This window comes from Hordeum vulgare, chromosome 1H (genome assembly GCF_904849725.1).
Source record: "Hordeum vulgare subsp. vulgare chromosome 1H, MorexV3_pseudomolecules_assembly, whole genome shotgun sequence".
Taxonomy (NCBI): Eukaryota; Viridiplantae; Streptophyta; class Magnoliopsida; order Poales; family Poaceae; genus Hordeum; species Hordeum vulgare.
The window spans coordinates 152,664,752-152,736,840 of record NC_058518.1 but is presented as its reverse complement, the minus strand read 5'-3'; positions in this window follow the sequence as shown (position 1 = coordinate 152,736,840).

Below are 72,089 nucleotides of genomic sequence, written 5' to 3'. Positions count from 1 at the left end.
CATCATGATCTCTCCCGCGATCCCATCCCGATCTAGTGTTGTACACACGGCACCTCCGCATTCGACACACGTACGTCTTGATGACATCTCTGCCTCCTTGATCCAGCAAGCAAGGGTGGAGTGGTAGACTAGTTCCCCGTCAGCACGATGGCGTGAGGGCGGTGCTTGTGTAGTTGTCCCGGCAGGGCTTCGTCGAGCACTACCGGAATATCTAGAGGAGGATACGATCTAGAGGGAGAGGGAGAGGTTGCGCCATGGCATTGGTGTCTTGCGGCCCTCTATCCCCCAAGTATATATAGGGGGAGGGGTGGAGGCACCCACCCCTAGGGTTTCCCCTTTGGGGCGGCGGCCAAGGGTGGAGGCGCCCACCCCTAGGGTTTCCCATTTGGGGCGGCGGCCAAGGGTGGAGGCGCCCTATAGGTGGCTTGCCACCCAAGAAAAGGTGGTGCCACCCCTAGGATTGGCCCTCCCACAAGCCCAGCCGCATGGGCCTGGGTGGGGAGGTGTGCCCAGCCTACTAGGGGTTGGTGCACATCCCTCACAGCCCATGTGGCCCCTCCGGGGCTGGTGGCTCCTTCTGGTGGACCCCCGGAACCCTTCCGGTACTCCCGGTATGCTACCGTTGACGCCCGAACCTTTTCCGCTGACCAACACAGAACTTCCCATATGTCAATCTTTACCTCCAGACCATCACGGAGCTCCTCGTCTAGGATGTCATATGGGACTTTGAACAACTTTCAGTTATAGCCACACATAACTCATTAATACCCAATCGTCATCGAATCTTAAGTGTGCAGACCCTGCGGGTTCGAGAACTATGCAGACATGACCGCGACATTCTTGGTTCAATAACCAATAGTGGGACCTTGATGCCCATATTGGCTCCTACATATTCTACGAAGATCTTTATCGATAGAACCACGATGTCAAGGATTCAATCAATCATGTATATTTTTCCCTTTGTCCATCGGTATGTTACTTGCGCGAGATTCGACCATCGATATATGCATACCTAGTTCAATATCATTATCGGCAAGTGTCTTTACTCAGTCCGTAATAAAAGATCTTGTGGCTAATTCTTTAGTCACATTGCTTGCAAGCTTGTTGTGATGTTGTATTACCTAGTGGGCCCTGAGATACCTCTCCATCACGGGGAGTGAAAAATCCTAGTCTCGATCCATGCCAACTCAGTAGACACCCTCGGAGATACCTGTAGAGCATATTTATAGTCACCCAGTTACATTGTGATATTTGATACACACAAGCTACTCCTCCTGTGTCAGTAAGTTGCATGTTCTCATGGTCATAGGAACAAGTACTTGACATGCAAAAAACAATAGAAATATACTAACACGATCATATGTTACATTCATAGTTTGGGTCTTGTCCATCACATCATTCTCCTAATGATCTGATCCCGTTATCAAATGACAACTCATGTCTATGGCTAGGAAACCTTAGCTATTTTTGATCAATGAGCTAGTCTAGTAGAGGCTCGCTAGGGACACGGTGTTGTCTATGTATCCGCACATGTATTCAAGTTTCCAATCAATACAATTATAGCCTGGATAATAAACAATTATCATGAACAAGGAAGCGTGATAATAACTAATTTATTATTGCCTCTAGGGCATATTTCCAACAGCGATGACATGATTCACTAGTTTTCTCTCAGTGAGAAGGGTGAAATGTCAGCCATTTCTCAAATTCGTGTCATCTGTGAGTATGAAGATGTCTTTCTAGAAGAATTACTAGGAATGCCTCCTCACTGGCCAATAGAGTTTGTGACTGAACTCGAGCCTGGAACTGAACCAGTTTGCAAGCATCCTTATAAACTTGGTCCTGAAGAGCTCAAAGAGTTGAAGAAGCAACTAGATGAACAAGAACGTCTGGGTTTGATCAGAACAAGTTCTTCTCCTAGGGGCTGTGGTGTTCCTTTTGTCAAGAATAAAGATGCACGGACCAGCTTTCTGTAGATTACCGTCCATTGATTAAGAAGACAATCAGAAACAAGTATCCACTTCCCAACATCAATGAATTGTTTGAGATATTGAAAGGGGCCAAGGTTTTATCCAAGCTTGATCTTCAGATGGGCTATCACCAAATCCGCATTTGTGAAGAGGATATTCCCAAGACTGCTTTCAGGACAAGCTTTGGCTCTTAAGAGTACACACTGATGTGTTTTGGTCTCGCCAATGCTCCTTTGACTTTCTCTCGTATGATGAATAATGTCTTCTCTCCTTTCAAGAATGAATTCGTCTTGGTCTATGTTGATGACATTCTAGTATTCTCTAAGAGTGAGGAAGAACATGCAGAACATCTCCGGCTTATTCTTGATCAGATAAGCGACCATAAAATCTATGCGAAGTTCTCAAAATGTGAATTTTGGCAAAATGAAGTGGTGCACCTTGGGCATATCATCTCTGTCGAGGGCATCAAGTTGGATCCTAAAAAGGTTCAACTGAAGTGGGAGCCTCCTCAGAATGTCAAGCAGCTTCGAAGCTTTCTCAGGCTTGCAAGATATTGGAGAAGATTCGTTGATTACTTCTTCAAGATTGTTAAGCCTCTATCCAACCTTCTTCAGAAGAGCGTAAAATATGTCTGGACTCCAGAGTGTGATTTGGCTTTCAATACACTCAAGGAGAAGCTAACCTTAGATCCAGTTCTAACTCCTCCTAATGAGTCCAAGACATTCCAAGTTTTCTGTGATGCATATCTGCAAGGTCTTGCTAGTGTTCTGATGCAAGACAAGAAAGTGGTAGCTTATACCTCGTGTCTGTTGAAGCCAAGTAAGAAAAAAAACCACTCACGATCTTGAGTTGGCGGCAGTTGTCCATGCTTTGGTGACTTAGGGACACCTCTTGTTGGGAAGATAGGTTGAAGTCTACACCGACCACAAGAGTTTGAAATATATCTTCACTCAACCAAATCTCAATCTTCGTCGAACTCGTTTTGTGGAGATGATCCAAGATTACAATCCAAGCATTGACTATACTCCAGGCAAACCAAATGTGATTGCGGATTCTTTGAGCAGGAAGGCTTACTGCAATAGTCTCATTTTCAATCCATTCCAAACTGATCATTGTGAATCTTTCAGGAAGCTCAACCTTCAAGTAGTTCCTCAAGGATTTCTTGCCAACCTCCAGATTACTCCTACCTTCGACGACCAAGTCCGCCAAGCTTAACTTCTTGATGCTATGGTGAATAAAGTGAAGATAGGCTTGGCAAAGAGCATTCCAAAGTATAAGTGCTTCCATTTGATGACAAATATACTTTGTTCTTCGAGGATTGCCTTGTGGTTCCAAAAGGATACCTCAAAAAAGTTATCATCGATGAAGCCCACAATTCTCTCCACTCGATACATCCACACAGTTCTAAGATGTATCAAGATCTTAACCAAACCTTCTGGTGTACTCGCATGAAACATGAGATTGCTTAGTTTGTAAACGAATGTGATATGTGTCGCAGAGTGAAGGAGGAACATCAATGTCTAGCAGGTCTTCTTCATCCTCTGCCTATACCCGAGTGGAAATTCGATCATGTGGAGATGGATTTTGTCACTGGGTTTCCTAAGTCCTATAGGGGCAATGATGCCATCTTTGTGGTCATCGACAAGTTGACTGGAGTTGCCCGCTTCCTTCTGGTAAAAGGTTCTATCTCGGTAGCTCAGTTGACAGAGCTATACACTTTAAGGATAGTTTCTTTGCATGGTGTTCGTAAACTTATTTCTTCAATTTGAGGGAGCATCTTTACTTCCAAGTTCTGGGATTCCTTCCAAACTGCAATGAGCACCAAGGTTCGTTTATCTACAAGCTTCCATCCTACAAGTGGTCAAGTGGAGAGAGTCAATAAAATTCTTGAAGACATGCTTCGGGTGTGTGTCATCTCTTTCGACATGAATTGGGAAGACTGCCTCCCGTTTGCTGAATTCTCCTACAAATATAGCTTTGGTCTCATACTGGTGAGCCTCAAATTCTTGGGAATGACATGATCACTCGAGCAGAAGAAATGTGTAGTGTCATTCGGGATAATCTCAAAGATGCTCAATCCCGTCATTAGAGTTACTATGATAGCAAACCTCGTGACTTGGATTTCCAGATCGATCATTTTGCCTGTCTTCGAGTATCTCCCATGAAGGGTACTCGGCGTTTTGGCATCAAAGGAAAGCTTGCTCCATGCTTTGTGGTCTCCAATGTTCATGATGTCTTTCATGTATCTCATCTTTGTAAGTGTTTCAAGACTCCAGAGTGCACCGTTGACTTCCAAGACATTGATCTCCAGCTAGACCTTTCTTATCATGAGCATCGAGTTGCTATTCTTGAAGAGACCGAGCGCAAGACTTGCAGCAAGTCTATCCAATTCCTCAAAGTTAAGTGGTCATACCATTCCAATAATGAAGCCACTTGGGAACGCGAGGACCTTCTCCGTTCTGAATATCCTAAGTTCTTTCAATTCTAGATCTTGGGGTGAGATCCCCTTGCAGTGTGGGAGAATTGTAACAACCCAAGTGCAATTCCTAACCTCTTTGTAATATATTACATGTGGGAACCTTCCATGTATGCCATCATGTGGTTTGATTTAATAAATTGCTTCATATAATTCTTTTCCATCATGGCATCTTGTCATCATTCCATAATCATTCTTTTGCATCATATGTTTTTGTGTGAATGTATGTTGTGGTGTTGATGTGCTTGCATGAGGTGGAGTGTTGTAGTAGATTGCCTTCATAAGAATTCACTTGCTTACAACCTCCACCTCTCTTCTATTCAAATTCTATGACTAATGGTATTTGTGCTTGCCCTAATCCACTCACATAAGTGTTGCAAATTTGCCTAATATTCTGTAGGGTATTTGAAAATAGTACTTGGCCATGTGTTGTTATTCTTCCTTTTGCATATTGGGAGAGCTTCAATGGTAATAAATAGGTGGTTTAATTATTTTTCTAATAAATCCCTAAACCAATTTTATAAAATCAGGGCTATTTTCAGCATGTAGAAACTATTTTTCTCTTCCTCCAATTCCTTTCCAAACCTTACCTGGCATTTTATCTTGTTTGCCGTTTTATTAAAAAGGTAAAACCCATTTATGTTTTTCCTGAATCAGAGACAAAGAGAGAGAGCAGCAGCAGCCAGCTAGGCCTCCTTTGTCTTCGCTAGCCTAGCAACACCTATCAGCGAGCGGCCCAGCCTGAGCGCAGCCAAGCCCCCCCCCCCCCACCTCACGCGGGTCGTCCATGACATGTGTACAACAACGCATCCACGAAAGCCATGTTGGCACCTGGCTGATTTGACGGTCGTCGATGTCCCTAGGGGCTTATAAAACGAGTCCCTGTCCTAGACCTAGCTCCCTCGCTCCATTCCCTCCTTCTCCGCACCTTGCTGTCGCTAGTAAGTCTCTCCCATGCCATAGCCGTCGTCGTGCCCGCGATGCTCCAGCCAAGCTCGCGCTCGTGCTCGGGGTGATCATCTTGTCGCCCATCCGAAGCCTTTGAGCCACGGGGAGTACTCTATGGTGGGCCTTCTTCTTCCTCGACGTCCCGGGGAGCTGCAAGGCGTAGATCAACCTCAGCCCCGATCCCATCTTCCTCAGCTTCGCTATCCATGGAGCTCTCCTCGCTCCGACATCTTTCACGTTGCCTCCAACTCATCCCCAAAATCATATGCTTGTCGTTGGGATGCTAGGTGAGAAGCCACCCCCTTCTAGACCTTTTGATTTGGTGTTCGTGCTCCGCAGATGTTGTCATGAATGGATCGGTCTCGTGTTCCCGTAGCTCCAGCGAAAGTCGTGGTTTTTTTTCTGAGCGGTTGTTGCAACATGGATGTGCCTCACCATGCCCTTGCTAGTTGCAGATTCTCTCAGCAAGCGTGCTAGGTCACCCGCTCGCTCGCCCAATCTCTGCCTTGCTCGCCTGTAGCGCCGCGCTTGCCATGCCCGAGCCAAGCTCGAGCTCCTCACCTCCGCGCATTTTAGGACCCCGCGGACCTGGGAATAGATCCCCTGGTGCATCCCGCACCCCGCCCAAAGTCGCCAGATCTGGCTATCGTCGGCACGCTTGCCGATGTTGACATCTCATTTGCTGCCTCAAGGCGGGAGAAGCCCAACACTTCTGTGTGTCCAAAGTGTATAGCGCCCCTCTGTGGCAAGCCCTGCAGCATAGCAGAGTGGTAGTGTCACGTTTGCTTCACCGAAGAGACGCGGGTTCTAATCCCCCGAGCCCCTTTTGATTTTCATGTTGACTTAATTGTGTGTGTATGATAGTGGGCCCGAGGACCCACTTGTCATCCTCTTGGGAAGCGTGGAGTGACTGCTAGTGGGCCTCTCTCCTTTTATTTTGTTTTTGTTTTATTATGTGTGTTAACTGTGGTTTTCAGAAGTTGTCGTTTTGGGCCAGTGCCACATCCGGTCATGTCAATTTTTGGTAGTTACCCATTCGGGATATGCCTATATTGGCATATTCTATGTTGTAAGTAGTGCTTGTGTATGTGGAATTGCAATTGTGTGAGATTTTCCTACAATAACATATGCTTATGATATATGAATTTGGGGTAGAAAAATCCCAGGAATCCAATGGATGGCATTGGTTTGTTCATTTGTGCAAGTTTGTAAAAATGCTATTTCGTGTTAAGATGTCATTTTGTTGATTTTGTATGAATTAATCCTTGCACTCTTTGGAAAACTTATGAACATGAAAGTTGTAGTGTGTAGGGAGTACTAGACCCTGGTATTTTTATTTGCCATGAAAACTTTGTGTATTGGTGGGTTTCTTGTTGTCAACATGCCATCCCAATAATGTTGTTTTTGGTCAAATGTGAGATATGACTAAGTCAGAAAACTGTTTCAAGTGGTTGTGTTTCCATGATGATTTCCATGCTTATACAAGTGCTTTGTGCTAGAAATTTGGTGTGAATCGAAGATAGTGTAGCCCTCTGCAAAATGATGCCCCTACTTTACCAAATAGGTTTTTCATCTTAGCTATTCTTCCTGTCAAACTTGCCATGTTGATGTAAATTGTTGTGAACTTACTTTGTGAAATTTTGGCTAAGTGTGAGAATTTTCTATTATCTTCATGCCATGTTTAGAGGATGCTACCATGAATTCTGTGTAGTTTTTAGGTCATGTTTAGTGGGAGTGATTTATAGTAGTTGATACCCTCTATCATCCTATTAAGTTTCATGCCATCAAAGTTGCTATAGACATGCCGTCATGTTAAAACTCCTAGTGTAAAACTAAGAATTTCACTAAGTCCTAACATGTATAATTTTTGCCATGTTATGAGCTTGATTGCAATTGATCCATGGACATACCCATGTTTCTCTTAGATAGGGGTTATTTTACTCTTTGATAGATTCATATTCATGTCTTGGTTGAACTTGTTGGGTGGTTGTAGCTACTAGTTTTCACATGATCAAAGTGGTATGTTGTTGTTTGTGGACAGATTGGTCGTTGAATTGCTTTGTGCCTCGTGTGAGTTCGGCTTCTTTGTTTCGCATGTATTTTAGGTCTATTTCACCTACAATTTCGTGCCCAATCCAGTGACATACTTGGAGAGCCAAGAAATTGCCCATAGCCTCTCTCAGATGTTTTTTGTCATCCTTGCCTTCTGTATCTTGTTTTGTGAGTTCCGAGAGATCCATAGCTTGGTTTGCGACGTTCTTTATATGCATTTGCACCGTTTTCTCATGATGCATGCATTCTTGCCATGTTTATGCATGCCCAAATAATTAATATTGAGGTATTGTCCAGAATGGTAACAACTAAATAAATGCATGAGAAAGATGACTAGTGTAGCATTGACATGATTCTTCCATACCATACTCATGCATCATGTTGTTTGAAGCATTGTACCTTGATGTGTTACCATTAGATGTGTACTTCTCTTTTGTACCATCGGGTGCTGAGAACAAGTACGAGCATCCCGTTAAGAACGTTCCGAAAGAGCAAGAGCTTTATGCCTTAGAAAAAGTGTCAAGCAACATGATTGTGACCTTGATATGATTTCTAATTTTGTTATGCTTAGCTTTCTCCTTTCCATCGCTATTTATCGCTGTCTACCACATGAATATCAAGCCTCCAAACATTGCCATGAAAATCCTCAAACCCCTCCACATCCTAGGAAACATTGATTTGCTAAGTTAGCACTTGCTCAAACCATCTTATAGCATTGCTAGTTGTAGGTGCAGGCTGGTCCATGTGTTGACATGGACATTTTGAATATCATCCTATTTATGCTACTTAATTTAATGCACCTATATACTTGGTAAAAGGCTGAAGTCTTGGCCTTTTGCTCGATGTTTTGTTCTTCTTTTGCTGGCCTAGTTTCGGTTACCGGTGTTATGTTCCATATTGAGCGCTCCTAACACGCTTGGGGTTTTTATGGGGACCCCCTTGATAAATCGTTTTGGCTTAAAACTTCTCTGGCAAGACCAAACATTGGTTTTAATTTTCTAAACAACTTAATAAAAATGCATAGGGAATAGCTACCCCGTGGATAATTAACCAACCCCCAAGGGAGTGCTCCTCATGATTGTTGGTCCACCTACTTAGCAGTCGACAGTGTCGTATCGAGGCAACTCGAGTTATTTTGACTATCGTCCACTATGCATAGACAGTTGTGTTCTAAGAATGAGATACATGACTCTTATTGGGTTCGTCGATAGACCGGGTGGTCTTGCTGGCTTTGTTTTACCCTTCTCAAAATATTTTTTGCACTGGATATCGGTGATACTTCGGGTTATCTCAAGGTTGAGGTTTTCTCTCCACAGCATCTTGTGACAGTTTGTGATGGACTATTTGGCGCACCCCTGCAGGGTTAATATCTTTCGAAAAGCCGTGCCCGTGGCTATGTGGCAACTTGGAAATTTGTTTAACATCTAGTTATAGAAAACTTGAAGTGAACTTAATTAAAACATGCCAACTGTGTGCGTAACCATGATTGTCTCATTCATGAGCCTCTACTCCTATTGAGACACGGTGGGGTAATGCCTGACGTATGTAGGTGTTCAGGATCACTTATTGATCATTATTTAGCTCATGACCTTAATGGGTATACCACTCAATTTAAATTATGTTCTAGTAAGTTAGCCACCAAATATGCTTAGTGCTGCTACAACCTCAACACTTAACCTTACCTCACCCAATGACTTGGTTAGTCCCGATATCATGGTCACAAGATTGTTGAGTCCCCGTGGCTCATAGATGACTACAACACCACAGGTCCAGGTACCGAAGATCCAGAGCCATTCGATGCTTCACAGCTTCAGTGGCAGTTCGACGAAGACAGCAGGCGCATGTACATGACGTACCCCGAAGAGTAGGGGGCTTGGTCGTCTCCCGGGCTAACGAGGCAGACTCGTTACTGTTTTATCGTTTGTTTTCATCCGTAGCCGGACCCTGTCTTATGGATAATTGAAATAATGTTGTGTGACTTGTAATTTAGCATGTGGCGAGTGTAAGCCAATCCACATACTCATCTCTTCATCAATTTATTTGCAATGATTTATGTACTGGTGAAACACTGAGGTGTGCATCAATCCATGTTAAGGCTCCGTCCCCAAATATGGGTAGTGCTGCATCTTGGACGTTACAAGTTGGTATCACCACAGGTGTTCCATGGTTGAGGTTATTCCTATGAAGCCTTTGGTAGTTTGTGATGGACTAGTTGGAGCACCCCTGCAGGGTTAAATCTATTGGAAAGTCATGCTCGCAGTTATGTGCTAATGTGGAAACTTTGTTTAACACCCGGTCATAGCAAACTTAAAGTAAACTTAATTGAAATCTGCCAACTGTGTGCGTAATATTGACTCTCTCTTCTCGTGATTTCTGCATCCGACAGAGAACACGGTGGGGTTATGTTTGACTCGTAAGTAGGTGTTCAGGATCATTTCTTTATCATTGTTAGTTCACGTCAGTTATGCGTAGATCACCCCCCCCCCTCTTATTCTTGTAGTCATAAGTTAGACACTCAAATAAATGTTTAGTCTCTTGCTGGAGCCTCACCACTTAACCATATCTCACCCATTAAGCTTTTCTAGTCTTGATACCTTTGAAAATGAGATTGTTGAGTCCCCTGTGGTTCACATATTACTAAAACAATAGTTGCAGGTAAAGGTAAAGCTATACTTTTACGTGAGCGTGATGATTGTTCTATTTGGAGTGTCTTCTTCTTCATCACCATCGATCTAGGATGGGTTCGAGGCCGACAGCCTGGGATAGCAAGGATGGATGTCGTTCTATTATCGTTTGGTTTCGTCTGCAGTTAGACACTACTCTTCTCCATGATGATTGGATGTATTATTGTATTGCGATGTTCATGATTAGCCTATGGCTAGTGTAAGTCAACTCCATATACTCATATCTTCTATACATGTACTTGTAACAATATACATTCTAGTAAAATAATGAGATGCACTTCTCTCCCTGTCGAGTCCCTCGAGCCAAAATAAGGATATGATTGCATCTTGGGCGTTACAAGTTGGTATGAGAACAGTACCAACCTAGGAGCCCCCTTTAATTGATCGAACTTGGCAGAGTCGAGTCCAGTGAAAAACTACTTTGAGTAGTTACATATCAGAGAGTAGGATTCTTTTCACTCCTCTTCTATGCTTTGGTGAGGAATCTTGATGTCAGAATTTTAATTCTACTCCTCTTCTCACTCAAAAAAATAGGATCACGTTGGTATTTTGGATACTATATGATGTTGTTGTGACTGGGATTTTGTTCCTAGTGCCTCGTGTCAATTTAGGGTAGAAGTGTCCCGGCGAGTTGTGCTCCAAGGGATTCCTGCCAATCTCGTTGTCATTCAGTTTCCTTAGTATCTCAGAATGGAGGATGTTCAAAATTGCTTCAATACTCTTTATGGCGAGAGGAGTTTGGCGTCGCTCAGTACTGCAGAGAGCGTCCAGATGTACTGCCATAATTGGTATCATTGTGATTACGAGTGTTTGAGGTACATGAGTTTCCGAGATCTCTGGTTATGTGTTGACGGATGTGATACACTGGACGGGTAGTGTTATTGCTAGGAGTCGAGTGATGGATTTTACTCCTAGTATCTGTGGACTCGATTGCATAACCGGATAATTTTGGGAGTTCTTAAGTGGTAATTCAAGTAGTTACCTAGCATTATCTTTCAACAGATGCATGATATGAGGTTAGGGTTCGACATCTAGTGGATTCATTTGTTCACGGTCTTTCTTACAGAGGACAGTCTCAATATATGTCGTCCGATATGCTTCGTCAAGCCTTGTAGTTCGCTACACCTATGGAGCATATTCGAGCGTCATTTCAATATGACAATCCAATGTACGATCGAGCCCGTGCGAACCTTAGCATGAAAATATCGAACAGAATCTCTGTCCTGAATTTGTTTTCGTCTTATTCTGTAAGCCTTATCCTTTGTTTTGCTTGAGTATGGTAATTCAAGTTTCTTCGATGTCAAGAGGTGATTTCATATCTTTCCTAAGCGTTGTTCTCATATTCTATGGAAGTGCTAATCCTTTTGTTCATCTGGAGTTGTCATGGCAATTCTTTTCAATCGGTGTGCTTCTCTTCAAGTAATTCAATCCTTTCCAATCTTTGCGAGATCAATCCTCTTTTTTTCTAGAGTTCGTCTCTTCTGTCCCAAGTTGTCTTTCTTTTTCCCCACCTCCCGCCCTTTTTCTTTAATTATTTAATTATCATATAAGTGCCTTTCTTTTCATATATGTTGCCACTATCTTCTCTTGCGTGTTGTATCTGGTGATTCATTGTGAAGATGCTTCACTTCTAAGTTCACCATTTATTCATTCTGTTTTCTTCTCCGGTGGATTCAATTGAAGCTTTCGGTGTTCATCATATCCTTTTCATTCGCTAAGCTTTCCCATGTTGGAAATTATGAGCCAGGACACTTGTCATTCATCCTTGTCTATTCTATCCAGAGTGCTTAAGATATCTCTAAAGGTTCGTGTTTCCGTTCAAATCCTTTCAATTATTTCGAGGTTCTCACCTCATCAAGTTTTCATTTGTACCTATGCAATCAATCTTTCTTAGCAATCCATTCAATGGTGTATTATTTTGAGTGGGCCCATAACCCACAAGTTTTTCCGAGGATCTTACCTAGCTCTTCAAATCCTTTCCACAGATATCTAAATCTTTCAAGTGTGACGTAAGTACGGATTCCATCGATCATTTTCCTTCTTCAAGATCGGGTTTGAATTCTTTTCATTTGGCTCGACCTTCATATTATTCATTGCTTCGGAGTGTCTCATGAATTATTGATGTTGTTCCTCATCATCATTCTCAGTTTGGAAGTCCGAAGAAGAGTTCCTTTTAAATCTTGGTCCATTCTCTTGAAGATTCTTGGTTTCAGCATCGTGTTATTCTCTCAAATGTTTTCAATCATGAGGAATTCCTTCCATTTCTATCCGGTGCTTTCAATGTTGTGTTCATTTCTCGGTCCTCCGAAGGCCATCATTTCACAAGATTTCTTCGCTCTCAGTTTTCAGCTTTGATTCTCAAATTCTTCTCATTTTTTGTCTCTTCGTTCGTCTCTAAGTTATTCTAGTACCTTGTTCAAGTTTTCTCTCAGGTGGATCATGATCTCTTCATTCTCATGTATCTCCCTTCATTCTTGGTTTCCCCATTCATTTAGAATTCTTATAGGTGTTCCATTGAAGACTTCTTCAGTTTTGTGCTCTAATCTCTATTCAATCTTTCAAGAAGAAGAAGTGGTATGTGAATCCGTTGTTTTTCATCAATTTAACTTGATGAAGGATAAGCATAACATAATTCTTATTCTTGTTTATCAAGGTGATTTCAATCCTTCTTCCAAAGTGGCTCATTATATCGATTCTCAATTATTTGTTGTTTATCTTTTATTTTCTGGAGATCCAAGTCTTCTTAAGTATCTCTTCGCGAAGTTCCATCTAAATTTTTGCAAGGCAATAATCTTATTGTTCTCAACCTTCAATTCTTTCTATCATCATTTCATTCCGGTGTTCTCCAAGTGGTTCTTCATGGTGGTTCGTTAAGGATGTATTTCTTTCTAAAAGTGTTCTTCAATATTTTGTTGGAGGACCTCAAGTATGCCTTATCTTGCATTTCAAAGTGCAATTATTCCTCCATTATCCTCTGAGGTGCTGCTATAGCATTCTTGACTCACAAAGAGTCTCGAAGAGAATTTGTTTGAAGAATGAGATATTAAAACCCACCAATTTCTTAGATCATGAGATATTTTTCAACCCATGATTTCTTCATTGAAGCTCTCTTGGATTGGATTTCACCTAATCCCTTTACTAAGGATTGTTGATATCATGGTGTTTATAAATGATCTAAGCTCTCAAGGTATCCTCTTGGCGAAAGGAGTTTTCGTCTCTTCATTGATCTCAAGCAATATTTGTTTTTGTTAGTGGCTGGTTGTCACCTCATAATTTTAGGTTGTTTTTCCATAAGCCCACAACAAGCTTTTTCTTTTCGTTATTGATTTTCCAACAACTCTGATCTAATATTCTACCTAAGGATGCTTTTAAATTTAACTGTGGTAGAAGTTGTCATCTTCTTCTTCGTCAAACGATCGAGCTTCTATTATTTTGCTCCGGAGGCTTTGTGATGTTGCTCTCTTTCATCCATTATATTGTTTTATCAAGATCATGTTCTTTTCTTGCTTATCCATTTAATCCAAGTTTTGTGGCTCTCTTTTGAAGTTCTTTCAATCTTATCAAGTTTTGCCGCTCTTTCCTACCGAAATGCTGCCCAAATTTCTTTTGAATTCTTGCTTGTTCCGCATGTCACTCTGCATCTGTTTGAAACCTTCAAGGAGCGTTGGTTTCATTCGTTTGTCAAAGAAGAAACTAAGTTTTACCTCTTCCTTTCACCTTCTTCTTCCCCTTTTTATTCTTAGGTCTCGGATCGAGATCTTTTGTTAGTGGAGGAGAGTTGTAACAGCCCGGAACCGACATTCTAGAACATTCCCTTTTATTTCGTTATCATCGTGTGATTTATTTGGTTGTTGCATTCATCATCTCATCATTCGCATCATCCACATTACATCGACACCCTGTTACCATCATTTTTTAAAACTTGCATCCGTCATTAGTTGCTGGCTCTCTTCATTTTTGTCATTGGAAGTTTCGAGACCAACCACACGCATGCGCCTGCGACATCATTGAAATATAGTTTTTAAAAGTGTGTATATAACTTTCTCGGATTGGGTTGAAAGATGGCGTGCGGTCTAAATATAGAGTAGGTAGACCGCGTGTCAAATTTCATTGCATTCAGAGTTTGTATGATACCCAACCCGTTAAACGTATAGCGACACTATAGTTGGTCACATTGCAGACGTTTTCTATATTTAAAACTTTGTTGTCAGGCTGTCCGTTTTCCCTCTCTTCTATGTTGTAACGCCCAAGATGTGATGCTATCCTTATATTCGCTCGAGGGCCTCGACGGGGATAGAAGCGCATCTCGTCGTTTTGCAAGGATGGATATCGTTACAAGTACATGCACTGAAGATATGAGTACATGGAATTGGCTTACACTCACCACAAGCTACAACAAGTTCACATCAATACAATAACATATTCATTAACCATGTAGAAGAGCAGGGTCCGACTACGAACGAAGACAAACGATAAAAGAACGACATCCATCCTTGCTATCCCAGGATGCCGACCTGGAACCCATCCGAGATGGGTGATGAAGAAGAATAAGAAACTCCAAATAGAACAATTATCGTGCTCACGTCAAAGTAACTCTTTACATGTACCTGTAACTATTGTTGTAGTAATATGTAAGCCACAGGAACTCGGCAATCTCATTGCCAAAGGTATCAGGACTTGGAAAGCTTAATGGGTGAGGTATGGTTAAGTGGTGAGGCTGCAGCAAGCGACTAAGCTTTTATTTGAGTGGCTAACTTACGAGTACAAGAATAAGAGGAGGTGATCTACGCATAACCGGACGGGAGCTAATGATGATCAAATGAATGATACTGAACACCTACTTACGTCAAACATAACCCCACCATGTCCTTAGTCGAAGAAGGAGATCACGAAAGAGACGGTCATGGTTACACACATAGTTGGAAGTTTTTAATTAAGTTTACTTCAATTTATCTAGAACCGGATGTTCAACAAAGTTTCTAAATTTCCAAAAAACCGCGGGCACGACTCTTCGAAAGATTTAACCCTGTAGGGGTGCTCCAACTAGTCCATAACAAATTACCACAAGCTGCATAGAAATCCTCGATCATGAAACTCGTGATCTCCTCGGATTCCTTACTGGAAAACCTCAACTCTGAGATAGCCCAAAAGCATCACCAGAACATGGATGCAGAAGATATTCTGTAGAAGGTAAAACAAGTCCAACAAGGCTGTCTGACGTGTCGGCGAACCAAATAAGAGTTGTGTATCTTGTTCTCAAGACACAACAGATAAGCTACATGCATGGGGGGCTGATAGAGATCGCCCAAGTTGCCCTAGGTTGGCCCCGCACAACGCTCTCGGTTGGACCAACACTCATGAGGAGCAGTGGCCCGGCGATTGATTAAGTATCCTCGGGTTAATTACTCCCTGTGTGTTTCATTAGTAATTAGGCAAATGTAGTACCAAAGTTGGTCCTTGCCAGACCAGTTATAAACTAAGACGAATTATCAAGGGGGTCCCCATAACAACCCCGAGCGTGTTAGGAGCGCTCAATTATGAATATAACACCAGTAGCCGAAACTAGGGCGGCAAAGATGAAACAAAACACCAGGCTAGAAGGCCAGGCCTTCCACCATTTACAAATTATATAGGTGCATTAAATTAGATAATAATTATAAGGTGATATATCAAGGACCCATGTTGGCACATGGAACCAACTCCACCTGCAACTAGAAACACTAACAGAAGGTTGAGCAAGCGGTAACATAGCCAAACAGTGGTTTGCTGGGTTGTGGAAAGGTTAGAGGTTTTCATGGTAATGTTGAGAGGCTTATTAAATAGGTGGTAGGCAGCGAGACATAGCGAAAGAAACGAGACAGCTAGCATGGCAATATTAGTAATGGTGTCTAGGGAAATGATCATCTTGCCTGAGATTCTGCTTGAAAGAAGAACGGATCCGTGAAGTAGACGGCCGGCGTAGTCGAACGGATCCTCACACTCCGAAGCAGTTCGGAACTCTATCGAGAAGAAACAAACCGGAACAACAATCAACACATGATGACACCACAACATATGCAAGACATGATGCACAACACATATGATGCATGATCGGTTTAATTATATGATGCACCACAACATATGCAAGGCATGGCATGGCAATTCACAACAATCAAACACTACACGTAATTGAATCTCAACATGCAACGAGTTGCATATTGACGAAACTCCACATACGAATTATCTAGTTCATTTCCGTTTAGGTACACAGCAATATTAAGATGTTGTTAACATGGTAAGAGGTGAAGCATGTGATTCTACACGTCATTCTAGTCGGTTACATGTATAGCTCATCTCCAACGGAGTTACGGTTTAACAGATATGTGCAACACAAGATATTATGCCATGAATGCAACATGCATGCAATTGGCAGCCACAACAACGTTCTGGTTCCCATAACTCGACATGATACTGGTGCCAATGAATTGTGAGCATGTCATGCCAAAGAATAATGGGGTGATCACGGTTACCGGGTTCCCATGTGCCGGAGGCATGAATATGGGGAACCTGCAAGTAACATGGCATCAACGAAATGGACAACATCGTATCTCGTACAACAATGCATTCGATCGACGAGCGAAATCGCAGGAGGAAAAAATAAACATATGCCGAATTGGAGCGGCCCAGAGGGTTAGACCAACTCGCTGTGAGGGTGAGCGTCCAAAATGAACATGGGACAGCAACAAACAATTGGGGCAGCCCTGGATTCAAACCCAGATGACACCCTCTATTGATGCAGTTGTTCAACCGGTTGGTCTAGTTGAGTATTACTCTAGAAAGAAGAATCTCATGCTATATTACATAACCGCACGAGTTGATAACCTGAAGAAGCAAAAAATCACTGAAAATAAAAAATATTACGCCTCGAGGGATTTGATCCCTGGTCGCCAGGTAAACCACAAGGGGTGCCAACCACTATCCTATGATCAAACTTGTGATGCAAACGGGCCTTTAGCCAACATGAACCTATATATAACACGAATCTGAAGAAATACGAGCAAAGAATGGAGACAGCCAAGTGTGTGGCTGGGGTCGTACATCGGCGAGGTTGGCAAGGGAAGCAGCGACTGCTGTAGCCATAGAGCCATGGAGGGTGTGCAGGATTAGGTAGGGAACGCTCCTCATATTGCTGGCTGCTAGGACGGTGCGGCAATCGCGAGCACTCTCCTTGCCCACTTGATCTGGCAGGCCGAAGCTCGAGGAGAAATGTGTGTGAGCGTGGTGGGCCGATGCGGCGGCGTGCAGGACGAGGTCGGCGATGCAGGCATTTGCAACGGCTTGGAATGGGGCATGAGGAGGCTCTTGGTCTAGCTCCATCAAGGGGAGGAGTGCATCGGAGCTCCGAGCAGCGGTGCGAGGCTGCATGGCTTCAGCTTGCGTCCATGGTGGGTCTTTGTCCAAACGAGAAGTGAGGGAGAGCAAGGGTGGTTAGAGAGAGGGAATAGAAGGAAGAGAGGATGCAGAAGGAGAAGGAAGGGAATAGCATCCACCGTGTTGTGCTCCGACCACCGGCAGCTTGCCGGAGCGATGTTGGGTCGTGGTGGACACGGGCTCGAGGGGGCGGGAGGCAGTTTCCTCGATCCAATCTGGACCGAGCGCTGCGGGAGCTCACGGGAGGCTTTGTGGGACGTCCGATCTAGGATCCGGATGTCCAGATCGAGTAGGGCTTTGGCTGTGGTGGTTGGCTGGTTTGGCACAACGAGGAGAGGTAGGTGCATGGCGGCGCTACTCGGGAATTGAGGGAGTTTGTCTCCCTAGGGCTAGGGTTGGCTAATTAGCTAGTGTCCATCTGCTATTTATAGCAGGTAGCTAATAGGAGGGGGTTTTGCACCATTTTGAGGCATGCGATCGTAATCGGACGGCTCTGGTCGCGGGGATTATCTAGGTGGACTATGGGTTGTGTGTGGAGTGGGCTAGGGAGAGAAGAGAGGGAACTGGTAGCCCATTACAGGATTTTAAAAACACCGAAAATGTCCGACGAATAAACCAATGATGGAGCCGCTACGGTCGATCGTTCGGGTAGCCAAAGACCTCCGAATGGGACGAAACTTAGCATGCAGCCTACCTACACTAAAATAAGACCGCACGCCAAGTTTCAACCCAATCTGGCAAAGTTTTATACACACTTATAAACACAATATTTTAACAATGTCGCGGGCGCATGCGTGTGTGGTTGGTCTCAAAATGGCCAACGATAAAGCGGAGAGAACCGACAACTAATAACGGATGCAAGTTTTGAAAACTTACGACAACGGAGTGCCGATGCAATGCAGATGATGCGCATGATGCGATGGTGAATGCGACAACTAAAATAATCACACGGCGACAATGAAATAAAAGGGGAATCTTCTGGACCGTCGGTTCCAGGCTGTTACAACTCTCCTACACTAACAAGAGATCTCACCCCGAGATCTAAGAATGAAAAGGGGAAGAGAAAGAGGAAGGGATAAAGATGTTACATTTAGTTGCTTCTTTGACAAATGAGTGAAACCAATGAATCTTGGAGGTTGCAAAGAGATGAAGAATGATATGAGAAACAAGCAAGAATTCAAACAAAATTTCGGCAGCACTTCGGTAGGAAATTGAGGAAAAATTTGATATGATGGAATGAAATTGAAAAGATTCACAACAATCCAACTAAATTCATTATCAAGGAAAGAACATGATCTTGAAAAAGAGTAGTCAACGAATAAAAGAGGGCAACACCACCACAACTCTGTAACAAGAGAATAGAAACTAGATCATTGGAAAGAAAAAATATTGAGAAGAAAATGACAATTTCCATCACAATTGGATTTGAAGCATGGTACAAGAAGAATTGAACGGATTTGTTGGAAAATCAACAACGACAAGAAGAAGGTTGTGGTGCACCTATGAAAACCATCTCAACTAATGAGGTGACAACAAACCACTAAAGGAGACAAGGATTTCTTAAGAACAACAAGATATGCAAAACTTCTTTCACCAATAGGATACATTCATAAATTAGATCAAAGATAATCACCATAATAGCAACAATCCTTAGGAAAAGATTTAGGTGAAATCCAAACCAAGATAGCTCAATGGAAGAAATCATGGGTTGAAAATATCTCATGATTGCAGGAATTGGTGGGTTTAATTATCTCATTCTTCAAACAAATTCCTTCGAGACACCTCCACTAACAAGAATGCTATAATACCACCTCAAAGGATAAAGAAGGAACAATTGCACTTGAAAAGTCAAGACAAAGAACACTTGAGGTTTCCAACAAGAATCTTGAAGCACACGTTGAGAAAGAATTACATCCTCAACGAACAACCATGAAGAACCACTTGAAGAACACCGGAATGAAAGGATGATGAAAAGAATGAAGGTTGAAAGAATAACATTATGACCTTGCACAGATTTAGATGAAGCTTCACAAAGAGATGCTTGAGAAAACATGGAACTCCGAAAAAAGAAGATGAACAACATAGAATAAAAAATTGTTATCATGATCTACTCCGGAAGAAGGAATTAATATCACTTGATGAAACAAGAATAAGGATTATGTTATGCTCATCCTTCATCAAGTTAAATTGATGACAAGCAACGGATTTATCATACTACTTATTCTTCTTAAAAAGACAAAAGAGTGATAGATAAGGCACACACTTGAAGAATTCTTGGAATAAGCATCGGTAAGAATTTGGAATGAACGAGGATAATACAAATGAACTGGGCTACATGACGACAAAAGAGCATGACTCGATTAGAGAATGCTTGAACAAGCCACCGGTAAGAATTCACAAATGAATGGGAATACCAAGAATGCATGGAAATGCATGAAAACAAAGAGACTATGATCTGCCTAGAAGAAAACTTGAATGTGGCACCAGAATAATTGAGAGACGAACGAAGAGACAACAATTGAGAAGAATTTGAGAACGAAAGCTGGAAGCTGGGAACGTAGAAATCTTATGAAATGATGGCCCTCGGTGGGTCGAGAAATTAAACAACTCTGAAATACACCAGATATATATGAAAGGAATTACTAATGACTGGAAACAATTTGAGAGAGAGAGCATGAAGATGATATGATAATCTTCAAAAGCATGGACCATGATTTAAGAAAAACACTTCTTCGGTCTTCAATGCTGAGAATGATGGCAACAAGCACCATCAAGAATTACTGAGACACTCCGAAACAGTGAATGAGTAAAAATTTTGAGCCAACAATGAAAATGATTTTGAAGCGATCCTGGAGATTAAATATGACTGATGGAATGCATACTTACGTCACCTTGAAAAAAATAGAGATCTCCGAAAAAGATTACAAGAGCCAGATAAGATCCTCGGAAAGGACATGTGGGTTATGGGCCCACTCAAAAGAAACCACCGTTGAAACAATTTATTGGGAAGAGAGATATTGCACCGTTATAAAGAAAACTTGATGAGGTTGGGAACCTTGAAATAATTGTAAGGATTGAAAACAAGAAACTTCTGACATATCTTCAGCACTCCGGATTGAACAGAGATGGATGAATAACAAGAGAGGCTTGAATAAGAATTCCGACATTGGAAAGCTTTGAACTAATGAAAAGGATATGATGAACACAGAAATATTGAATTGAATCCACCAGAGAAGAAAACAAGAATGAAGAATGATGAACTCGATACTCTCGAGAATATTCGCAAAGAATCATCGGATAAGAGATAAAAGAAAAGATAGTGGAAGCAACAATGAAAATAAAGGAAGATGGATGACAATTGAATCACTGAAGAGAAGGCCGAGAGGTTGGGGAAAAAGAAAGACAACTTGGGACAGATGAGATGAACTCTGGAAACAAATGAGAGATTGATCTCGCAAATATTGAAAAGGATAGAATTCACTTACAGAGAAGCACACCGGTTGAAACAATTTGACAAGATCACTTCAGTATGAAAGAATTGATAAGCCAGTTTGATTGAGCAAAAGAATTTGCATTCCCATAAAAATATGAGAACACCTCTTGGAAAGATATGAATTCACCACTTGACATCGAAGCAACTTGAACTACCATACTGCAACAAAACAAAGGATGCGGCTTATGAAACAAGCCAGAACAAATTCATGACAGAGATTTCATCTGTAATTTTCGTGGTAAGGGTCGCACGGGCTTGATCGTACATTGGATTGTCATATTGAAATGACGCTCGAATATGCTCCCTAGGCTTAGCGAACTACACGGCTTGTCGAAGCATACTGATGACAGATATCGAGACTGTCCTTTGTAAAAACGACCGTGAACAAACTAATCCATAAGATGTCGAACCCCAACCTCACATCATGCATGTGTTGAAAGATAATCCTATAGTTAACTACTTGAATTCCCACCTAAGAACTTCCGTAAACTTTCTTGATTGTGCAATCCGGTTGCGTGTCCGGGAATGTACTCAGTGTAATCAGCTACACCTTTCCCGCAACTTTTTCAAAACACAAGCGAGAAGATCCGCAAGTTCATCTATCTTGTACCCAAGAAAACACAACAATACTAAGTATGGCGGTACCCCTGAACTCTCCGCACCAGTATTGGGGATGCCGGGCTTATCTCGCCACTACTAGTATTGAAGCAATTTTGAACATCCTCCATCCTGAGATACTAAGAAATCTGAATGATAACAATGTGCTCAATAATCCCCTGGAGCTCAACTCCCCGGAAGAAATGAAGTCAGACAGGAGATACCAAGACAGAACTCTGTCACATCGACATCATATACACTCCAAAATACCAGCGTGATCCTAAAACAATTTGAGTGAGAAGAGGAGTAGAATTAAAATTCCTACTATAAGATTCCTCGCCAGAGCATAGAAGAGGAGTAAAAAGAGTCCTACTCTCCGATATATAACTAGACACAAAGTAGTTTTTCACTAGACTCGAATCGGCCAAGTTCGATCAATCAAGGGGGCTCCTAGGTCGGTACTGCTCTGATACCAACTTGTAACGCCCAAGATGCGATCCTATCCTTATATTGGCTCGAGGGCCTCGACAGGGATAGAAGTGCATCTCGTCATTTTGCAAGAATGGATATTGTTACAAGTACATGTACTGAAGAGATGAGTATATGGAATTGGCGTACACTCGCCACAAGCTAAAACAAGTTCACATCAATACAATAACATATTCAATCACCATGTAGAAGAGCATGGTCCGACTACGGACGAAGACAAACGATAAAAGAACGATGTCCATCCTTGCTATCCCAGGCTGTTGGCCTCGAACTCATCCTAGATCGATGAAGAAGAAGAAGAAGAAACTCCAAATAGAACAATCATCGTGCTCACATCAACGTAACTCTTTACCTGTACCTGCAACTGTTGTTGTAGTTATTTGTGAGCCACAGGAACTCAACAATGTCATTTCCAAATGTATCAAGACTAGAAAAGCTTATTGGGTGAGCTATGGTTAAATGGTGAGGCCGCAGCAAGCGACTAAGAATTTGTTTGAGTAGCTAACTTACGAGTACAAGAATAAGAGGGGGGGCGATCTACGCATAACCGCACGGGGACTAATGATGATTGAATGAATGATCTTGAACACCTACTTATGTCAAACATAACACCATTGTGTCCTCAGTTGGCAAGTTTTTAATTAAGTTTACTTTAAGTTATCTAGAACCGGATGTTAAACAAAGTTTCCAAGTTTTCCACATAACCGCGGGCACGGCTTTCCGAAAGATTTAACCCTGCAGGGCTACTCCAACTAGTGCATCACAAACTACCACAAGCTGCATAGAAAGCCTCAATCGCGAAACTCGTGATCTCCTCAGATTCCTTAGTGGAAAACCTAAACTGTGTGATAGCCCAAAGCTTCACAGGAATCCTGATGCACGCGATATTTTATAAAATGTGAAACAAGTCCAGCAAGGCCACCCAACGTGTCGACGAACCCGATAGGAGTCGCGTATCTCGTTCTCAGGACACGATCGATAAGCTACGCGCACCGGGGGGGGCTTATAGAGATCACCGAAGTTGCTCGGGGTTGGCCCCGCATAGTGCTCTGGGTTAGACCAACACTCATGAGGAGCATTGGCCCGGGGGTTGATTAAGTATCCTCGGGTTAATTACTCCCTATGTGGTTCATTATTTATTAGGCAAATGTAGTACCAAAGTTGGGCCTTGTGAGACCAGTTTTGAACTAAGGCAAATTATCAAGGAGGTCCCCATAACAACCCCAAGTGTATTAGGAGCGCTCAATTATGGAATATAACACCGGTAGCTGAAACTAGGGCGGAAAAGATGGAACAAAACACCAGGCTAGGAGGCCAGGCCTTCCACCATTTACCAAGTGTATAGGTGCATTAAATTAGATAGCAATTATAAGATGATATATCAAGGACCCATCCACATGGAAGCAACTACACCTGCAACTAGCAACACTATCAAACCTTGAGAAAGCGGTAACATAGCCAAAAGATGATCGAATAAGAGGGGGGCGATTTACGCATAGCCGTATGGGAACTAATGATGATAGAATGATTGATCCTGAACACCTACTTATGTTAAACATAACCCCACCGTGTCCTCAGTTGGCAAGTTTTTGATTAAGTTTACTTTAAGTTATCTAGAACCAGATGTTAAACAAAGTTTCCAAGTTTTCCACAAAACAGCGGGCACGACTTTTCGAAAGATTTAACCCTGTAGGGGTGCTCCAACTAGTCCATCACAAATTACCACAAGCTGCATAGAAAGCCTCGATCCTGAAACTCGTGACCTCCTCGATTCCTTAGTGGAAAACCTCAACTCTGAGATATCCCAAAGCATCACCGGAATCCCGATGCACAAGATATTTTGTAGAAGGTAAAACAAGTCCAGCAAGGCTCACTACTGGAATTTAGTTTTTTGTCGTCTGCTATATCTTTGTCGTCCGCTAGGTGACGGCAAAGAGTGTCTTTGCCGTCCGCTGCCACAAAGCTGACGGCAAAGAACAAGTTGATGGCATAGAATGTATTTTCCATCAGTCACTTCTTTGCCGTCAGCGGCTGACGGTAAAGATTAGGATAGCAGATGGCAAAGCTTTGGACTGGGCCCACCTGACCGAGTGAACATTAGGTCAAACTACAGTCCCTTCTTTGTCGTCTGCTCGCGAACGGCAAAGAGTCCGGAGGAAGACGGCAAAGAGTCTAGACCCTTTGCCCTCCGCCAGCAGACGGCAAAGCGTTGGTATTTGGTAACGGTCGTCTCACCCCCACCCCGGCCCTCTCTCTCTCTCACTCTCTTCTTCTCTTCTTCTCTTCCACTCCCGTGACGCCCACCGCCGCCACCACCGTCGTGCCGCCGCCTGCAACGCCCCCGGCGCCGCCCCGGTGCCCCACAGCCCCGTCGTCGCCGCCGCCGCCCCACTGCCCCCGGCGCCGCCCTGGTGCCCCACAGCCCCCCGGCACCGCCGCCCCATCGCCCCTGGCGCCGCCCCACAACCCCAACACCCCCAGCGCCGCCCCGCCGCCCACGATGCCATAGCAGCCCCTGCGGGTGAGCCCCCACACCCCCACCCCTATATATGGATCTATAAAGAAATTTTCATTCCAACATTCCGAAAATGACACTCAAAATGTTCTTAGAATTGCTTGCGGTATATATATTTTGTTGAGATTTGGTATTATGTATGTATGTATGTATGTATGTATGTATGTATGTATGTATGTATGTATGTATATATATATATATATATAATCTGTGGAGTCGTTTGGAGGTAAGGAATGGTGGTTGTGTGCTAGCACATAGCCTAACGATTAGGAAAATCTTGGCAAATGTTCATTGTTCATACACACCACAAATGAAAAGTAATGCAATTCAGTGAATGGTTTGTGTGAAGGATGGGATTTGCCAATGTTTTGCACGAACATGACAATTTCTTCAAGTAAACACGACAAAATTGCCATCTGTGTTCGAAGACCTTGCTATAAAATTCATACTAATGGCTATTTCAATAGCGGTCCCACACAAATCATATTTATGGGAGTGATTGCTATTAGTCAGCTAGAAACATTTGAGATTACTCCCAATAGGCTAGATTATTCATTAAAAGCCAGTGATTTTGTAGTTTTGGTGCAATTTTCTCTTTGAAATTCTTAGTAGATATTTAGTTCACCAAACTAAATAAAATATCTTGAAATATATTGCAGTGAAAATATCATGTTCTCGAGAAAGTGGATTGAGTCCTAGAAAGCAAGTAATTTGAGGTATCATGAGAAAGGCAGTTGGTGACAGCCAAATACAAAAGGGTAGCATGTATGTGTGTGTGTGTGTGTGTGTGTGTGTGTGTGTATATAACGGAGGGGGGCTGACTTGCCTTAGAAGTGCAAATGTGTCTTAGGATGAGCTAAAAAATGGAGGGGGGTTGAGCTGCCTTAGAAGTGCAAATATGTATTAGGATGAGCTAAAAAATGGAGGGGGGCTGAGCTGCCTTAGAAGTGCAAATATGTATTAGGATGAGCTAAAAATGACTAGATTGGACTTTGAGTTTCTTAGCAGATTTTGGTGATAATGATTATTAGTTTGTAAGATTCACAACTTAAATTATATATGTACATATTATTATTCATGTCAGTTATTCAATTTTTTTATGTTGTACTAATTTCTCTTAATCTTTATCATGGCAGGTCACCAAGTGTTGAAAGATGGTGGGCGCGGGTCCAGATCGCTCGACGGGTTCTTCTTCGGTGGCCCTCACGAGAGGTGTTACTTCCATTCCACCCCCATTTCTCCATGGAGCCTTGGAAGACAGTCTGACGACACCACCCGCGGGTGCTTGTTCGTCGGTGACATTGCCCACTGGGAGAGGTGCTGGTCGGGTAGGGAAGAAGGGGAAGGTTACAGGGAGAGGTGGTGGCCGCGGAAGAGGTAGGCAGACTGTTGCGCCGTCCTCACCACCACCACCAGCTCATTCACCCAAGCACAGGACTACTATGGTGGGCCCGTTTGAGGAGGAGGCTACGGGGACTCCGGTCCAAGAGCATCGGGTGGACAGGCATTCGGCCCATGAGACTCCAATCCAGGATCAACCTCGGGTCGAGGTGCCTTCGGCCCACGAGACTCCGGTTCGTGAGGCTACATCCCAGGAGACTCCTGCCACACACGCTTCGGCCGACGTGGAGAGGTCCGGATGGGGTTCCTGGCCGGATCGGACCGAGGTGCCAGATTGGACCGAGGGTTCGGGTGGTTGTTCTGTTGATGGCGGGGATGAGTTTACGGATAGTGAGGGAGACGTGCAGGTGGACATGGGCACCGTGTACAAGCGTGGTAGTACACGTCTCCCGGTCGTGTCGGCTACCCGCGAGCTGAGGCCGGTGATTAAGCCTGAAGGGGATAGGTAAGTACATTTACTCTTTTTTTAGCTTTTGCCTTCAAGTTTCTTGAAATATCTAATGCATTGACCTTATCATACTGTAGGGGATCGGCAACCCCTGTGGAGTCCACAAGCCGAACAACGTCCTTGATGTGCTTTGCCGGAAAAAAATTCGGGGTTTGTCGCGTTGCCTGGTGAGGGTCAGGTTCCTACACTAGGATTTTCCTCGGAGCACTACCAGGCTGCGGAGGCCCCGCGGGAGGAAATTATAGATGGTGTCTTGTGCCACACGAGGGTCGAGATGGTGATCAAGAGCTTTTGGGTAAATTATCCTTTTACACAATCTAAAATTAACAATATAGCTAATTATTGTACTAATCGGTGTTATCTCCTTTGATTGCAGACCTTCTATAGGTGTGAGGAGCGATATGAGGAGGAGGCGGCCAAGGTTCTCGAGGCCGAGTGTAGGCGGTTATTACAGAACTTACGCCACGAGGCTCGGCCGCACGCTATTCGAGACTACTATGCCACACGTGGTATTAAGAAGCAGAAGAAGGAGTGTCGCGGAAAGTATCTGAAGAAGGAGCAGTACATGAAGGTAATTACCTATTCTTAAGGCCTTCTACGTAGTTTTCTTGATTTGATTCATAGGCGTAGCGCTAAAAATTCTTTCTAATAACTTATAGGTGCCCCGAGATGGTGTGCAGATAAGATGGATTATTGTGAGGCGTTGGTGGATGAGTGGTGCACAGGGAACTGGCGAGCCGTCCACGACAATGCGAAGGATTGGCGTAGCCAAATGGTTGGTGTGCCACACCATCAAGGCAACGCCAACTTACTTCAGCTCGGACGAAACTGGGTATGTGGTTTGCTTCATGATTCATGCAATTCATTCTTCCTGCTAGCTTGAGCCCCTTACTAATACTTTGTTCCTCTCTTTTAGGCGCATCACAATAAGACGGAAATGCCACACTTGTACGACCTTTATGCATGGCCCATAGTGCCTCCTACAAGAAGGTGAAGGCATTCTCTGAGTCTGAGTTTTCTCCTTCTTCTCTTCTTGCTTCTTCTCTTTCTTCTTCAATTTAGCTTAGTTTCCCCCAACAAATACATACTTAGCTAATTATCCTCCAAAATGACATAATTAGCTTAGTTAGGGTAAAAACATCATAAGAACCTTGGTTAGCTCACAACTTAGCTAATTATCCTCCAAAATGACATAATTAGCTTAGTTAGCTCCAAAATGGCCTATTTAATAAAAATTTACCTATACTTACCTAAGTTATCTCCTAAATGACATAATAAGGCCTAAGAGAAGAAGAGAAGAAGAAAAAAATAAGAAGGAGAAGAAGAGAAAAAGAAGAAAAGAAGAATAAGTAGAAGAAGAGGATAAAGAAAAATAGAAATACGAATAAGAGGAAGAAGAAGAAGAATAGGAGGGGGAAGAAGAGGATAAGAGGAGGAGGGGGGAGGAGAAGAAGAAGAGGAGAAGAAAGAGGAAAAATGAAAAGAAGGAAGAAGAAGAAGAAGAGAAGAAGAAGAGAAGAAGGAGAAGGAGGAGGAGGAGAAGGAGCCCTCCTTCTTCTCCTTCTTCTCTCCTTCTTCTTCTTCTCCCTCCTTCTCCTTCTTCTCCTCCTTCTTCTCTCCTCCTCCTTCTCCTTCTTCTTCTCCTCCTCCTTCTCCTTCTTCTTTTTCTTCTCCTTCTTCTCTTCTTGCTTATTCTCTTTCTTCTTCAATTTAGCTTATTTTCCCCAACAAAGACATACTTAGCTAATTATCCTCCAAAATGACATAATTAGCTTAGTTAGATAAAAACATCATAAGAACCTTGGTTAGCTAATTAAAATGACTAATTAAGCTCCTAAATGACATTATAAGCTCAAAATGGCATAAGAACCTTGGTTAGCTCATTAATATTATATACTTAGCTGGTTTTCCTCTATAATGACATAATTAGCCCATTTAGCTCCAAAAAGACATAGTTAGCTAATTTAGCTCCAAGAAGAGGAGAAGAGGAGAAATGAAAAGGAAGAAGAAAAAGAAGAAGAGAAAAAGAAGAGAAGGAGAAGGAGAAGAAGAGAAGAAGGAGAAGGAGGAGAAGCAGGAGAAGGAGCCCTCCTTCTTCTCCTCCTTCTTCTCTCCTTCGTCTTCTCCTTCTTCTTCTCCTCTTCTCCTCCTCCTTCTCCTTCTCCTTCTCCTTCTCGTCCTCCTCCTCCTTCTCCTTATTCCTGTTTTTCTTCTCCTTCTTATCTTCTTGCTTCTTCTCTTTATTCTTCAATTTAGCTTATTTGTCATACATATGTTGTTGTTCTTCTTCTTCTAACTTTTTTATTCCCATTTTGCAGATTGGATGTACTACATGTATGGAAGCTGGCATTGGAGTGCTTTAGTTCTAGTTTTTATTTGAGTTGATGAACAATGTGGAACTATATGTATATGTATATATGGATGAACAATATATGTGGAACTATATGTATGTATATATGGATGAAACTTTGTATGTGTTGGTTCTTTCGATATATGGGATGTACATTGATGAACAAATGGCATTGATGAACTTTATATGTATATCAGATATGTGTTGTGACCTATATATCATATATGTGCTATGAATTATATATATATATATATATATATGTGTGTGGTGTGTGTGTGTGTGTGTGTGTGATGTGAAATAGAAAAAATAAACACAAATGTGACAATATTGGCTCTTTGTCGTCTGCCAGCTGATGGCAAAGGCCTTTGCCATCAGGAAGCAGACGGCAAAGAGGCCACGTGGCACCCACCTATGCAACCTGGGCAGCAGCAGCTGGCCATATGGGCTCTTTGTTGTCCGCTGCCTCGGGAGGATGATGGCAAAGCGGTAGGGAGGCAGACGACAAAAAAGCCGATTCCTGTGTTGGCCCAACTCTGTGCTGGCCCATAGAAGCAGATGGCAAAGTGGGGGAGGGAAGCAGACGGCAAAGCCTCCGTTAGCCCTAACGGAGGCATCGCCTGTCGGCTGCCGTCTCAAATTCTTTGTCGACTGCTCAGTGCCTAACACTGACGGCAAAGAGCTTTGTCGTCCGCTTAGGGTAGGCTAACGGCAAAGAAACTACAATGCCGTCGTAAGCTGACGCAGAATCTTTGCCGACAGGTCTTCTCTTTGCCGTGTGCAGATTGATCAATGCCGTCGGTGGAGTCCTCTTTGCCGTCTGTTATGGCAGACGTCAAAGAAGTTGATTCCTATAGTGGTTGTCCAACGTGTCGGCGAACCAAATAGGAGCTACGTATCTCGTTCTCAAGACACAACGGATAAGCTACATGCACGGGGGCTGATAGAGATCGCCCAAGTTGCCCTGGGTTGGCCCCGCACAGCGCTCTGGGTTGGACCAACAATCATGAGGAGCAGTGGTCCCGGGGTTGATTAAGTATCCTCGGGTTAATTACTCCCTATGTGTTTCATTAGTTATTAGGCAAATGTAGTACCAAAGTTGGGCCTTGCCAGACCAGTTTTAAACTAAGACGAATTATCAAGGGAGTCCCCATAACAACCCCGAGCGTGTTAGGAGCGCTCAACAAAACACCAGGCTAGAAGGCCAGGCCTTCCACCATTTACAAATTATATAGGTGCATTAAATTAGATAATAATTATAAGGTGATATATCAAGGACCCATGTTGGCACATGGAACCAACTACACTGGCAACTAGCAACGCTAACAGAAGGTTGAGGAAGCGGTAACATAGCCAAACAGCGGTTTGCTCGGTTGTGGAAAGGTTAGAGGTTTTCATGGCAATGTTGAGAGGCTTATTAAATAAGTGGTAGGCAGCGAGACATAGCAAAAGAAATGAGACAACTAGCATCGCAATGTTAGTAATGGTATCTAGGGAAATGATCATCTTGCATGAGATCCCGCTTGGAAGAAGAACGAATCCGTGAAGCAGACAAACCGATGTAGTCAAACGGATCCTCACACTCTGAAGTGTTTCAGAACTCTATCGAGAAGAAACAAACTGGAACAACAATCAACACATGATGACACCACAACATATGCAAGACATGATGCACAACACATACGATGCATGATCGTTTAATTATGACATGCATGGCATGGCATTTCACAACAATCAAACACTACACATTAAGTGAAGCTCAACATGCAATGGATTGCATATTGATGAAACTCCACATACGAATTATTTAGTTCATTCACGTTTAGGTACACGGCAATATTAAAATGTTGTTAACAGATACGTGCATCATGTGATTCTACACGTCATTCTGGTCGGTTACATATATAGCTCATCTCCAACAGAGTTATGGTTTAACACATACGTGCAACACAAGATATTATGCCATTAATGCAACATGCATGCAATTGACAGCCATAACAACGTTCCGGTTCCGATAACTCGACGAGATACCGGTGCCGACGAATTGTGAGTGTGTCATGCCAAAGAATAATGGGGTGATCCCGGTTACCATGTTCCCATGGCCGGAGGCATGAATATGGGGTACCTGCAACTAACATGGCATCTATGAAGCAGACAACATCGCATATCATACAAGAATGCATTCGGTCCACGGGCGAAATCGTAGGAGGAAAAAAAACATAGGCCGAATTGCAGCGGCCCAGAGGGTTCGACCAACTGGGTGTGAGGGTGAGCGTGCGAAATGAACATGGGACAGCAACAAAAAATTGGGGCATCCCTGGATTCAAGCCCAGATGACCCCCTTTGTTGATGCACTTGTTCAACCGGTTGTGTGGCTGAGTATTAATAGAGGAAGAGGCATCCCATGCTATATTACATAACCGCATGACGTGACAAGCTGAAGAAGCAAAAAAACACTAAAAAGAAAAAAAAATGTGCCTCGAGGGATTTGATCCCTGGTCTCCAGGTAAAACACAAGGGGTGCCAACCACTATGCTAAGATCAAACTTGTGATGCAAATGGGGCTTTACCCAACATGAACCTATATGTAATGCAAATCTGAAGAAATACGAGCAAAGAATGTAGATAGCCAAGTCTGTGGTTGGGCTTGTACAACGGCGAGGTTGGCAAGGGAAGCAGCGACTACTGCAGCCATAGAGTCATGGCGGGTGAGTGCTATTAGGTAGGGAACGCTACTCACCTTGCTATCTGCTAGGACGGGACGGCAATCACGAGCGCTCTCCTTGCTCGCTTGATCTGGTAGGCTGAAGCTCGAGGAGAGTTGTCTGTCAGCACGGCCGAACGATGCGGCGGCGTGCAGGGCGCAAGGGATGGGAGGCAGTTGCCTCGATCCAATCTGGACCGAGCGCTGTGGGAGGTCTCGGGAGGCTCCCTGGGACGTCCGATCTGGGATCCGATGGTCGAGATCGAGCAGGGCTTTGGCTGTGGTGGTTGGCTGGTTTGGCACAACGAGGAGAGGTAGGTGGGTGCGGCGCTGCTCGGGAATTGAGAGAGTTTGTATCCCTAGGGCTAGGGTTGGGCTGATTAGCTAGGGTTCATCTGCTATTTATAGGAGGTAGCTAATAGGAGGGGGTTTTGCACCATGTTGAGCCGTGCGATCACAATCGAATGGCTCCGGTTGTTGGGATTGTCTAGGTGGACTATGGGATATTTGTGGAGTGGGCTAGGGGAGAGAAGATAGGGAACTGGTAGCTCGTGACGGGATTTTGAAAACACCGAAAACGTCTGACGAATAAACCAATGATGGCGCCGCTATGGTCGACCGTTCGGGTAGCCAACGACTTCCAAATGGGGCGAAATTTGGCACGCGGCCTAGCTACAGTAAAATAAGACCGGATGCCAAGTTTCAACCTAATCCGAGAAAGTTTTATACACACTTTTAAAAACAATGTTTTAATGATGACGCACTCGTGTGCGTGTGTGGTTGGTCTCAAAATGGTCAACGACAAAGCGAATAGAACTGGCAACTAATAACGGATGCAAGTTTTGAAAACTAACGACAACGGAGTGCCGATGCAATGCAGATGATGCGCATGATGCGATGATGAATGCGACAACTAAAATAATCACACGGTGACAACGAAATAAAAGGGAAATTTTATAGAGCGTCGGTCTCGGCTGTTACATATGCCGAGCCCTTCTGCACAGTGCACCGTCCTATTCCCAACCTAGTAAGAAAACTTCCCAGACCCGAAATGATAGTCCATGACCAGTGGGTCCGGATCAACCCCCTAATACCCCAAACCATCATCATTTTTTAAATTCGACTCTATAACCGATTTATGTGGACCATCCATTCTAATTAGAGAATCGAGATGACCCTAAAACCCTAGAACTTGGCAAACCAGCTCGCTCCAATCCTGAGCGCGCCTCCGACCACTTGGTCTCCCCTTGATTTTAGCGTCAGACCAACCACCTCTCCCTCTCAATCGAATCCAGTGACACCTCGATCCATCCATCTCAACCGTTCGCGCTCGATGGATGGCGAGGAAGCGTCCTCGACGCGTCCCTTGCCGTGCAGATGCCAGCGCTCGCGTGAGGAGCGAGCTCCTCGAGTCCATCCATGGAACCACAATCTCCTCGCCCAAGGATTCCTCCTCGGCTTTGACCACGTCGACGAGCCGTCCACCAGGCCAGCGCCTCCCCTCATGCTCTGCACTCTCTCCTCCCATAGTTCTCTCTCCCCGTCTAAGCTCTCTCTTTCTTGAACGAGGAGATCAGGGAACCCGTCATGGAGGACGCCCTTGACCTCCATCGCCTCTGATCTAGAGCTCCAACAACCGCCGCCGTTGTTCTTTGTCGGATCTAGACCTTGACATCGTCCCTCCTCCATTCCCCGCATCTCCACGACGCCTCTGTCCAGCCGGCCCTTGCTGAAAGCCGCGTCGCCGCGCTCTGCTCCTGTCGAGGACAAGGATGAGTCCCTCGACCTCCATGGCTCGCGCGTGGACCTACCACCCAGCCGCGCCAAGGCCCAGTCAAAGACCTGCAACACCGTGGAACCGCAAGCCCAAGCGAGCGCTAGCTCCTCCGGCACAGCATCGACCAAAGCCACCTTCTCCAGCAAACCTGCTGGCCCAGGGTGAGCTGCCCGCAATGCCTTGCCATGTGCACCTTTTAGCTATCCCACGCTCAAAGTTTCGGCCCGATATATATTTTTTCTGCTCTAGACTTATTTCTCTTTTATTCCAGTGAACAACAAATTCACAGTAAAGACCCTCATCTTCATGCATTAATAACTCACCAACCGTTCAGTGGATTAAAATTAACTATATAAGAAAAATGTGTAGAATTTTATGTAGTTTTAGATTAACTAACTTTCGTCCATGATAAAAATGTTTAACCTGTTGTCTCCATTTAATTTGCATAGACGCCATGTTAAAATGATTTATTTCATAACTAATTAACCATAGCTCCGAGTAAAACGATCCACATATGTAACTAGACTACAACAATGCGTAGAATAACTTGTGGTATTTATTTTGTTGTTTAACAAATCTAAAACTGTGTTATAGGCATAACAGTACCAAAATTTTAATTCGTATATGGAGACTTTCTGGAATGTTATTCATTGTTCCGTCCTCATTTAAACTTACCTATAATTTCATGTAGTATCATAATATCTCGTTACGTCCATGCTTTGACATGTTTGTTTTTTCGTTTGCATGCATTTTGCATCCATGTCATATTATCTTGTGATGATCATATATTTTAGACTGTAACTCCATTTTAGACTATCTATATATGTAAATTGACTAGAATGACGTGTAGAATCACATGGTCCACTTTATTTTCTATTTAATAAATATATAATATGTTTAGTTTAGATCTGGACCAATTTCGAAATTCACATATGGGGTCGTTTCGGAAATGCTATATGTTGTTTCCGACCTCATTTAAGATGCCTAGATAGGTAGTTTATTTATGCTTCACCTCTGGGCATGCTAAACAACATTCAATATTGCCGTGAGAATAAACGGAAGTGAATTAAATGATTCAAATGTGGAGTTTCGTCAAAATGCAACCTGGGGCAACCTGGGAGATCTCTATTAGGGCACCGTATGCTTCACTTATCCCACGTATCCTGAGAAGGAGATACACACCTCTTATCGGGGTTGTCGCCACGTCGGACGGTCATGTTGGAATTGTTTTACCCTTCTCGAACGTCTTGTGCGAGGGATTCCGAGGATACTTTTGGCTCCCTCGAGGTTGAGATTTTCCACCGGGAAGTCGAGGAGATCACGGGTTTTCTATGGTCGAGGTTTCCAATGCAGCTTGTGGTAGTTTGTGATGGACTAGTTGGAGCACCCCTGCAGGGTTAAATCTGTTTGAGAGCCGTGCCCGTGGTTATGTGGAAACTTGGAAACATTGTTTAGCTCCCGGTCATAGCAAACTTGAAGTAAACTTAACTAAATTATGCCAACTGTGTGTGTAACTGTGATTGTCTCTTCTCGTGAGTTCTTATCCGAGAGAGGACACGGTGGGGTTATGTTTGAATCGTAAGTAGGTGTTCAGGATCACTTCATGGTTATACTAGTTCACGTCCGGTTATGCTAGACCAACCCCCTCTCATATTCTTGTACTCGTAAGTTAGCCACTCAAATAAATGCTTAGTGTGACATGCCTCCCATCTACTCAAGCAGTTATCTGCACCGCACCTCATAGCCATTAAAAGTGTGACATGTGGCATCACGTCAATGGTTAACACAATGCACATGATTTAAATTATACAAACATTTGAGATGATAAAGTGGCAGCTATTTGTTTGAAAATGCCTTTGATGGATGTTCATTCGAGTGCGCCTACTCTCAAATTGGAGATGAAAAATACCACAACATGCCGGGTGCCATTCTATGATAGCATGACAAGTTTCATGAATTTTAGATGAGTTTTGGATTTACTAGAATTTTAAAACCAAGTATCTCAATGTTTGCGTCCGAGGCACGATGTCGAGTTGTTTGAAGTTCATTCTTATTTCTTGCATGGGACCTAAGCATGCACCCAAGGTCACACATTTGATTTTTTTTGACCCATTTATATGCACTTGAGCATATGCATGTAGTTCAAATTTGAATTATGCATATAAAATGCCTAGAAAACTCAGTTGATGTATAAAAATGTCCAAACAAACCCCAAAAAATCAAAATTTTAACAAGAGACTCATATTGCTCTATGTTGCCACTAGGAAAAAAAATCAAAGAAAGAAGAGACAACGAATATAGATTCATCCACACATGAGGCACATTCCCTACCGGAACCATGAGGCTTGTTGTGAGAAGCTCTAGTTTGTGACAAGCTTATACCCAAACCTTCCCTGAATGGGACAAACTTTTTACCACATCAAGTTTATGTTGTTCAATGATACCATGCCAAATTTTAATGATTTCACACGAGTTTTGGATTTACTAGAATTTTTAAACCAACTAACTCAATGTTTGCGGCAGAGGCAGGATGCCGAGGTGTTTGAACTTCATTCCCATTTCTTTCATGGGACCTAAGCATGCACGCAAGGACACACATTTGATTTTTCAACCCTTTTTCTACACTGGAGCATGTCCATATAGTTCAAATTTGAATTATGCACATAAAATGCCTAGCAAACTCAGCTAATGTATAAAAATGTCCAAATGAACCCCGAAAAATTCCAAATTTTAACAAGACACTCATGTTGCTCTATGTTGCCACTAGGGAAAAAAATGAGAGCAAGAAGAGGCAATGAATATCGTTTCATCCATGAAGGAGGCACATTCCCTATCGAAACCATGAGGATTGTTGTGAGAAGCTCTGGTTTGTGAGAAGCTTAGACGCAAGCATGCCCCAAATGGAACAAACTTTTTACCACATCATGTTGATGTCATTCAATGATAGGATGCCAAGTTTCATGAATTTCACACGAGTTTTGGATTTACTAGAATTTAAAAACCATGTATCTCAATGTTTGCAGCCGAGGCAGGATGCCGAGGTGCTTGAACTTCATTCACATTTCTTGCATGTGACCTAAGCATGCATGCAAGGACACACATTTGATTTTTTTCAACCCTTTTTCTGCACTTGAGCATCTGTATATAGTTAAATTTGAATTATGCACATAAAATGCCTAGATAACTCAGTTAATGTATAAAATGTCCAAACGAACCCCGAAAAATTCCAAATTTTAACAAGACACTGATGTTTTTCTATGCTGCTACTAAAAATTAGAAAGCAAGAAGAGGCAACGAATATCGTTTCATCCACGAAGGAGGCCCATTCCCTACCAGAACCATGAGACTTGTTGTGACAAGCTTTTGTTTGTGGGAAGCTTATACCCAAAACTGCTCGAAATGGAACATTTTTTTACCATGGCATGGTGATGCCATTCCATGATAGCATGCCAAGTTTCATGAATTTCAGATGAGTTTTGGATTTACTTGAACTTTAAAACCATGTATCTCAAGTTTGCGGCCAAGCGACGGTGCCAAGGTGTTTGACATTCATTTTTATTTCCTGCATGGGACCTAAGCATGCAACCAAGGACACATGTTTTATTTTTCATCCCATTTTTATGCATAGGAGCATGTGCCTACAGTTCACTTTTGAATTATGCACGTAAATGACTAGAAACTCAGCTAATGTATAAAATGTCGAAATAAACCCCGAAAAATTCCAAATTTTAACACGACATTCCTGTTGTTCTATGTTGACACCGGAAAAAAAATTAAAGCAAGAAGAGGCAATGAATATCTTTCATCCACAAAGGTGACACATTCCCTACTAGAACCATGTGGCTTGTGAGAAGTTGTGGTTTGTGGGAAGCTTTTACCAAAACCTGCCCCAAATGGCACAATTTTTTCACCATAGCATGTTGTTGCCATTCCATGATAGCATGCCAAGGTTCATGGATTTCAAAGTTTTGGATTTACTAGAATTTCAAAACCAAGTATCTTAATGTTTGCCGATGAGCCACGGTGTCGATGTGTTTGAAATCCATCCCCATTTCTTGCATGGGACATAAGCATTAACCCATGGACACATATATGATTTTACAACCAGTTTGGGTGCATGAGAGTATGTGCATGTAGTTTAATTTTGAATTGTGCACCTGGAATGCCTAGAAAACCAAGTTAATGTATAAAAATGTCCAAACGAACCATGAACAATTCCATTGTTTAGGTTAGCTACCTGTGTTTAATTGCTGAACTTGCTCGATTAAGAAGTGTGGGTGTGTTGTAGGCTCTTTTGTGTACCCAAATTATGCAATGACATGGATGACCACTGTAAGCATGGAAATTCGGACTAAAATTTGCATGTTCAAACTCATCACACATGGAGTAAGCTATATGAATCGTTTGTGATGTCCGTGTGTGCTAGTTTGCGCGCCAGTTTTTTTGCTTCATCGAGCCAAAATTTTCGGCTTCCACGGAAATATCTACCTCCTCGCCATCTCCCACTAACCAAAAGCCACATTACCTTGTTTCCGCCTTCCTTTCCAAGTTCAAACCTTCACTCCTTAGTTGCAACGTCGCCTCCTCACCGGCGACCCTCCTTCATGCTGCTCGACCTCGTCAATCCAGGAAGGTAATCCACACCTGACCCCCATCCTCCTCCTCCTCCTTCGACATCCCACATGCCCCGACCACCGGCGTTACACATTCCACCCAAATATCCGACCCCTACTCCAAATAATCGCCGCCCTAAGCCATGGTGCACGTGGTATAGCTAGGAGCTCAAGGAGCATTTGGCAGCGGAGAAGCAAATCGCGACCCCACACGCGGATGAGGTCGCAATGGCTGCCATTCGTGCCTACCCCCAAATATTGGAGGTGCACCTCGTCGTCGAGGCCCACCATCGATGCCTCGCACCCCGACACCGCGACGCAGTTGGCTGCTTTAAACGATAGCTCATGGCATTTTCTCGAGGCCACTATCGGTGCCTTTGATGAAGACTACAAGGTGTTTTCTCAGCGTGCCCGTGCTTACCTCAACTCGAGAGCCAACAGGTTAGTGCTCGGAGCATCTCAAACAACTCACCACTACGAGGAGGGCAACCATGATGTGGAAGCCTCGCCCTCTTCCATGTCCAAGGAACCAATCATCATCAATATCCTCGACGATGAGGAGTAGCTTGTCTTATTAGCTCACTATAAGGACCTATGTTCAGTTAGCTAGCTATGTCGGTTAATCATGTTTGGTTTACACATTGCATGTGTTGATCCTGCCTTTCGTTAACAAATTCTAGTGAATTGTCCTATGTACTTTTACCATGCAATTTGATCCTCTAGTGTATATGTTCCATATGTCGTGAAATGTGGTGCCTTGATTAACTCTCCGATCTTCTAATATGTTATATATTGTGCAATATGGTGCTCAGTTAATGTTTGATTCATTTGTTGTGATGTTTTTTTAACTGTTTAGTTCAATTCTTAAATGCGATGCTCAATTATTGTTGGTGCATTTTTTAATTGTCTACCATGTGAGAAATAAATCGAATTTGGTTGTAGTAAATACATGAGAAACAAATACAATTGCTATATTTCCAAGTTATTAACCATACTTGGTTTGGTTAACTTTCTGATCTTCTAGTATGTTATATATTGTGCAATGTGGTGCTCAGTTAATGTTTGATTCATTTGTTGTGTTGTTTAGTTAATTGTTTGGTCCAATTCTTCAGTGCGATGTTCAATTCTTGTTGGTGCATTTATTTTTTAATTGTCTACCTTGTGAGAAATAAATCGGATTTGGTTGTGGAAAAGATCAATATGTCGAAAGCTCATAGGAAATGGATCGGTGATGGATAATTATGTTGGTTGGCATTCATCATGCAACAGTCATAACATAGGGTGATACAGAACTAGCTCCAGTTCATCAATATAATGTAGGCATGTAATCCATACATAATCATATGTGCTTATGGAAAAGAACTTGCTTGACATATTTTGTCCTACCCTCCCGTGGCAGTGGGGTCCTAATGGAAACTAAGGGATACTAAGGCCTCCTTTTAATAGAGAATCGGACCATAGCATTAACACTTAGTGAATACATGAACTCCTCAAACTACGGTAATCACCGAAAAGGATCCCAGTTATTGTCACCCTGGGGGATGCGGATCATAACTCATAACAGGTGTCTATAACTTGCAAGATAGGATAAACAACAAATATATATTCATGAAAACATAATAGGTTCAGATCTTAAATCATGGCACTCGGGTCCTAATGACAAGCATTAAGCATAGCAAAGTCATACCAACATCAATCTCATAATATAGTGGATACTAGGGATCAAACCCTAACAAAACTAACTCGATTACAAGATACATATCATCCAACCCATCACCGTCCAACAAGCCTACGATGGAATTACTCATCAACGATGGAGAGCATAATGAAATTGGTGATGAAGGATGGTTGGCGATGACGACGGTGTTGATTTCCCCTCTTTGAAGCCCAAATCAGACTCCAAATCTGCCCTCCCGAGGAAAATAGGAGGTGGCGGTGGCTCCGTATCGTAAAACGCGATGAACTCTTCTCTTTGTTTGTTTTTCTCCGCGGATAGGAATATATAGGAGTGGACCATAGGTCGGTGGAGCTTCAGGGGCCCCACAAGCCAAGGGTGCGTGCCCTGCAAGCTAGTGGCCTGGGAGTGGCCCCTCTCCGGTAGATTCTTTCGCCACTATTTTTGATTAAATCCAGAAATATTCTCCGTAAATTTTCAATTCAACCCGAGAACTTTTATTTCTACACAAAAATAACACCAAGGTAATTCTGCTGAAAACAGCGTCAGTTCGGGTTAGTTCCATTCAAATCATGCAAATTAGAGTCCAAAACAAGGGCAAAAGAGTTTGGAAAAGTAGATACGTTGCAGACGTATCAACTCCCCCAAGCTTAAGCCTTTGCTTCTCCTCAAGCAATTCAGTTGATAAACTGAAAGTGATAAAGAAAAACTTTTACAAACTCTGTTTGATCTTGTTGTTGTAAATACGTCTAACTTATGTTTGAATTTTCAGCTCAGATTATAGACTAACCATATTCACAATAATATTTAGGTCTCATATTCACTTATATCAATGGCATAATCAACTAGCGAGCAAAAATAATAAGTCTTGAATGACAAATTTTTTATCAAAACAATCATAATATAATATGATAAACTGGTATCTCGCTAGCCCTTTCTAAGACCGCAAAACATAAATGCAGAGCACCTCCGAAGAACAAGGAGTGAGTAGACATTCTAATTCATGGTAAAATAGATCCAGTCATACTCATACTCAATATCAATTAATAGCAAAGCATATAGATGACGGGGGTGCTCTCTAACTGGCACCTTTTATAAGAAGAGGATGACTCGACAATAAAGTAAAACATATAGGCCCTTCGCAGAGGGAAGCATTGGTTTGCACAGGTGCCAGAGCTCGAGCTTTTAAAACAAGGATAAATCAAAATTTTGGGTGGTATGCTTTCATTGTCAACGTAACAACTAAGAGTTCTCAATATCTTCCATGCTAAATACATTATAGGCGGTTCCCAAATAGAATAGTAAAGTTTTTACTCCCCCTCCACCAATCAATCACATTCCACGATGGGACACATCCACACGTATCGTCCATACAAACATCAATCCTGGGGGAGCTTTGTTTCATTAAATTTGATTTTACTTTTGAGCATGGAACTGGGCATCCCGATTACGAGCTACATTCTCGTGAATGATAGTGAATCAACACATATCGTGAGAATAACCCACCTAGGATGGAAGATACTGATAGCTCCTAGTCACCACATGAGCAATTCGGGCATACAAAACAGAATATTTATTTGAAGATTTAGAGCATCGCACATGCAAATTTACTTGGGACAGCAGGGGAATACCGCATATAGGTAGGTAGGGTGGACTCATAGGGAACAACTTTGGGTTTATGGAAATGGATGCACAAGCAGTATTCCCGCTTAGTACAAGTGAAGGCTAGCAAAAGACTGGGAAGCGACCAACTACAGAGCGACAACAGTCATAAACATGCTTTGAGATTAACCAACATTGAATGCAAGAATGAGTATGATATAAATCACTATGAACATAAACATCGTAGAGGCTATATTGATTTTGTTTCAACAACATGTGTGAACATGTGCCAAGTCAAGCCACTCGAATCATTCGGAAGAGGATACCATTCTATTATACTTCATCACAACCATTTTAATATGTATGTTGGCACTCAAGACAAAACATTATTCACTCCTAGCTAATTAATCATGGCATAAGTAACTATAATCTATAATTGTCATTGTAAACATGTTCAATCCATAACGAGCTGAATCCAAAACGATGAGCTAATCATATTTTCAAAAACAAGATAGGTCGAGTTCATACCAGCTTTTCTCCATCTCCTTCACTTCATCATATGTCATCATTATTGCCTTTCACTTGCACGACCGAACGGTGTAAAAAAAGAGTGTTCCTGCATTGGACTAAGCTAGAATCTGCAAGCAATAACTCAAAGTAGAATACAATGTAGTATGGACTCTCTGAGAGATAAATTATAATGAATATGAGAGCCACTCGGCATGTTATTGTGGTCTTCTCCTTTTGGCCCAAAGAAGTAAGAGAAACTATTTACACACGGAAGCCCCCAACAAGCAAAAGAAGAACGAAAAATTATTTTGGGTTTTCTTTTAACACTACAACTAAACAAACTAGAAGGTAAAGCTAGAACTAATTTTTTGGATTTTCTTAAGGTTAATGAAACACAAAAAGAAGAAAACAAAAAGAAGAAATAAACTACCATGGATAGTACGATGAAAAAGTATGAACACCGACAACTGGAATGAGTGTGTGAACATGAATGTAATGTTGGTGAGAAATACGTACTCCCCCAAGCTTAGGCTTTTGGCCTAAGTTGGTCTAAGGCCATGTCTAGAAATAACCCTCTCCTGGATACTCTGGAGAATACTAAGGGTTCCACTGAAAAACTAGAACTTGATGCGGATCGAGGGCTGGTGCAGGCTCAGGTTCTCGGGATTGCGATAGGCCCCAATATTTGTAAATGTCCTTGGGCATAATAGTGTACTTCCCTGCATGGATATTGAACAAAGAAGGAGCAAGCAAAGTAATAATCTCACATGTTCCCTGACTAAATACTAAGTAGTAAAACAGCCTCTTATCATTGTATTTCTTAATAAGATCATGTGCTACCATACTATCATAATCTAAATATCTTGCAGGCAGTCGCATTTCCTCTTCCTTGTTAAGCCTAATAGGTATTTCAAAGTGTTTAGCTAAATGAGATGCATAGCTACCTCCGAATATGGTGCCCTTCAAACGGTTTAAATTCAACCGTTGAGCCACTATAGCGCCCAGACTAAAAGTTCTATCAACAAGTAAAGCATTGCACAAAATAACAAGGTCAGGAGCACTGAGGCTTCCACTCCCACCGCGACCAACTAAACTTCTCCCTGCAAATAATGAATAATAATGTAGAATGGGAAAATGTACGCTGGCCGCTCTTGCCTTTGACACCCCTCTTTCTTCCCTACTGTGAGTGCAGGAATAAAATTCTCCATGTCTCTAGGATGTGGTTCACTGATGCTGCCCTCAAAAGGTAGTTTGCAAACATTGCAAAAATCATAAAGTGACATTTCCTTAGGCACTTCATATAAATGAAATTCTACCATGGGAGGATTCTTCCTAGGATAAAAGTGAAAATTTTGTACGGAAGTATTAGTAAGTAGGAGATACTGGTCACACTTATCGTTGAGGAAGTCGGTGATGCCTCCATTTTCTGCAAGATAGTAAAAATCTTCATAAATTACGGCCGCCCTCAAGAATGCCTCACTTGGCCATTCACATGGTCGAACTTCCGCAGTGCGAGGAATATTGTATCTAGGCTTCTCATTTTCGTTTTCTTTAGAACCCCGGGTTGAAGAGCCTCTTAACAATCTCCTCATCTTTTATTTTTCTGAAAAATAAATCTAAAATTTTTAGTGACTCCAAATAAAAATGAACAAACTCAATTAAAACTTATAGCGACTACTCCCACGAGTGCCTAGAAGCTATATCATGCATCAAAACTACTTAGGCCCTACAAATTTGGTATGCAAGCTCAAGAACAAGGTCATCACAGCAGCAAGATTTTGCAATATATAAAGCACTAGAACAAAAACTAATTGGACCATTGGAGGAGTTACATACCGATGATCAATCCCCTAAGATAGTTTTGCAAATGGAGCTTTCAGCAAAGAGATCGAAATGGCAGCAAGATGAGCTAGAACGCGGGTTTGAGCAATGGTGGGATTTTTTCTAGAGGAAGAATGAGTGGATTGGTACTGGGATAAGTGAAGGGGCCCCACGTGGGACCCACAAGCCAGGCGACGCGCCCAGGGGATGGCTACACCCTATAGGCTTGTGGCCCATTGGTGTAGCCCCCTAATGTGTTCTTAGCACGAGAAATTCTTAAATATTTCACAAAAAATCATACTAAATTTTCAGAAAGTTCTGAGAACTTTTATTTTTTAGGATATTTTCTATTGCACGGATAAAATGGAAAATAGGGAAATAATAACGTTTTGACTACAATAAAACTAAGGAATGGAAAATAAAAGTTGGGTATAGAAGGTTGTGCTTTCTAAATTCATCCAACTCATGTTTGTCAAAAAGAATCCATTAATCAGGTTGATCAAGTCTTATTGACAAACTTTTTTCGAATGACATGGAACCGGAGAACTTTCGAATAACACTAGGTTACCTCAATGGGGATATGCATGTCCCCAAAATAAGTATATCATATTTATTTTTGACTGTAGGAACAGGGAATTCAAAGTCCCCAATAGTAAACGTTGGAATTTTTCCAATGGAGTTGATGCTATGGACATGAGATTGCTTCTTCTGAAAGTGTATCGTATGCTCATTACCATTGAAATGAAAAGTTACATTGCCTTTGTTGCAATCAATAACAGCCTCTGCAGTATTCAGAAATGGACTACCAAGGATGATCGACAAACTGTCGTCCTCGGGAATATCAAGAATAACAAGGTCCATTAAAATAGTAACATTTGCAACCACAACAAGCACATCGTGACAAATGCCGATAGGTAAGTAGTTGATTTATCAGCCATTTGAAGAGAGATTTCAGTAGGTGTCAATTTATTCAAGTCAAGTCTATGATATAAAGAGAACGGCATAACACTAACACGAGCTCCAAGGTCGCATAAGGTAGTTCTAACATAATTTCCTTTAATGGAGCATTATATAGTGGGTACTCGGGGATCTCCTAATTTCTTTGGTATCCCACCCTTAAAAGTGTAATTATCAAGCATGGTGGAGATCTCAGCTTCCGTTATCTTTCTTTTATTAGTAACAATATCTTTCATGTACTGAGCATAGGGATACATTTTTAGAATATCAGTTAAGCGCATACGTAACGTAAGAAAATAAGTCTCATCATTTCAGCAAAGCGCTCAAAATCCTCATCATCCTTTTTCTTGGATGGTTTAGGAGGAAAGGCCATGGGTTTCTGAACCCATGGTTCTCTTTCTCTACCATGCTTCCTAGCAACAAAATCTCTCCTATCATATCTCTTATTCTTAGGTTATGGGTTTTGAAGATCAACAACAGGTTCAATCTCCACATTCTTGTCATTACTAGGTTATTAGTAACAATATATTTCATGTACTGATCATAGGGATACATTTTTAGAATATCAGTTAAGCGCATACGTAATGTAAGAAAACAAATCTCAGCATTTCAGCAAAACGCTCAAAATCCTCATCATCTTTTTTCTTGGATGGTTTAGGAGGAAAGGCCATGGGTTTCTGAACCCATGATTCTCTTTCTCTACCATGCTTCCTAGCAATAAAATCTCTCATATCATATCTCTTATTCTTAGATTGCGGGTTTTGAAGATCAACAACAGGTTCAATCTCCACATCCTTGTCATTACTAGGTTCAGCATCGACATGAACATCATCATTAATATTATGTAACACCCCGAACACACCCACCGGTGGTCATTACTCCTGGCGGGATCTAGACTGGCCCCACATATCATCCCTAATAAGCTAGGCTATCACATACACCACCACTCACAGGAACCGACGTCCTCGTTGGGCCACAGGAGCGTTCCCTCTTGGCACAAACGTCTGTGCATCTAGTCTAGTACATGTGCCATGCCGTGTGCCACGACGGATCACAAACATCATGTTGACCCGCCGGTGGTCGTTAGGCTATCACATACACCACCACTCAAAGGAACCGATGTCCTCGTCGGGCCACAGGAGTGTTCCCTCTTGGCACAAACGTCTGTGCATCCAGTCTAGTACATGTGCCATGTCGTGTGCCACGACGGGTCACAAACGTCATGCTGACCCGCCGGTGGTTGTTACTCCTGGCGGGATCTATCCTGGCCCCACATATCAATACTAGTCTTGTCTGCGCACTTTGTCCTCACTCATGCGCACCCGGGATCAACTTCTCGGTCGGTCACCATCGTAGAACTACTCCAAGCCGAGCACACTTAACCTGGGAGTTCTGTTCGAATGGGCTCCCGGAAAAGAAGGAATTCCTTATTGATATGAGTAGTCTATCATCCCTAATAAGCGAGGCTATCACATATTATCACTAGGTTCATGTTCATTATCAGATTGTGTCTCAGCATATGAAATAGAGATATCATTTGGGTCTTCATGTGACTCTATAATAGGTTCACTAGCAGCATGCAAAGTCATATCATCATTATTTTTCTTCTTATTTGAAGGGCCAGATACATCAATATTAACTCTGTGAGATTCTTGCTTAGTTCTCTTAGGGTGGCCCTCGGGATACAAAGGTTCCTGAGTCATTCTACCATATCTAGTCACAACTCTAACAAAATGATCATTTTTCTTACTACTCATCTCATTGAGCAAATCAATTTGTGCCTGAAGTACCTGTTCTACTTGAGTAGTTACCATGGAAGCATGTTTACTAATAAGCCTAAGGTCATTAATAGTTCTACTCATATATTCACCCAAGCGATCAAGCATGTAAGCAATATGTTTCAATTGTCTACTAACATAAGCATTGAAATTTTCTTGTTTAACAACAAAGTTATCAAATTCATCCAAGCATTGGCTAGCAGACTTATTATAAGGAATACCACCTTCATCAAATCTACGAAGAGAATTTACCTCTACTACCTCCGTCGGGTCATCAAGACCATGTATTTCTTCAATAGATGGTAGATTCTTAACATCTTCAGCTTTAATACCTTTTTCTTTCATAGATTTATTTGCCTCTTGCATATCTTCACGACTAAGGAATAGAATACCTCTTTTCTTCGAAGTTGGTTTTGGAGGTGGTTCGGGTATAGTCCAATCATTATCATTCCTCAATATATTATTCAATTGTAGCTGAGCTTGTTCAATAGTTCGTTCCCTGAAGACACAACGAGCACAACTATCTAGGTGGTCCCTACAAGCATCGGTTAGTCCATTATAAAAGATATCAAGTATTTCTTTTTCTTGAGAGGGTGATCGGGCAAAGCATTAAGTAACTGGAGAAGCCTCCTCCAAGCTTGTGGGAGACTCTCTTCTTCAATTTGCACAAAGTTAAATATTTCCTGCAAGGCAGCTTGTTTCTTATAGGGAGGAAAATATTTTTCAGAGAACTAGTAAATCAATCCTGGGGATTACGCACATATTGGGGATCGTAGTAATTTCAAAAAAAATCCTATGCCATACAAGGATCTATCTATGGAGAAACCAGCAATGAGAGAGGTTGTAGAGCATCTTCATACCTTTGAAGATTGCTAAGCGGAAGCGTTGCTAGAACGTGGTTGATGGAGTCGTACTCGCAGCGATTCAGATCGCGGTAGATTCCAATCTATGCACCAAATGATGGTGCCTCCGTGTTCAACACACGTACAGCCCGGTGACGTCTGCTCCTTCTTGATCCAGCAAGCAGAGAGAAGTTGAGGGAGAGCTCCGGCAGGGCTTCGCCAAGCGTTCCGGAGGAGGAAGAAGAGAGGTAGGGCTACGCCGTGGGAGAGAGGTGAATTATTGTATCTCAAAAATCCCAAAACCTCAAGTATATATAGGGGGAAGGAGAGGGAGGTCTTCCTTGGACCCTCCTCCAAAGAGGAGGAGTTCGGCCGAACTAGGGAGGAGTCCACCTCCCACAAGGGAGGTGGATCCCTTCCTTTTAAACCCCCTCTTGCCTTATCTCCTTATCCCTAGTTGCATGGGCCTTTAGGCAAGGCCTTGGCCAGCCCAATAAGGGTTGGTCCACCTCATCTAACAGCCCATGAAATCCTTTGGTCGTCACACCCCTACCGGGGGTCCTCCGGCACCCTCCCGGCACTACTGCTACACTACCAATGAGTCCGAAACTTTTCCGGTAACCAAAACAGGACTTCCTATATATCAATCTTTACCTCCGGACCATTCTGTAGCTCCGCGTGACGTCCAGGATCTCATTCGGGGCTCCTAACAACCTTTGGTAACCACATACTATTCCCTTTACAACTCTAGCGTCATTGAACCTTATGTGTGTAGACCCTACGGGTTCGGGAGACATGCAGACATGACCGAGACATCTCTCTGGACAATAACAAACAGTGGGGTCTGGATATCCATGTTGGTTCCCAGATGTTCCACGATGATCTCATCAGATGAACCATGATGTCAAGGATTCAATCAATCCCGTATGAAATTCCCTTTGTCTACCGGTGTGATACTTGCCCGAGATTCGATCGTCGGTATCCCCATACCTTGTTCAATCTCGTTACCGGAAAGCCTCTTTACTCGTTCCGGAACACATCATCCCGTGGCTAACTTCTTAGTCACACTAAGCTCAATATGATGATGCATCACCGAGTGGGCCCAGAGATACCTCTCGGTCAGACGGAGTGACAAATCCCAGTCTCAATTCGTGCAACCCAACAGACACTTTCGGAGATACCCGTAGTGCAACTTTATAATCACCTAGTTATGTTGTGACATTTGATACACCCAAAGCATTCCTACGGTATTCGGGAGTTGCACAATCTCATGGTCTAAGGAAATGATACTTGACATTATAAAAGCTTTAGCACACGAACAACACGATCTAGTGATATGCTTAGGATTGGGTCTTGTCCATCACATCATTCCCCAATGATGTGATCCCGTTATCAATGACATCCAATGTACATGATCAGGAAACCATGATCATCTATTGATCAACGAGCTAGACAACTAGAGGCTCACTTGGGACACATATTGTCATCTGTATATTCACACATGTATTACGGTTTCCAGTTAATACAATTATAGCATGAATAATAGACAATTATCATGAACTAGGAAATATAATAATAACCACTTCATTATTGCCTCTAGGGCATATTTCCAATAGTCTCCCAGTTGCACTAGAGTCATAATCTAGTTACATTGAGATGAATCAAACACCCATAGAATTTTGGTGATGATCATGTTTTGCCCGTGGAAGAGGTTTAGTCAACGGGTCTGCGACATTCAGATCTGTATGTACTTTACAAATATCTATATCTCCATCCTGAATGTATCCACGAATGTTGAAGCGGTGCTTGATGTGCTTGGTCTTCTTGTGAAACCTGGGCTCCTTTGCAATGGAAATAGCTCTAGTGTTGTCACAGAACAGAGTCATCGGGCCCGACACACTTGGAATTACTCCTAGGTCGGTGATGAACTCCTCATCCAGACTCCTTCCTGTGCTGCTTTCGAAGCAGCGATGTACTCCGCTTCACATCTAGATGCCGCCACGACACTTTGCTTGCAACTACACCAGCTAACTGCCCCATTATTCAAAATATACACGTATCTAGTTTGTGACTTGGAGTCATCCGGATCTGTGTCGAAGCTAGCATCGACGTAACCCTTTACGATGAGCCCTTCGGCACCTCCATAAATGAGAAACATAACTTTAGTATTCTTGACCGCTGTCTAGTGATCCACTCCTGGATCACTCTGGTACCTCCCTACCAAACTTATGGCAAGGTTCACATCAGGTCTGGTACACAGCATGGCATACATAATAGAGCCTATGGCTGAAGCATAGGGGATGGTACTCATCTTCTCTATATCTTCTGTCGTGGTCAGTCATTGAGTCGCACTCAACCTCCCACCTTGTAATACAGGCAAGAGCCCCTTCTTAGCCTTATCCATATTGAACTTTTTCAATATCTTGTCAAGGTATGTGTTGTGTCAAAGGCCTATGAGGCGTCTCGATCTATCTCTATAGATCTTGATGCCTAATATGTAAGCAGCTTCTCCGAGGTCCTTCATTGAAAAACTCTTATTCAAATAGGCCTTGATGCTTTCCAATAGTTCTATATCATTTCCCATCAATAATATGTCATCCACATATAATACGGGAAATGCTACAAAGCTCCCACTCACTTTCTTGTAAATACAGGCTTCTCCATAAGTCTGTATAAACCCAAACGCTTTGATCACCTCATCAAAGCGAATGTTCCAACTCTGAGATGCTTGCACGAGCCCATATATGGAGAGCTGGAGCTTGCAAACCTTGTTAGCATTGCTAGGATCAACAAGACCTTCCGGTTGTATCATATACAATTCTTCTTTAAGAAAGTCGTCCAGGAATGTTGTTTTGACGTCCATTTGCCAGATTTCATAATCATAAAATGTGGCAATTGCTAACATGATTCAGACCAACTTCAGCATCGCTACGGGTGAGAAGGTCTCATCGTAGTCAATCCCTTGAAGTTGTCGATAACCCTTAGCGACAAGTCGAGCCTTATAGATGGTCACATTACCATCCGCGGCAGTCTTCTTATTGAAAATCCATTTATTTTCTATGGCTCGCCGATCATCGGGCAAGTCCACCAAAGTCCATACTTTGTTCTCATACATGGATCCTTTCTAGGATTTCATGGCCCTAAGACATTTGTTGGAATCCTAGCCCGCCATCGCTTCTTCATAGTTCGAAGGATCACTGTTGTCTAACAACATGATTTCCATGATAGGGTTGTCGTACCACTCTGGTGTGGAACGTACCTTTGTCAACCTTCGAGGTTCAATAGCAACTTGATTGGAAGTCTCATGATCATCATCATTCACTTCATCTCTAGCCGGTGCAGGCGCCTCAGAAACATTTTCTTGTGCTGCGCTACTCTCCAGTTCGAGAGGAGGTACAATTACCTCATCAAGTTTTATTTTCCTCCCACTTACTTCTTTCAAGAGAAACTCTTTCTCTAAAAAGGATCTGTTCCTAGCAACAAAGATCTTGCCTTCGGATCTAAGATAGAAGGTGTACCCAATAGTTTCCTTAGGGTATCCTATGAAGAAGCACTTTTCCGCTTTGGGTTCGAGCTTCTCTGGTTGAAGTTTCTTCACATAAGCATGGCAGCTCCAAACTTTCATAAACTACAGCTTAGGTTTCTTGCCAAACCATAGTTCATACGGTGTTGTCAAAACGGATTTAGATGGTTCCCTATTTAAAGTGAATGCAGCAGTTTCCAATGCACATCCCCGAAATGATAGCGGTAAATCGGTAAGAGACATCATAGATCATACCATATCTAATAAATTGTGATTATGACGTTCAGACACACCGTTACGCTACGGTGTGCCAGGCGGCGTGAGTTGTGAAACAATTCCACATTTCCTTAGGTGCGTGCCAAACTCGTGACTCAAATATTCTCTTCCACGATCAGATCGTAAGAACTTTATTTTCTTGTCACGTTGATTCTCCGCCTCATTCTAAAATTCCTTGAACTTTTCAAAGGTTTCAGACTTGTGCTTCATTAAGTAGACATACCCATATCTACTCAAATCATCAGTGAGGGTGAGAACATAACGATAGCCACCGCAAGCTTCAACGCTCATTGGACCGCATACATCGGTATGTATTATTTCCAATAAGTTGGTTGCTTACTCCATTATTCCGGAGAACGGTGTCTTGGTCATCTTGCCCATGAGGCACGGCTCGCATGTGTCAAATGATTCAAAATCAAGAGACTCCAAAAGTCCATCCATTATGGAGTTTCTTCATGCGCTTTACGCTGATATGACCAAGGCGGCAGTACCACATGTATGTGGGACTATCATTATCAACCTTGCATCTTTTAGCACTCACACTATGAATATGTGTATCATCAAGATCGAGATTCATCAGGAATAAACCATTTACCAGCGGGGCATGACCATAAAACATACCACTCATATAAATAGAACAACCATTATTCTCAGATTTAAATGAGTAGCCACCTTGCATCAAGCGAGATCCCGATACAATGTTCATGCTTAAAGCTCGTACTAAATAACAATTATTAAGGTTTATAACTAATCTCGAAGGTAGATGTAGAGGTAGCGTGCCGATGGCGATCACATCAACCTTGGAACCATTCCCGACGCGCATCGTCACCTCGTCCTTAGCCAGCCTACGCTTGTTCCGCAGTTCCTGCTTAGAGTTGCAAACGTGAGCAACAACACCGGCATCAAATACCCAGGAGCTACTACGAGCGCTCGTAAGGTACACATCAATAACAAGTATATCACATATACCTTTGATGTTGCCGCCTTCTTGCCCGCTAAGTACTTGGGGCAATTCCGCTTCCAGTGACTGGTTCCCTTGCAGTAATAGCACTCAGTCTCAGGCTTGGGTCCTTTCTTTGACTTCTTCCTGGCAACTGGCTTACCGGGCACGGCAATTGCTTAGCCGTCTTTCTTGAAGCTTTTATTACCCTTGCCCGTCTTGAAATCGGTGGTCTTATTAACCATCAACACTGCATGCTCTTTCTTTATTTCTACCTCCGTGGATTTCAGCATTGAATACAACTCGGGAATAGTCTTTTCCATCCCTTGCATATTGTAATTCATCACAAAGCCTTTATAGCTAGGTGGAAGCGACTGGAGGATTCTGTCAATGACCGCATCATCCGAAAGTTCAACTCCCAGCTGAGTCAAGCGGTTGTGCAACCTAGACATTCTGAGTATGTGCTCACTGACAGAACTATTCTCCTCCATCTTACAGCTAAAGAACTTGTCGGAGACTTCATATCTCTCGACCCAAGCATAATCTTGAAAAACAAGTTTCAGCTCCTCGAACATCTCATATGCTCCGTGTTGCTCAAAACGCCTTTGGAGCCCTGGTTCTAAACTATAAAGCATGCCGCACTGAACGATAGAGTAGTCATCACTCCACGACTGCGAGGCATTCCTAGCGTCCTGGTCTGCCGCGGGAATGGGAGGATCACCTAGCGGTGCATCAAGGACATATGCCTTCTTGGAAGCCATGAGGATGAGCTTTAAGTTAGGAGCCCAGTCTGCATAGTTGCTCCCATCGTCTTTCAGCTTGGTTTTCTCTAGGAATGCATTGAAGTTGAATGGGACATTTGCGTTGGCCATTGGATTTACAATATTTGTAATGACACTTTTAGACTAAGTTCATGATAATTAAGTACATCTAATCAAATTACTAATGAAATCCCACTTAGATCGACATCCCTCTAGTCATCCAAGTGCTACATGATCCAAGTCGACTAGCCCGTGTCCGATCATCACGTGAGACGGACTAGTCATTGATGGTGAGCATCTTTATGCTAATCGTATCAACCATACGACTCATGTTCGACCTTTCGGTCACCCATATTCAAGGCCATGTCTGTACATGCTAGGCTCGTCGAGTCAATCTAAGTGTTCTGCGTGTGTAAACTGGCTTACAGCCGTTGTATGCAAACATTAGAATCTATCACACTCGATCAACACGTGGTGCTTCGAAACAACAAACCTTCGCAATGGTGCACACTTAGGGGAATACGTATCTCAAAATTTTAATGAGGGATCATCTTATCCTTGCTACTGTCATTCTAAGCAAGAAGATGTAAAACATGATAAACATCACATGCAATCATATAGTGACATGATATGGCCAATATCATCTTGCTCCTTTGATCACCATCTTCGGGGCACCATGATCATCATCGTCACCGTCATGACACCATGATCTCGATCATCATGATATCCATCATTGTGTCTACGTGGAATCGTCACACCAACTATTACTTCTACTACTATAGCTAACCGTTAGCGATAAAGTAAAGTAATCAACATGGCATTGCATCTCATACAATAAATTAAGACAACTCATATGGCTCATGCCGGTTGTCATACTCATCGACATGCAAGTCGTGAATCCTATTACCAGAACATGATCAATCTCATACATCACATATGTAACATCACATCCTTTTGGCCATATCACATCACATAGCATACCCTGCAAAAACAAGTTAGATGTTGATACGTCTCCATCGTATCTACTTTTCCAAACACTTTTGCCCTTGTTTTGGACTCTAATTTGCATGATTCGAATGGAACTAACCCGGACTAACGTTGTTTTCAGCAGAATTGCCATGGTGTTGTTTTTGTGCAGAAATAAAAGTTCTCAGAATGACCTCGAAACTTACGAGAATTTTGTGTGGAATATATAAAAAATACTGGCGCAATAATTACCCGAAGACACGGAGCCAGGAGCCCACGAGCCCAGGAGGCGCCCCCTAGGGCGCGCCTAGCACGCTCGTGGGGCCCAGGTAGCTCCACAGCCTCCAACTTCAACTCTATAAAGTCTCTCTCGCCCAGGAAAAATTAAGGGAGAAGAGTTCATCGCGTTTCACGATACGGAGCCACCGCCACCACCTGTTATTCCTCGGGAGGGCAGATCTGGAGTCCGTTCTGGTCTCAGGAGAGGGGAAATCGACGCCGTAGTCATCATCAACCATCCTCCATCACCAATTCCATGATGCTCTCCATCGTTCGTGAATAATCTCATCGTAGGCTTGCTGGACGGTGATGGGTTGGATGAGATCTATCATGTAATCGAGTTAGTTTTGATGGGGTTTGATCCCTAGTATCCACTATGTTCTAAGATTGATGTTGCTACTACTTTGCTATGCTTAATGCTTGTCACTAGGGCCCGAGTGCCATGATTTCAGATCTGAACCTATTATGTTTTCATCAATATATGTGTGTTCTTGATCCTATCTTGCAAGTTGTAGTCACCTACTATGTGTTATGACCTGGCAACCCCGGAGTGACAATAGCCGGAACCACTCCCGGAGATGACCATAGTATGAGGAGTTCATGTATTCACTATGTGCTAATGCTTTGTTCCGGTTCTCTATTAAAAGGAGACCTTAATATCCCTTAGTTTCCATTAGGACCCCGCTTCCACGGGAGGGATGGACAAAAGATGTCATGCAAGTTCTTTTCCATAAGCACGTATGACTAAATACGGAATACATGCCTACATTACATTGACAAACTGGAGCTAGTTACATATCACCCTATGTTATAACTGTTACATGATGAATGTCATCCGACATAATTATCCATCACCGATCCAATGCCTACGAGTTTTTCCTATACTCGTCCTTGCTAAGTTACTTTACCTCTACTGCTGTCACACTTGCTATACAAATAACCACTTTTACTGTTACCGCCGCTACTGTTACTATCATACTACTTTGCTACTAAAACTTTGCTGCAGATACTAAGTCTTTCATGTGTGGTTGAATTGACAACTCAACTGCTAATACTTGAGAGTATTCTTTGGCTCCCCTTGTGTCGAATCAATAAATTTGGGTTGAATACTCTACCCTCGAAAACTGTTGCGATCCCCTATACATGTGGGTCATCAGACGTCCTCTAATTGTTGTTGCAAGTTTTATGTGGTTGGTTAGGGTTTCTAGCAAGAACGTTTCTCACCTACGTGACAGCCACAACGTTGATATGCCAATGATATTTACCCTTCATAAGGACCTGAAAGTGCGTTATATCGACTAGAGGGGGGTGAATAGGAGATTTTTAGATTTTCATCACTGAGGAAATTCCTCACTGATGACTAACTTACAGCGGAAACAGTAAAGGATCAGGAGTGCAAAGTTTCACTACAACAGTTTTTCAGTATGAGGAATGTGGAAACAGATTGCACAGTAAACAGGCACGCAGAAAACAGATGACGATTAACTAGCGTGAAGAATTTGGGGTTGAGGAATTTTAGAGAAAGTCTTCAGCAAATTCTTCAAACAGTGATAGTGGAAATCATCAACACATAATCTAAGGAATATAAAGAGTTGAGGAATTAGAACCCGTTTCACAGCGAAGACAGTAGTTGATGACCCAGTTCCAACTGCTGTGAAAGTTGTACATCTGGTTTGGAGTGCCTTGGTATTGAAACCAAAAGACACACAGTCCCACGACACACAGTCCCTACCGTATTCTCCTTGGGCTAAGAACATAGAGTCCTCGCCCAACGCTCGTGGTAAGTCTTCAGGGCAGACTTCCAAACCCTCACAAACTTGGTCACCCGGCGATCCACAATTGACTGCTGGATTGCTCTAGACCATGACGCCTAACCGTCTCGAGGATGCACAGTCCTCAAAGGTAAAAGGCTTCAGTCCCACACAGGAACAACTTCTTCAGTGATGCTCAATCACTTGGTTCTCGGTTTGTGGTTTGGTGTTTGGGGTATTTCCTCACTGATGAATTACTCTCGAAGACTCTGAGGAATTGGGTTGCTCTTATGACAAGTGTCAGTTTCTAACGGAGCAGCCAACCAGCTAATGGTTGTGGGGGCGTCTATTTATAGCCTGGGAGCATCCCGACATGATTTGACACTAATGCCCTTAAATAATATGACCGTTGGTGTGGATAAGACCAATGATGTGGCGTGGCTATCGAAACGGTCGGAACCCTCAACTGTGAGAGTCCTCATGTCACTCATATTCCTCACTTGAGGCTTTTGGTAGGATTAGGCTTGGGTTGAGCATCATGAGGAAATTCATTCCAATGTGTTACCTCGACCCCCTTTAACAGTATGGTGTTCCTATTACTCACGTGTGAAGAAAACAAAACAGAAAGAGTAAATCTTCATGCTTCAAAGTCTTCAGAATGATTTTCTTTCGGACACACCGAATTCCTCAATTTCAATATCTTCATCAGGAATATCAATTTCATCGCAGATTCTTCGCGATTCAATTCTTCAGCTTCAGACCAATTTCTTCAACCAAAGATATAAATTTTTAGGGGTCGATATTCATCGAATATTCCAAACTCCTTAGCGACTTATAGATCATGTGTACACTCGAGAACACATTAGATACTTAACCTATAAGTCTTCAAACCACCAAAAACACTAAGGGGCACTAGATGCACTTACAATCTCCCCCTTTTTGGTGGTTGATGACAATTAGGTTAAGTCTTCAACAGGGATAAAAATATGAAGTGTAAATACTCATTTGAGGAATTTGAAAACAAGATTCAGAGAGACTCCCCCTAAAGATGTGCATATCTTGAGGATTTTGCTTTTCACAGCAAATGCACATTGATGATTTATATCATGGAGATCTCCCCCTGAGTCTTGTAAACCATGCATACATATGACATATAGTACGAGGAAATTGAAGATGCATGATGACAAATGGTATCTGACGAATTCCAGCATGCGTGCATTAAAATTTTGAGGAATAAGCATGCGAAGAAAAACGTTCAAAAGCGTCATAGTACCATCGGGCTTAAGGTACAACTCATTACATAAACACTTCAGAAGAGCCAAGAGTTTGTAACTTAAATATAGTTCATAAGCCCCAAAATGTCCCACTTGAAGACTAACTCTCAAGTTTCTCCCCCTTTGTCATCAAGTGACAAAAAGGGACAAACTGAGGACTAACGCCCATGAAGACTTTCACTCCTTGGCGGTTGATGAAGATGCGTGAGGATTCTTGGGAGCAGTCTTCTTCCTTGGACCGGTGGCAGTGTCTTGTTGTTCTTCATCGGATTCAGCAGTGCGGAATGAAGAAAAAGAACTGTCCTCAAGGTCTGGAACTGGAATTGGCCTGAATTTCTTCTTTGGTGGCCACGACCTGTCAAAGTCTCGCACAAACTCCAATTCTTTAAGTTCTGCTGGAGTCTTCAGATGAGCAAGTGTATCCCAAGTGCGATCAAAAACCTCATGAAGATAATGATGGTTGAGCTTCACAGCATTCTGCGTTTCATTGAGGGTTTTCACAATGGTGCGGAACTAGCGTTTGACCCACTTGTGATTTCGATCCACCTTCTGGTGAAGACTGAGAATAAGCTCTCTAGTATTCAGCACACGAGGAGCAACAGGGGTTGGAGGAAGAGTCTCAGTGTCATCCCATGAAGAATATGGTTCAGGCTCTCTGAACTCGCCATCAAGGGGCCTACGGCCTTCATCAATGACAGACTTGCCTTTTCCTTCAACAGGCTCGAAAGTCTTCTTGTTGACCCTGATAGGAGGCATATAACCAACATGGTTGTTGCAATCAGCGTGAAAGTTGATGCATGTCCTTGTCCTGATGAATCTCATGATCCATGGAGCATATATCTTGTGGTCAAAAGGACACATTGCATTGTCGGCCAAAGTCCTCAGGAAGAAATCATGTATGTTGATAGGAATACCATGAATGATGTTGAAGAGGATATTCTTCATGAGGCCTACGACATCTTCTTCATCATCGTGGCCCTTGATCGACGCAAGAACGCTGCAGAGGATTTCGTAAACAGTCCTTGGTTCATATTTGAGCTCATGGATGAGGAAGGTTTTTCTCGGTGGTTGCCCTTTAGCCAAAGGCTTCATGAGGACTTCCATCATCCCGTTGGGCAGCTCACGTTCATCATAAAGCTTCACGGCTTGTTCGGAAGGAATTGATACTGGCACTTCACGCAGGAGCTCAATGGCTGGAGCCTTGTAGTGTGTGTTTTGCGTCATCCAGTCAAACACCCAGGTGTTGATATCTGCAGGATCTCCAGATATGTGAAGAGTGGCATAAAATTGAAGAATAAGCTCACTGTTCCAGTCACAGATATCTGAGCACATTGGGAGGAGTCCAGCTTCATGAAGGACGTTGAGGACTGGAGCTAGGCATGGTATTTCTTCAAGCTCAACATGAGGAACATGCCTGTGCTGGAAAATCTTGTTTCTTCCACACAGCACAGAGGCATAGTAATTGAGTTGTGTCCTTGTCCAAAACTTCAGATGCCTCATGCGAGGTTTGTCATAGGGATTTTCTCCAATGAAGAACATGTGTTCTTCAAAGAAGGCCTCCTTTTGAAACTTTGGCCGTCTTGAGAGCGGCTGACGCTGCATGGGCTGAAGGTTTGGCTATTGGACCTGAGGGGAGACAACAATTGTAGACTCTGGATTGAGGACGACGAAGGCATTGTCTTGGTCTGGTGCATTTTCCTCAGCATGGTTCTGAGGGTGAGGAATTTCATCAGCTTGAGCTTCAGGCTGAGGAGCATGCTCTTGTTGTGCTTCAGGCTGAGGAATGGGATCTGGCTGATCTTCAGACTGAGGAATGTGATCTGGCTAAGCCTGAGGCTGAGGAATGTCGTCAACTGGAGCATCCTGCTGAGGGTTTTGCTCCGGAGGAGGAATGGTTCATCCCGAGCTTCAGGTTGAGGATTATGCTCAGGACTCTGTCTTTCAGCAGCTTGAGGATTTTCACTTTGTTCTTCCTCAGCTTGCTTGGTGGCGGAGCCAGATTCATCAGTTGGTGCAGCTGATCCTTGTGCAGTTTCTGCATGAGGAATGGAGGGCTGAGGACTGTCGTCAATGCGAATTTCTTCGTTAGTATGTTCCTCAGATGCAGCATCCTTCATTTCCTCATCTGGCCCTTGCTCCTGGTCTTTGCTTGCGAAGGTAACCATTTCATAAGATGGAGCGTTGTTGAGTGGTACAGGATCCAGTGGAGCATTTTCTTCAAGTGCTTCGAGGCGCTTGGCCTCAGTGTGTTCTTCTGCTGAAGAGGCCTTTCTCTTCTTGGCTTCCTTTTTAGCATCCCTTGTCTTCTTCACGTCTGATGTAGACGGAGTCATCTTCTTCACCTTTGAAGCTTTTGGTGAAGGTGTTTTCTCAACAGATTCATCAGCTGGCTTTGAGGAACCAGCTGGAGCAGAGTCATCAGCTGCCTCCGAAGCAACAGCTGGAATAGATTCATCAGCTGGCTTGGAAGCAGCAGCTGGAGCAGGGTCTGTCTCACCAGCTGTAGCAGATTCATCAGCTGGATTTTCAGTGGTGATTTCCTCAATTGCCGGTTCGTCCACTCGGCTTTCTTGAGGGATTTCCTCAGCTTGTGCAGTTTCATCAGCTGGTTCTTCAATCAGAAGTTGAGGAGTTGGTACTGGAGGGGCAGCTTTCTTGTTGTAGTCGTTAACAGCTTCAGTAGCAAGTTCGATGAAATTGCTTTTGAGACTTTGACGATCAGAAAGCTTGGAGTACTTATCTGTCAAAGTATTCAACTCTGCCTGTGTTGACACAAGATCATCAGGCGTCAGATTGACGAGATTCTGCTTGAGGAATTTCTCCTTCTTGAGCTTAGCCACCTTGGCGTGTTTAGCTTGTTGCTCCTTCCACTTGGCCTCGTTGATGAATGTGGCCACCATGTGGCTTATGCCTGGGGGAAGTTTCAAATCATCAAGTGGAGTGTTGGGGTCCTCATACCAGATATTGATGTAGTCGAGGAGGACTTTTGGGTCCATGGCCAAAGGAATGGAGCTGCCAGATGCTTGAGCTACCCTCTCTTGCTTGTTTGTGATCATTGCTTGCAGAGTTTCATCATCAAATTCATCACTACCCTCTAATGCAGAAGGGACCGTGATGATTTTGCTTGGGCTGGGTCTTGTTCGTCTCCCAGCAGTCACCTTAGTCTTCAGAGGAGTCTCCGAGCTTGTTGTAGCTGGGAGTGAGGAGCTGGAGGTAGCGGGCAGTGGCTTCACTACCGGCTTCTGTTCAGGTTTTGAAGCCTGTGGTGGTGCTGAAGATTTTGGCGCTGAGGGTTTTGGAGCTGATGCTCGAGCTGGTTTCTCTTGAGGCTTTGAAGCCTTTGGTTTTGGTGGCACAGACTTTTGTTGAGGAATGGCCGTACCAGAGGTCTCAGCCGCAGAGGAAGTAGCTGCAGTTTATGCAGCAGCAGATGATTCGTTGAATTTCCTCACAGCAGCCTGTGCGTGCTTCTTGAGCTTTGCCAAGTGTTTTTCCTTTTCATCAGGATAATCATCAAGCGTCTTGAGGCTTGAGGGATGTGCTTCTTACTAATCCTCAAGTGGGGCCCGTTTGCCAGGAGGCTTCAGAGCGAATTTCTTCGCATATTTGGGAGTGACAAATATGTACTCCTTCCACACCTTAGCCCATCGGCGTTCTATCTTCTGAAGCCGAATATTTCTCTTGGGCATAGTTTCATTTTCATCACGGGTGCAGTAATCCAGGTATATATCCTCAGGGATATATATGGCTGTATTCTGCTCAAGTTTCTTGCCTCCCTTTTGTTTACTATCATCCTCCATTTTCTTCAGCTGAGGATTTTGCTGATGAGATTGAACTCTTGAGGACTCTGATGAGACTTGAAGATTTTCTTCAAGAAGCGCTGCAAATGAGTTAATTTGATGAGAACCGGGAGATTCATCAGCTGACATGTGTGTACCTGTGAACATAGTATAGTTGCGAGGAATTTGGAGAGGTCATATGCGTTCTCAGATTTAAAAAAATGAAAAAATTTGATAGTTGAGGAATTTGACCACTGGTTGAGGAATTTGCCTAAGCATACTGTTCTTGGGTTCCAGAGTTGTACAGATCCGAAAATTCGCACAACTGAGTAATCTCGTGAAACGCTTAGATGCTTAGTGAAGTTCATCAATAGTGTGGTGATAGGCAGTGTTTGAGGAAAAGAAACGGATGGATTCTTGAGGAAAAACAGATTTCACATCTCAGAGGTAAAATAGTAGATCAAACTTGCTGTAAAAATAGGGTTTTTATTTACCCTAGATGGCGCGCACGAAGAACAGAGAATAGTAGCAGGGAGAAGCTCTTTCGGTGCGGGTCCAATGCGCCCTAACTTGGCAGCAGAGGACGTCTACGGTGGCGGCAGACGAGGATGGTCTGACTCCGGCGTGGTTTCGGCGATGGAAAAGTCGAGGCAGTGAAGCTCTTCTTCGCCGGCGTCGAGACTTCCAGCGGTGGCGCTAGGGTTCAGAGCTTTGCTGTAGCAGGAATACGATGGAACGAAGAAGTGTTTTCCGAGGGAGATGGGGACATATTTATAGCCCGGCAGTTACTGTTGGCGCGAGGAAATCGGACCAAATAGCCCCTGCCTCTACGTCTCCGCAGGACACGTGTAGCTCACGAGCAAAGCGGTGGAGATCGTGTTATCCGAACGAGGAAAGTGGGGTTCAGTTACTGTTCATTAAAAAACATTTTTGAAGATTTGAGGATTTTGTTACAAAATCATCAGCTGGCAAGGATGCAGTGAGGATTTTGAACAAAGTTTCAAGTAGAACACATATGAAGAATTGAATAGACTGGATGAGAATAGCATAGAGGGAAAGTAGGGTCCGATCACATTCACTTAGATGAAATATCAACTTGAAGAAATAGCTATAAGTGAATGTTGTTGAGGACTTGAAATCACAGTCTATCTAGGTAAACAAAAGTCATCAAGTGTTTTTGAAGATTTGACTAACTTGAGGATTTTGTGATAAACCGTCACAATGATGAAAATGGCTGGTGGGCGGTGGCGTGACCCACCATATAAGAATGTTGATTACAGACGCCGCGTACAATTATGTAGGGCCATGAGAATCAATGTCTTCGTTGATTTCTTCACACTCAGAGTGATATTCTTCATTAGTTGAAGAAAATCGATTCATCATCTGTTGCACATCTAAGTCATCAATTTTCCATAAGTGTTAGGATGTGTGCATGTTTTTACAAAACATTTGAAGATTCTAAGATATTTAGCTCACACCGCAACTTGCAAAACCTTTTCTCATCCAAGGGCTTAGTGAAGATATCTCCCAGTTCATCATCAGTCTTCACATGGTCGATGAGGATATTGCCTTTGAGGACATGGTCCCGAAGAAAATGATGACGAATCTGGATGTGCTTTTTCTTCGAGTGTTGTACTGGGTTGTATGCAATCTTGATTGCACTCTCATTGTCGCAGTAGAGAGGCACATTCTTCATGTTGATGTCGTAGTCCTTGAGGGTTTGCTTCATCCACAGTAATTGAGCACAGCATGAACGACCAGTAATGTACTCAGCTTCGGCAGTGGAGAGTGATACGCAGTTCTGCTTCTTTGAGGACCAGCAGACTAGTGATCTTCCGAGGAAATGGCATGTGCCATAGGTTGACTTGCGATCCACACGGTCACCAGCATAGTCAGAATCAGAATACCCTATGAGATGAAGATTTCAGCCCTTGGGGTACCATAATCCTAGTGTTGGTGTGTGAGCTAAGTATCGAAGAATATGCTTCACAGCCTTATCGTGTGATTCCTTCGGTTTTGCTTCAAAACGTGCACACATGCAAACACCAAGCATTATATCTGGCCTAGATGCACATAAATACAATAAAGAGCCAATCATAGAGCGATATACCTGCTGATCGAATTCTTTACCATTTTCCTCAGTGCAGAGATGGTCGTTTGTAGGCGTTGGAGTCTTGGCACCTTTGCATTCATGCTTGTCAAATTTCCTCAGAACATCCTTGAGGTATTTCTTCTGGGATATGAAGATTCCATTGTGTTGTTGACGAATTTGAAGACCTAAGAAGAATTTCAGCTCCCCCATCATAGACATCTGATATTCTTCACTCATCATGTAAGCAAATTCATCACTGAATCGTTTGTCAGTACAGCCAAATATAATATCATCGACGTATATCTGGCACACAAATAGCTCATTATCACAGGATTTAGTGAAAATAGTTGGATCGAGTGAACCAGGTTTGAAGCCTTTCTTCATGAGGAATTCCTTCAATGTATCATACCATGCTCGAAGGGCTTGCTTGAGACCATAGAGCGCCTTTTTGAGTCTGAAGACTTTGTCTAGATTCTTTGGATCCTCAAAACCTGGGGGTTGAGCAACATATACTTCTTCCTCGAGCTTACCATTGAGGAGTGCACTTTTCACATCCATTTGATATAATATGATGTTATGATGATTAGCATAATAAAGTAGTATTCGAATAGCTTCAAGTCTAGCAACAGGTGCAAAAGTTTCATCCAAATCTATTCCTTCAACCTGGGTGTAGCCTTGGGCTACAAGTCGTGCCTTATTCCTCACCACTTGACCATCCTCATCTTGCTTGTTTCGGAAAATCCACTTGGTTCCGATCATATTGTGTTTGCGAGGATCTTGTCGTTTGACGAGCTCCCATACGTCATTCAGCTTGAATTGAAGAAGTTCGTCTTGCATAGCTTGGATCCGCTCCGGTTCCAGGAAAGCCTCAACAACTTTTGAGGGTTCTGTGATAGATACAAAGGAGAAATGCCGACAAAAGTTAACTAAGTGTGAAGCTTTTGAGCGAGTGAGAGGACCTGGCGCGTTGATGTCATTAAGGATTTTGTCAAGTTCTACTTCATTTGCTATCCTCGGATGAGCTGGTTGAGGATTTCGTCTGGGCTGAGGAAGTGGTTCTAGAGCAATTTCCTCAGGAGCACCTTCTTGATTTTCATCAGTGATGGGGATGGTTTCTTCATCAATTTCCTCAGTGGGAACAATGTCTTCAGTAGGTTTGAGCTTTATCGCTTCCTCAGGAGACAACTTATCTGGATCAGAAGGCAATTGCTCTCTTTGCGAGCCATTAGTTTCATCGAACCGCACATCTACAGTCTCAACAACTTTGTTGTGATAGTTGTTGAAGACTCTGTAGGTGTGCGAGTCCTTTCCATAACCGAGCATAAAACCCTCATGTGCCTTAGGTGCAAATTTTGAGCTATGGTGAGGATCTCTAATCCAACTTTTTGCACCGAAGACTTTGAAATAACTTACATTGGGTTTCTTATTAGTGAGGAGTTCATATGAGGTTTTCTTGAGGAATTTATGAAGATATACCCTTTTGATGATATGGCATGCAGTGTTGATTGCTTCAGGCCAAAAGCGACGAGGAGACTGATATTCTTCAAGCATGGCTCTTGCCATCTCAACCAGAGTCATGTTATTCCTTTCGACGACACCGTTCTATTGAGGAGTATAAGGAGCAGATAATTTGTGTGTAATACCAAGTTCATCAAGATAATCATCAAGACCAGTGTTTTTGAACTCTGTTCCATTATCACTCCTGATATGTTTGATCTTGATGCCAAAGTTCGTCAAGGCCCTTGAAGAAAATCGTTTGAAGATTTCCTGCACTTCAGTTTTATATAAGATGATATGCACCCATGTATATCTGGAATAATCATCAACTATGACGAAGCCATATAAAGATGATGCATTTGTTAGTGTGGCATAGTGAGTAGGTCCAAATAGATCCATATGAAGCAATTCGAAGGGACGAGTAGTGGTCATGATAGTCTTCGAAAGATGCTTGGATCTGGTCATTTTCCCAGATTCACATGCACCGCAGAGATGATCCTTGAGGAATTTGACTAATTCGATGCCGATGACATGCTTCTTCTTCGCGAGCGTGTGCAAATTCCTCATGCCTGCATGACCTAGTATTCGGTGCCACAGCCATCCTTCTGTGGTTTTTGCTAGTAAGCAAGTGGTTGGTTGAGGACCTGTAGAGAAATCAACAATGTATAAATCCCCTCTTCTTACACCTTCGAAGGCTTTGGATTTGTCAGATTCCATGATCACAACACATCTATATCTACCAAAGATAACAATCATATCAAGATCACAAAGCATCGAGACTGACATGAGGTTAAATCCAAGGGCTTCAACAAGCATCACTTTGTCCATATGCATATCCTTGGAAATAGCCACTTTGCCAAGTCCCAATACCTTGCTTTTACCTTTGTCAGCATATGTGATTTGCTTCAGAGGTGATGGAGTTAGTAGCATATTCATCAGCAAACTTTTATCACCAGTCATGTGATGTGTGCATCCACTATCAAGAACCCACTCGGTACTCTTAGGTTTGTCATCCTGTAGATGAATTAGTATAGCTTACCATCTCATATGCTTCAAACTTGAAGAATATGATCTCAATTTCATCAGATAGGAATTTCATCATAACAAAATTATAAGGACGTGTGAAATATTTCTATTTCATCAATATTAGCTTGCGTCCTATCAAGCATTTCCTCAGGTCTCCACCAAATTCTTCAGATGATGATTTTCATCTGGAGACCTATCCTACAGAAGTGATTAGTTCAATTTCTTCACCACCCACATCTGAAGGGGTGGTAAAGCATTCATCATCCTATGAGCACCATATGAGAAAGGAGGCATTGAAGCTAATGCACTTCTCTTAGCAGTAGGGGGGTTAAAGTACTCATATGAATATGCAGAGAACTGGTTTGAGGATTTATGAACATAATGATTTGAAGAGTAACGCTCATATTCATATTCCTTGTAGTTTCCCTGCATGTTGGAAGCATTAGCACGGGTACGAGCATAGTTTTGACCAGTTGAAGATTTTGATCCTCTTGAAGATTTTGGTCCTCCTGAGGAGTTTGATCTGGGGTTCAGATTCTTCATTGGTGGTGTCATGAGGACATTCACCTGAAGATTTTTAAGACAACTTTTGGGAACCCAGATTTTCCTCAGGGGAGGGCCATTCCTGGAGTTAGTTCCAACATATTGAGCAAATACTTCACCAGCTAGATTTTTGAACAGTTTATAGTTGGAGTCAAATGACTCATCTGAGGAATAGGATAATTCACATGAAAACCCACTTAGATTGGATGGACCAAAAGGAGGCCCGGTAGGAGAAACCCATGAGGTTTTGGGATACTGCTCAGGTTTCCAATAAGATCCATCAGCATTCAATTTCCTCTCAAAGGCAATTCCTTCTTTCCTTGGGTTCCTGTTCAAGGTCTGCTTTTTGAGCACATCACAAAGGGTTTGATGTCCTTTGAGACTTTTGTATATGCCTGTCACATACAATTCCTTCAGCCCTGCATTTTAATCAGTGACATGTGTGTTTTCCTCAAGTGAGGAATTTGACACTACAGGAGCAGTTGAAGAATTTGTAGCAATAGAAGCATTTGATGATTCTGGTGAAGAATTAGCAGTTTCACGTTCAATGCATTTAAGGCATGGAGGAATGAAATCAGGTTGAGCAGCGCTGATCTGTTGAGCTAGTAATGAATCATTTTCCATACGAAGATCATCATGAGAAATCCTCAACTTCTCTAGATCAAGCATCCTTTGAAGAAATTCATAGGAAATTTCTCATGATTAGCGAGGAGTGTATCATGACGATCTTGAAGATTATTAAATCTAGACGGAAGACTTTTCACATCTTCAGTGAGGATTTGGGTAAGATTCATTTCATCATTCAATAGATCATCGCTTCTATCTAGCAGTTTTTGAAGCTTTTCCACGGCAGTTTGTTGTTTAGTGGCAATGATAGCAAGTTTACTGTAACTGCGTTTTTTATAATCATCAGGTTCACAGTCACTTGAATCAGAGGAGGAAGCATCATTTGGTACCTTTGAACCTTTTGCCATGAAGCAATAGGTTGGAGCGAAGTCATCAACATAGTCATCAGTGTGGATGGTTTCATCATCTTCTTCAAGGTTGAAGATTGACTTGCTCACGAAAGTGGTTGCAAGTGCAAGACTGGCCTGTCCGGATTCTGAGTCTTCATCAGAACCCTCCTCTTCATCACAATCCTCTAATTCTGCCTCGGAATCCATTTCCTTGTCAATAAGTGCCCGAGCCTTTCTGAAACAAGTCTTCTTGTGCGATGAGGGCTTTGAAGATTAGGATTTTGAAGATTTCTTCTTCTTCTTCGAGTCATCAGAATTGTCATCCTTGTATTTCTTCTTCTTTGATTCCTTTCCCCAACGGGGACAATCAGCAATGTAGTGACCTGATTTCTTGAATTTGTGGCAGGTTCTTTTCTTGTAGTCCTCAGATGAAGATTCTGATTTCCTCATATCTCTTCTTGAAGATTTACCGAACTGGCCACATCGTGTAAACCTCTAGAATTTCCTCACGAGCATTGCAAGCTCCTGTCCAAATTCTTCAGGGTCACCAATACTATCATCCGAGTCTTCTTTTCAGATGAGGAAATTGCTCTAGCCTTCAGTGCACGTGGTCTAGAATAGTTTGGTCCATATAGATCTTTCTTTTCTTCTTGCTGGAATTCATGAGTATTGAGTCTTTTGAGTATATCAGCTGGATCAAGCATCTTGTAGTCTGGTCTTTCTTGAATCATCAGGACTAAAGTATCAAATGAAGAATCCAAAGATCTTAGCAGTTTCTTCACAACTTCGTGATCAGTAATGTCTCGAGCTCCCAGTGCTTGCAGTTCATTTGATATGTCAGTGAGGCGATCAAAGGTATCTTGGCAGCTTTCATTGTCAAGCCTCTTGAAGCGATTGAAGAGATTGCGAAGAACATCAACATGAGAATCACGCTGGGTTGATACTCCTTCATTTACTTTGCACGGTCTCTCCCAGATAAGTGTCGCTGAGCCCAAAGCACTCACTCTTCCAAACTGGCCTGGGCTTAGATGGCCACAGATGATATTCTTCGCTTGAGAATCAAGTTGCTTGAATTTCTTCACATCAGCAGCAGAGACACTAGCAGAGATGATAGGGACGCCATGTTCCACAATATACCAGAGATCATTATCAATAGCTTGTAGATGCATCTGCATCTTGGTCTTCCAGAAGGGAAAGTTCTTTCCTTCGAAAGTAGGACATGCTGCAGTAACCTTAATCACGCCTGCAGTCGACATAATAAAAACTCCAGGTGGTTAAACCAAAATCACACAGAACAAGGGAGTACCTTGCTCTAATACCAATTGAAAGTGCGTTATATCGACTAGAGGGGGTTGAATAGGAGATTTTTAGATTTTCATCACTGAGGAAATTCCTTTTGAGGAAATTCCTCACTGATGACTAACTTACAGCGAAAATAGTAAAGGATCAGGAGTGCAAAGTTTCACTACAGCAGTTTTTCAGTATGAGGAATGTGGAAATAGATTGCACAGTAAGCAGGCACGCAGAAAACAGATGAGGATTAACTAGCGTGAAGAATTTGGGGTTGAGGAATTTCAGAGAAAGTCTTCAGCAAATTCTTCAAACAGTGGCAGTGTAAATCATCAACACATAATCTGAGGAATATAAAGAGTTGAGGAATTAGAACCCGTTTCACAGCGAAGACAATAGTTGATGACCCAGTTCCAACTGATGTGATAGTTGTACATCTGGCTTGGAGCGTCTTGGTATTGAAACCAAAAGACACACACTCTCGGGACACACAGTCCCTACCATATTCTCCTTGGGCTAAGAACATAGAGTCCTCGCCCAACGCTCGTGGTAAGTCTTCAAGGCAGACTTCCAAACCCTCACAAACTTGGTCACCCGGTGATCCACAATTGATTGCTGGATTGCTCTAGACCATGACGCCTAACCGTCTGGAGGATGCACAGTCCTCAAAGGTAAAAGGCTTCAGTCCCACATAGGAACAACTTCTTCAGTGATGCTCAATCACTTGGTTCTCGGTTTGTGGTTTGGTGTTTGGGGTATTTCCTCACTGATGAATTACTCTCGAAGACTCTAAGGAATTGGGTTGCTCTTATGACAAGTGTCAGTTTCTAACGGAGCAGCCAACCAGCTAATGGTTGTGGGGGCGTCTATTTATAGCCTGGGAGCATCCCAACATGATTTGACACTAATGCCCTTAAATAATATGACCGTTGGTGTGGATAAGACCAATGATGTGGCGTGGCTATCGAAACGGTCGGAACCCTCAGCTGTTAGAGTCCTCATGTCACTCATATTCCTCACTTGAGGCTTTTGGTAGGATTAGGCTTGGGTTGAGCATCATGAGGAAATCCATTCTAATGTGTTACCTCGACCCCTTTAACAGTACGGTGTTTCTATTACTCAACTATGAAGAAAACAAAACAGAAAGAGTAAATCTTCATGCTTAAAAGTCTTCAGAATGATTTTCTTCAGGACACACCGAATTCCTCAATTTCAATATCTTCATGAGGAATATCAATTTCATCGCAGATTCTTCGCGATTCAATTCTTCATCTTCAGACAAATTTCTTCAACCGAAGATATACATTTTTAGGGGTCGATATTCATCGAATATTTCAAACTCCTCAGCGACTTATAGATCTTGTGTACACTCGAGAACACATTAGATACTTAACCTATAAGTCTTCAAACCACCAAAAACACTAAGGGGCACTAGATGCACTTACAGGACCCTCTTCATCGAATCCGATCTGACTAAAGTGGGAGAGACAGACACCCGCTAGCCACCTTATGCAACTAGTGCATGTCGGTCGGTGGAACCAGTGTCGCGTAAGAGTACGTGTAAAGTCGGTCCGGGCCGCTTCATCCCACGATGCCGCCGAATCAAAATAAGACTAGTAACGGAAAGCAAAGTACAAGGATCTATCTATGCAGAAACCACAACTTTTGTGTTCTACTCATGCATAGAATCTACGCATAAAACCTAGGATCGGATGCCACTGTTGGGGATCGTAGTAATTTCAAAAAAATCCCTACGCCATACAAGGATCTATCTACGGAGAAGCCAGCAACGAGAGAGGTTGTAGAGCATCTTCATACCTTTGAAGATTGCTAAGCGAAAGCGTTACTAGAACGTGGTTGATGGAGTCGTACTCGCAGTGATTCTGATCACGGTAGATTCCGATCTATGCACCAAACGATAGTGCCTCTGTATTCAACACACGTACAGCCCGGTGACATCTCCTCCTTCTTGATCTAGCAAGGAGAGAGGAGAAGTTGAGGTAGAGCTCCGGCAGCACGACAGCGTGGTGATGGTGGAGCTATGTGGTTCTCCGACAGGGCTTCGCCAAGCGCTGCGGAGGAGGAAGAAGAGAGGTAGGGTTGCGCCGTGGGAAAGAGATGAATTATTGTATCTCAAAAATCCCAAAACCTCAAGTATATATAAAGGGAAGGAGAAGGAGGGCTGCCTTGGCCCTTCCTCTAAGGAGGAGAAGTTCGGCCGAACTAGGGAGGAGTCCGCCACCCACAAGGGAGGTGGATCCCTTCCTTTTAAACCCCCTCTTGCCTTATCTCCTTATCCCTAGCCGCATGAGCCTTTACAGAAGGCCTTGGCCATCCCAATAAGGGTTGGTTCACCTCCTCTAACAGCCCATGAACTCCTTTGGTCGTCACACCCATCTCGGGGGTCCTCCGGCACCCTCACGGCACTCCCGGTACACTACCGATGAGCCCGAAACTTTTCCGTTGACCAAAATAGGAGTTCCTATGTATCAATCTTTACCTCGGGACCATTCCGGATCTCCTCGTGACGTTCAGGACTCCGAACAACCTTCGGTAACCACATACTATTCCCTTCCCAACTCTACTGTCATCGAACCTTAAGTGTGTAGACCCTACGGGTTCGGGAGACACGCAGACATGACCGAGACATCTCTCCGGCCAATAACCAACAGCGGGGTCTGGATATCCATGTTGGTTTCCAAATGTTCCACGATGATATCATTGGATGAACCACGATGTCAAGGATTCAATCAATCCCGTATGCAATTCCCTTTGTCTACCGGTATGATACTTGCCCGAGATTCGATCGTCGGTATCCCCATACCTTGTTCAATATCATTACCAGCAAGCCTCTTTACTCATTCCATAACACATCATCCCGTGGCTAACTCCTTAGTCTTACTAAGATCAATATGATGATGGATTACCGAGTGAGCCCAGAGATACCTCTTTGTCACACAGAGTGACAAATCCTAGTCTCAATTCGTGCAACCCAATAGACACTTTCGGAGATACCCGTAGTGCACCTTTATAATCACCCAGTTACGTTGTGACGTTTGATACACCCAAAGCACTCCTACGGTATCCGGGAGTTGCACAATCTCATGCTCTAAGGAAATGAAACTTGACATTAGAAAAGCTTTAGCAGACGAACAGCATGATCTAGTGTTATGCTTAGGATTGGGTCTTGTCCATCACATCATTCCCCAATGATGTGATCCCGTTATCAATGATATTAAATGTCCAAGAACAGGAAACCATGATCATCTATTGATCAACGATCTAGCCAACTAGAGGCTCACTTGGGACAGATATTGTGATCTATATATTCACACATGTATTACGGTTTCCAGTTAATACAATTATAGCATGAATAATAGACAATTATAATGAACTAGGAAATATAATAATACCACTTTATTATTTCTTCTAGGGCATATTTCCAATAGCAGACAACCAGGAGGAAGAGAATTGAACCATATCTTAGCATCACCCTTTACTGAGAATGGAAGAAGCTTAAGAATATAGTAGTAACGATTTTTTCCTCATGAGTAAATAGGGTGGCTATATCATACAATTTACTAAGGTGTGCCATAATAGTTTCAGATTCATAACCATGAAAAGGATCAGGTTCTACCAAAGTAATTTACTCACGATCGACAGAGAATTCATAATCCTTATCAATAATACAAATAGGTGAAGTAGCAAATTTGGGATCATATTGCATTCTAGCATTCAAAGATTTTTTTTTCCTTCCACTTGCATAGAAATTTCTTAAGATCATCTCTATCCTTACAAGCAAGAAAGTCCCTAGCTACTTCTCCTTCCATAACATTACCCTCAAGTATATTAGGCAATTCATATCTAGGAGAGCTAGGTCCAGTAGGTGAATCATAGTGTTCAGTTTCATCACATTCAGCAATATTAACAGTTTCACCATTCACTCTAGCAATTTGTTCATCAAGAAATTCACCAAGTGGCGCAGTAGTATCAAGAAAAGTATCATCATAAGCATCATCCATAGCAG